The 72,089-nt window shown below is 41.8% G+C and overlaps 1 protein-coding gene across 5 annotated transcripts; it reads right to left on the reverse strand.

Annotated features, from left to right (window-relative positions):
* Positions 1-13,507: 13,507 nt before the first annotated feature.
* On the reverse strand, positions 13,508-44,436 carry Cd274 (CD274 molecule). 5 transcript variants are annotated; one of them, XM_070033254.1, is made up of 7 exons: positions 44,224-44,436; positions 35,816-36,019; positions 33,371-33,436; positions 30,697-31,038; positions 21,734-22,018; positions 19,196-19,306; positions 13,508-16,293 (listed from the first exon to the last, which is right to left on the reverse strand). In XM_070033254.1, the coding sequence occupies exons 3-7, from the start codon at positions 33,420-33,422 to the stop codon at positions 16,271-16,273; spliced, it is 813 nt and encodes a 270-aa protein (XP_069889355.1). In that variant the 5' UTR covers positions 33,423-33,436; positions 35,816-36,019; positions 44,224-44,436; the 3' UTR covers positions 13,508-16,270. The 5 variants fall into 5 exon arrangements, with proteins under 5 accessions (XP_069889355.1, XP_069889357.1, XP_069889356.1 ...); XM_070033256.1 differs by lacking the exon at positions 35,816-36,019 and adding an exon at positions 37,159-37,283; XM_070033255.1 differs by lacking the exons at positions 35,816-36,019; positions 44,224-44,436 and adding exons at positions 37,159-37,304; positions 39,971-40,184.
* Positions 44,437-72,089: the final 27,653 nt, after the last annotated feature.

Here is a 72,089-nt window from a genome sequence, read left to right on the forward strand (position 1 = left end):
CTACTCAGGAAGCTGAGATATGAGGATCTCAGTTCAAAGCCAACCCAGGCAGGAAAGTCCATGAGACTCTTATCTCTAATTAACCACCAAAAAACTGAAAGTGGAGCTATGGTTCAAGAGGTAGAATGCTAGCCTTGAGCAAAAAGCTGAGTGATAGAACCCAGGCCCTGAGTTCAAGCCCCAGGACTGCTGGATGTGCATGCACAAACACACACACACACACACACACATAATGCTATTATATTAGAAATGCTGTTATCACTCACCAAACATATAGTGAGCAACTCTCCATATTGGTAATATATTTCTATAATTATTTATTAAAATGAATAGGTAATCCTTGTATAGACATGTTATTTAAGCCATTCCCTAATGATGACTAGGTAGGGTTTTTCCAATTGTTTTATGATTTGGGTATTGCAAAACAATGGAACCATGAAATATCCTGCAACACTAGCTCTGGAACCTTGTCTGACAAGTGACACTAGCTCTGGAACCTTGTCTGACAAGTGACAGCCTGCTACAAGTGGATCAAAGGATACATCCCTGAGGACACATGTCCCAGTACAGTAACTAGTGTTTGGGGAAGTGAATTGATAGGAGAGCTGGTATGACAGGAGAGAAAGGGATGTAACTTTTGTAGCAGCTCAGGGCCCACTGTGAAAGGGCAACAAGGCTGATGGCCAGTTGGTGGGAGACAAAATGTTTGGAAGCCGACCCTGCCTATAGGTTCCAAATATGTGCCTATGCTATTAGCTGATTTTTTTTTTTCAGACAAAGGGAAGTCTAGGAGAATTTACCTGACCTCTTTGTTAGGCCTTGAGTGCCCTCTAACTTCTCTGAATGTCTGCCTTTTCTAGGAAAGCAGAAGAGGGGAATTTAATTGGCTGAAAAAGTCACTGAACCTTTGAGGGAGCTGTGTGTGGAGGGTATAATGACAGTGGATATTTTACTCCAACCAAGCTTGGGACAGGTATTTCCAGGCCACAAGCCCAAACTTTTATCTTGCAACAATCTTCAGCAAATGAATCTGGGATGGAAAGTATCAAACAAAAGTGGTGGCTTGGAGCTCCACCAGCTTTACTAGCTAGAGAGTAAGAAAGGATGAAGAAGAAAGGCTTGGACAGCTGGGCTGGCTCTTTTACATGGCGAAGGAGAGGAAATACCTGGACCCTTAACCTGAATCAAAGGATAGCCCGTCTCAATATTTCCCTGTCCCTTCCTGATTACACACTGAGGCCATTCTAGGGTGGAGCATCCCCTTTCCAGAGCTTCAGGAAGGATCAGTGGAATTTGGAGTCATTCCTAACTAAACAAACCCAGAACACTTCTACAGTGGTCTAAACATAGCCACAGCTGTTCAAAGTGCTTGGAGAATATTAACTACTTAACTCACAGCCACCTTAGGAGGTTGGTGCCCTCATATTCCAGTTTTATCATTCCATGTCAGAAAACTTGCTCAAGGTCACACATCAAGTATTACAGAACTGAGTCTTAATGTTCATAATCTGCTTTCAGATTTTCTTTTCCTTCTGCCTTCCTTCCTCCCTCCCTCTTCTTCTTCCTTTCCCTCCATTCTTCCTTCCTTCTTTCCTCTTTGTTTTCTTTTTGTGTGTGCTGATACTGGGGCTTGACAAACTCAAAGTGTTACATTATCCCTCAGTTTTCCTTTTTTTCCCCCAACTTTCTCCAAAAAATTTCCCAAATTCTTTACACTATTTGTCACAAAATTATACATAAATAAAATCAATATATTAAAAAGAAAATTCTATAACAACTTTATAATATTGCATTTTGAATCTTAGAAGGGAGCTGGGTGCTGGTGGCTCACACCTGTAATCATCCTAGCTATTCAGGAGTCTGAAATCTGAGGATGGCAGTTCAAAGCCAGCCCTGGCAGGAAAACCTGTGAGACTCTTATCTCCAATTAACACCAAGAAAGCTGAAAGTGTAGCTCAGAGCCCGAGCCTTGAGCAGAAAAGGTCAGGGACCTCATCTAGGCACATATACATATAAACTTAGAAGGGAGTATTTCTTAGAAAAGCCAATTATCCCTTAGCTTTCTTGCACACTGCTGATACTCTACCACTTGAGCATCCAGAGAGGCATTTTGCTATTTAATTGGAAATGGTCTTGAAGACTTTTCTGCCTAGGCTGGCTTTAAACCATGATCCTTAGGTCCCTAACTCCTGAGTATCTAGGATTACAGACACGAACTTCTGGTGCCTAGCTCCAGATTTCTCTTATTTACAATTACTCTTCTTTATTATTATAATAGTTTTTAAAATAATGGGCATCTCGTTTTATCTTCAACCAGACACTCCTAAGACAACAGAGTAGACTAGCTGACTTTAGAGAAGCTAAGGGGATCGATCTTGAGCAAGTCAGTCAAATGAGAGGACTGAGCAGAATCCCACTTAGCCTTGGACTAGGAAAGAGAACAGCTTCTCTGTGAACAATGGGAATTCAGCTCTGGGGTGTGGTGGAGAGAATTTGTGATACTATTTGATACCGAGGCATTTTGTTTTAAAAGATTCAAGAGTATCTCATCTCTGCTTTTACTCTCTGACAACTCTACTGCTTTACCCTTCTCTTTTCTGTTTCTTCTGTCCCTGAATAGCTACAACTACTTTGTATCTATGAAGATACTTTGAATCTATTTGTGTAGACACACAAACAGATTAAGATTAATTTTTCTTTGTATGCGTACCTTTTCTCTTAATCTCTCCTTTTCTATCACACATACAAAATTTGTCTCAACATTTTTTAAATTTCTAGAAGTGTTGTCAGTCCTCTGTTTTAACAAATATTTTACTTTATACAAATGTATGTCTAAGCTTACAAAATCATAACCTCGTTACTCCAGATAACACATTGGATTAAACAGGTACCTAAGACTACCAGGGACTCCTCAGACTGGCTGAGTCATGATTCAATGTGCTAAGAACGAAGAGGAACAAGGCAGAGTGAATAGTGTCAGTAAGCTATCGTGGTTATGAAGAGAAAGGAGGCTGGGGTGGCTGGGAGGCTGGTTGTGGAGAGGCCACAGTGCTTGCCCGTGAATACAGTGATCAGAGTATTCAAACCTTGTCCAAGCCTTTTCCCTTCTAGCAAAAGATTTTAAGAATAGTTTCAGTACTTTAACTTGATCCGAGTCTCACCTAACAAATACTTTTTTTTTTATAGATACATGTATGGACATGCATCTCCAGTAACTTCTTGAAGTTCAAACCAAAGTATTCTCATAATTGTCCTAACCATTGAGGAAGTAATACTTGGCTTTCTCCACACTCACCTCTCAGTTCCCCAATTGTAGCCCCTCCCTTTGCAGTCACCAAATTATGGCTTTCTTTACTCTTTGCACAGAATTTCCCAGTTTGTCTCTTTCACATAATCCAGGAAAAATATCAGACAGAAAGTTTCTTCTGAGTGCCATGACACACATTCACCAGTTGTTTACTGTTGAGGTTTGAGTTTTATGGTCTAACCTTATCTAAACTTCAGGTATTTTTGCAATTTAATTCATTTAATCAAACCACTCCAAAACACCAACACCTTTGAGAAACAATAGCGATATTTCTTCTTTCTAGGAGATATAATGAAATTATTTTTGGTACAAAGAATCTATGTTTTAGGGTTTAGAAAGGATTTAGAGCTATTTACAGAGCTCTACATTACACCAAAAAGAATGTAGATAAGAAATGAGGTAGCTGGGTACTGGTGGCTGACGCCTGTAATCCTAGCTACTCAGGAGGCTGAGATCTGAGGATCACAGTTTAAAACCAGCCTGGACAGAAAAGTCCCCTCTTATCTCCAATTAACCACTCAAAAACTGGAAGAGGTGCTGTGGCTCAAGTGGTAAAGCAATAGCTTTGAGCACAAAGAGTCTCAGCGACAGTGGCCAGGCCCTGAGTTCAAGCCCCATGACAGGCAAAAAAGAAAGAAAGAAAAGAAAGAAAGAAAGAAAGAAAGAAAGAAAGAAAGAAAGAAAGAAAGAAAGAAAGAAAGAAAGAAAGAAAGAAAGAAAGAAAGAAAGAAAGAAAAGAAAGAAAGAAAGAAAGAAAGAAAGAAAGAAAGAAAGAAAGAAAGGAAGGAAGGAAGGAAGGAAGGAAGAAAGAAAGGAAGGAAGAAAGGAAGGAAGAAAAAAGGAAGGAAAAGAGAGAAAGGGAGAGAGAGAGAGCGAGAGTGAGAGAGCGAGGGGGGAATGGGGTGAGAAAAGGGAGGGAAATAAGAATAGTCAGAAATACAATCTGTCCTCTCCCTGGACCAAACCAGGAGGAAGGCGAGCTCACTGTCAGGTGTATATATTTGCCACAGGTGCACTATTCTCAACTTTTCCCAGCTGTGACTCCCAAACCAGCTGTTCTCCCTACACTACAGAAGAGGTGATCTCATAGCACAGCCTTAACAACCACTTCTTCCTGCATTTAAAAACAAGTCTTAACAATAGGTTTTTTCTTCATTGCTGTTTTTGTTTTCTTTTCTTTTTGTCTTGTTTGTTCATTTATCTGTCTTTGGGCACAGAAATGGAGAGACAAAAGGTGAACAAACGCAGCAGTGATATTCGCTAGACACTATATTAAAAATGAATTATACAACTTGTGAGGGTGGATGGGAAGGAAAAACTGGGAAAGAGTGAGGGAAGGGGTGACATTGTCCAAAAAGAAATACACTCATTACCTGACTTATGTAACAGTAACCCCTCTGTATATCACCTTTATAATAATGTTCTTTAAAAAATAAAAACAAGGTCTCTTTATGGGGACTCTTGTTACCTGCTTTAAAGTCTCATTTTGTTGCTCCGCCTTTTTTTAACCACTCTCTTATTCCCCTGGCTTCCATTCCATTCCTTGAACTTGCTAAACTGAACCCCATCTCAATGCTTTGGTACATATTATACACCTTTTTTTATGTCTAGCTCTATTTAAATGTCTCATCTGAGAAGCACCTGTCCTACCCATATTATTTAAAGTTAGTTTCCAACTCTGTTATCCCTTAGCTTGGGCCCTTATTGATAGATATTTTGCACTTACATGGCTACTCCATTTTTCATTATTTATCTTCACACCCATGTCTTGTGAGTTCCATGAAGGCAAGAGACATATCTTTCATTGTTCCCTCTTGCATCCTTACTGTCTTGCTCAAAGCTTGACATGTAGTAAATGCTCTACATATGACTTAAATGAAACAACTTGTTTCTACTCTTTGTAAGAAATTAAGATTTCCAAGATTCAAGGGGAAAGCCAAACACTAACATTTTAGCTTTAAGATCAAGGGGAAAACTTTTCCTAATATTCCCTAGAAAATCATACTATGTAATAAAATGAAGGGGTCCTCTTCAATAGCCAGTCTCAAAAAATTGATGGATGCATGTTTTTCCCTTGTATGTAGAAGTTAGATTTAGCTTGTAAACTTAAAAGTAAATATGTTAAGTGGTATGCAAGTGTATGCAAATATATTAACTGATACAAATGTATTAACTGAAAACTGATTCAAGGGAGAACTCAGATAGCGTAATTCTTTAGAAAGCCAAAAATCAAAGTTCAGCAAAATAAAACAGAAGGAAGCAGATTCTTGAGAAGGGTTGGGTGCAGGTCAAGAAGAAAGGGGTAGACAAATGAAGAAGAGAAGGGAGGAGAATGCAGTCAAGAATCCAAAGTATGGGGCTGGGAAGGTGGCTCAGTGGTAAAGCACTTGCCTTGCATGCATGAGGCCCTGGGTTCGATTCTTCAGCACCACATAAGCAAAAAGAAAAAAGCCAGAAGTGGCACTGTGGATCAAGTGGTAGAGCACTAGCCTTGAGCTGAAGAGCTGAGGGACAGCACCCAGGCCAAGAGTTCAGGCACCAAAAAAAAAAAAAAAAAAGAATCCAAAGTATATTCTATAAAATTAAGAAGAGTGGGGGGGGGGGGGCTGGGAAGGTGGCTCAGAGGTAGAGCTCTTGCCTTGCATGCATGAGCCCCTGGGTTCAATTCCTCAGCACCACATAAGCAGAAAAAGCCAGAAGTGGCGCTATGGCTCAAGTGGTAGAGGGCTGGCCTTGATCTGAATGCTGAGGGACATTGCCCAGGCCCAGAGTTCAGGCCCCACAACTGACAAAAAAAAAAAAAAAAAAAAAAAAAGAGTGAGGGAAAGAGTGAGTAGGGAAGGGATTGGTGAGAATGTTGAAACGGGAGACATTGATCAAGATGCATAGTATTCACAAACTCTTTGTTAAATGTCAACTCCTTTGTACAACTACCTAAAGATTCTTAAAATAAAACAAATAAATTTCTTTAAAGTTGTTTAAAATACTTCAATAAAACCTCAAGGTGGCCTAATAATATTATAGCTATTACAACTTAATGTACTCTTCTTGCTAGGATGCAAGTCCTGAGGTGGTTTTGCCTAGATAATCTGCTAGAGCTAACTCAGATACCTCTTCTGCTCACTATGTACATATTCCTTCTGCCTCTTTGGCAGCTAGACTACATTTCCCAGCATCTCTTGCAAGTAAGTATGGGTGTGTGACTAAATGCAACTAATAGAATGTGAAAAAATTACATGTATCATTCCAAATCTGCTTGTAAAAATCTCCCACTGAAACTCTTGGTTCTTCCTGGTTCAACTAGGTAAAGGAACTCTCCAAGGAAAACTTGAAAACCATGTATTGAAGAGATTAGAGCCATTGCTGGTCTGAGTCCTTGTTTGACTCTGGAGCAGAGTGTCTGCCAAAGTGAATATTGACCCTGTCATATGTGTCTAAGGCAGATCATTGTGTGTGTGTGTGTGTGTGTGTGTGTGTGTGTGTGTGTGTGTGTGTGTGTGTGTGTGTGTGTGTGTGTGTGTGTACTGGGGATTGAACTCGGGCCTTGTGGTCTCAGTTGCCCGCCCCTCCACCCCAAGACTAGGATGCTACCACTTGAGCAATACCTTCACTACTGTTTTTGCTGGTTAACTGGAGCTAAGAGTCAGACTTTTCTGCCTAGGCTGTTTTCTTTTTTTTTTCTTTTTTTTCTTTTTGGTCGGTTGTGGGGCTTGAACTCTGGGCCTGGGTGCTGTTCTTCAGCGCTTCAGCTCTACCACTTGAGCCACAGTACCACTGTAAAGCCGAATTCGGAAATCCTTTCCCAAAAGACCACCAGAGGCCGTCACCAATGTAAAAGCAAAGGAGTCTTTATTGCAAGCTCGAGCTTGGTCCCCCCACGTACATGGTAGCAGCCCATGACGCTGAGAGGCCCCAAGCCCAGGGTTACAGCACTTTTTATACATTTCTTAGGGAAGCCAGGGGCTTTGCATACATCATAACTTCTTGTAACAAATGACTACAAACCGCAGAAAATCATAAAACAACTCTATAGTATGATTGGCGCACTACAAAGCGGGAAAGGACTAGAAACAAGTTGTTGGTTAGATCAAGGGGGCTGATGTACTTTAAACTGGTTGGCTTGCACCACAGGTGAGTCTCAAGAGGATAGGTGCTAAACTGCAGGGTGTCTGGTTTAAATAATGGCCACCAGACCCTAGGAGGGGCAGTTCTGGAATTTCAGATATCGTAATTCCAGGCATTGGGGCTGAAGTGGGTCAAGGGTTAAGTAGCAGAACTCAGATGAGGGTCTTAAGTGAAATGGAGTTGCTTAGGTTCCTCAGCCACTTCTGGTTTTCTGAGTGGTTTATAGGAGATTAGAGTCTCACAGACTTGCCTGCCAGGGCTGGCTTTGGACCACAATCCTCAAATCTCAGCCTGCTGAGTAGCAAGGGTTACAAGCATCAGCCGCTGGCGTGCCTGGACTGTTTTCAAACCACAATCCTCAGATTTCAGTCACCTGAGTAGCTGGGATTACAGGTCTGACCCACCAGCATGTGGTTCATAAGTACTCTTTTTTTTTTGGGGGGGGGGTCCGGTCATGTGGCCTGAACTCTGGGCCTGAGCGCTGTCCCTCAGATCTTCAGCTCAAGGCTAGCGCTCTACCACTTAAGCCACAGCGCCACTTCTGGCTTTTTGCTTGTGTGGTGCCGAGGAATCGAACCCAGGGCCTCATGCATGCAAGGCAAGCCCTCTACCACTGAGCCACCTTCCCAGCCCCCATATGTATTCTTTTACCAACTCATAAACACTCTTCCTAATGTAACATGCCCTGTTTTAAGATGTTTTAAAAAAAAAAAAAAAGATATTAACTCATGTACTATACACTGGCTCCATTACATTGATGAAGAAATACAAACTGAGAAGTAACTTTCCTACAATCAGATAATTAAGAAGCAACAAAGCCAGACTTCAAGCCAGACCAGAGTAGAGAAACTCCATTCTACCATTCTATTTCTCTAACCGTTTGCTGAATTCCTTATTAATAAAGGTACAAAATAACTAAGCAAAAAAGTTAATCTTTCAAATATGCTTGTTTTCTAGGACCATGTGAAGTACTTTGACATTTAACGTGAATTATTGCTCAAGACTGTTTCTCAAGCAGCATTTGATGTTTGGCTTTATTGTAATCCCAGGTGCATTACTACCTCTGAACTTATTGTTTCATCAGTCTTTTATTAGGAAGGTCAAAACAAAGATAAGATTGTGGGAATACGGTGAGTATCTGGGACTCTAATGACTTGCCAAGATATTATCTATATGGTGGAAAAATAAGGCTTATTTGTCTTACACTGCCTAAAGAAGGTTAAGAGAAGGTTAAGAAACAGCTCTAGAGGATCCCTTGATCTATCAATCAGTCTAATTCATAAAAAAAAAAAAAAAAAACACAAAAAAAAAACTCTGTCAATACCAGAGCAACTTTTTTTTTCTCGTTTGTGAGGCTTGAACTCAGGGCTTAGGTACTGTCCCTGAGCCTCTGTGCTCAAGGCTAGCACTCTACCCCTTTGGAACACAGCACTACTTCCAGTCTTCTGATAGTTAATTGAAAAATAAGAGTCTCATGGACTTTTCTGCCCAGGTGGCTTCAAACCACAATCCTCAGATCTTGGGCTCCTGAGTAGCTAGGATTACAGATGTGAGCCACCTGCACTCAGTTTACCATAGCAACTTTTTATGATGTGTCAGATATTAAAAACCCAGAAACTGATGGGCATCTTGTAGATGTAGAATTGTCTTATACTAGTACCTGGTCATCTTTGCAGCTCTGATAGGATATTTCTTATACCATCTTAGAACCCAGTAGAGCGAGGAGAGAGATGTGGTGATGGAAACTTCAGGAGGTGGGGGCCTAGTTAGAAGAAACGGATCAAAGAGAAGTAGCGGAAGGGCATGATTTTTGGATGGGGTTATTTTCTGCCTCCCTCTGTTCTTGATGATTGTTTGTGTCAGCTCTACCTCACTCTTTCTGCCAGGAAGGTTAGCCTCACCACAGGCCCAGAAACAATGGAGCCAATGGACAGAACCCTCTGAAACTGTGAGCCAAAATAAACCATTGCTCTTTAAACTTGATTTCTCTCAGGTTCTTTGTCCCAGTGACCCAAAAACCCAATAGACTTGGATTGCTTTTATACTATGAAACACACAGCTGAGTAATTGTGGCAGAAACTTTACAGCCTCAAAGCCTAAACTCCCTTTACATAAAACATCTGCTCGCTCCTGCTATAAGAAACTATAAGAACTCAACTATAAGAAACTGTAAGAAAGGGGGCTGGGAAGGTGGCTCAGTGGTAGAGCGCTTGCCTTGCATGCCTGAGGCCCTGGGTTCGATTCCCCAGCACCACATAAGCAAAAAGAAAAAAGCTGGAAGTGGCGCTATGGCTCAAGTGGCAGAGTACTAGCCTTGAGCTGAAGAGCTGAGGGACAGCACCCAGGCCCAGAGTTCAGGCCTCACGACCGGACCCAAAAAAAAAGAAAAAGAAAAAAGAAACTGTAAGAAACTCAAAGCATAAACTATTCCCTTTACATAAAACATCTGCTCGCTCCTGCTATAAGAAACTAGAGCAAAAGGAAGTTAAGGAAAAGGTTGTGAGGATCTTTAATGGGAATGATAAAAGTGTTCAGGCTTTACCCTTCAGTTAGAGTGAGGCCACCTAGGTGCCTTGACCAATATAATTAAGTGTAATTTAATTTCTTTTCTTACAAATCTGGTAAATTCTAGCTGGGCACTGCTGGCTCATGCATGTAATCCTAGCTACTTAGGAGGCTGAGAACTGAGGATTGTGGGGAGGGGGTTGTCAGTTGTGGGGCTTGAACTCTGGGCTTGGGCACTGTCCCTCAGCTCTTCAGCTCAAGGTGAACGCTCTACCTCTTGAGCCACAGCGCCACTTCCAAGGATTGTGTTTTGAAAAGCCAGCTGGGACGGGAAAGTCTGTGAGACTCTTATCTCCAATTAATCACCAAACAAACAAACAAAAGAGCCAGAAGTAGACAGAAGCAGAATTGTAACTCTAGTGGTAGAATGCTCGCCTTGAGCAGAAAAGGCTCAGGGTCAGAACAGGCTTAAGACCGAGGAGGGGGAGGGGGGGGAGGAGGACGGGAGAGGGGAAGAGGAGGAAGGGGGGAGGGGAGGGGGGGGGAAGAAGAGGAGCAGCTGTGGCTTTGGTAGAGTGCAAGAAAGCACAGAGAGGCTCAGGGACAATGCACAGGCACTGAGTTCAAAGCAGAAAAAAAAAAAAAAAGAGCTGTTTCATTCTCAAGCTATCTTTTTTATATACAAACCCCTTCAATGTCACACAGTTTTGGCTGGACCATGACAAAAGCCAGCCAAGAATAGTGGTTCTCTAAGTTCTTCCTTGATCAAAAAGATACCTGAATGACCAGAACCCATTTCTATTGCTTTGCTTGTCTAGAAGCTGGTCAGTAATGAGGCTTGAACTCTGGGCTTGGGCACTGTCTTCAGCTCAATGCTGGCACTCTAACCACTTGAGCCACAACAGCACTTCTGACTTTCTGAGTGGTTTATTGGAGATCAGAGTCTCATGGACTTTCCTGCCCGGGCTGGCTTTGAACTGTGATCCTCAGATCTCAGCCTCCTGAGTAGCTAGGATTACAGGTGTGAACCACCTGCACCTAGCTGACATAGTTTCTTTTTGTTCCTATATAAAAAAAAATACTGATCCTATACACAATGGAATTTTCAGAGTCATTAGAAAGAATAATGTGTAATTTGCAGGGAAATGGATGGACCTAGAAAAAAATCATGTTAAGTGAGGTAAGCCAAGCTTAGAGAGACAAATAGCACATGTTTCTCTCATATACAAAAGCTAGATCTAAAATATACAATAAATTACACAGGACTCTAGACCTTCACACACAGAGACCAAAGGAGGATACTCAGGAGAAGAACACAAAGGAGTAATGCCTCTGATCATATAAAATAATATTTATCAAAATCAACTCCAGGAAATGGAAACAAGAAGTTTTTTTGGTTTTTTGTTTTGTTTTGCTCTGTTTTGTTTTTTGCCAGTCGGAGGACTTAAACTTAGGGCCTGAGCACTGTCCCTAAACTTCTTTTGCTCAAGGCTAGTACTCTAGCACTTGAACCACAGCACCACTTCTGACTTTTTCTGTTTATGTGGTACTGAGGAATCGAACCCAGGGTTTCATGCATGCTAGGCAAGCACTTACCACTAAACCATATTCCCAGCTGATGGTCATTATTATTATTGTTGTTGTTGTTTATAGAAATGATGAACAGAGGGGTTACAGTTAAATAAGTCAGGTAATGTGTACATTTCTTTTTGGAAAATGTCACCCCGTCTCTGCCAGGTTTTCCCTTCCATTCCCACCCACAAATTCAATAGTTCATTTTCAAAATAGTGTCTAGGGAGTACCACCACTGCATTTCTTCACTCTTTGTCCCTCAAGCATCTTTTGAAAGTGTCTGATTCAGAAAAATGATTTTTAAAATTGTCTCTTTAAATTGAATTTAATAGGTCAAGTGTGGTGGTGCATGTCTGTAATCCTAGAACTTGGGGGGGCTTGACATACATTCTTTTAAAACTACGGATCATCTTAGGGTTCAACTCAAATTTTAGGATTCAGTTCTCATCATGGCTTAGTTCTAGCTTTCTCATTTCCTTTACAGAATCCAATAACTTGAAATACAACTGGTGTCAACCATAAACCCATGTGTATAGGTCCGAAGGATGCTCTTAAGAGAGGAGAGCCCCTGTGTTTCCCTAGTTCTCTTGGATTCCATTCTTGCTCTCCCACCCTCTGTTCTTCAGATTTTCATCTTGGATGACAGAATTTTGTCTCAGTATTGTTCTAAAAAGAAGCTATGAAGTTAAAGAGAATAAAAATATTTGATAAATTATTTTTAAATTGACAGGCATGGTAGTTCACAACTGTAAACCCATCTACTCAAAGATCAGAAGGATCATGGTTCAATGTCAGCCCTGGCAAGAAGTGAGACTCCATATCAACAAAAAAGTATAGAGGCACATGCCTGTTAATTCCAGTTATGCGGGAGGTGTAAGTAAGAGGACTCACCCAGGAGGACTGGGGAGAAAATGTGAAAGCCTACTTTGGGACCTCCCAAGAGGGCATGAATCTTAAAGCCTTTCAAAAACAGTATCTTAGGGAGCCTGTGTCATGATAGGAGCCAGTGACATTCACACTTTGAAGAAGAGCTACTGAGTCTGTCCTGGCACAGATGAGGGTCTAGGGCAGCCAGCAGCCAAGTCATATTCCACTCCTGGAATTTTCAGTGGAAAAAATACGTAAGAAAAAAAATCACTAAGAAAAAGGTCTGGGGAGCTGGGCATCAGTGGCTCAAGCCTGTAATCCTAGCTACTCAGGAGGCTAAGATCTGAGGATCACAGTTCAAAGCCGACCCAGGCAGCAAAGTCTGTGAGACTCTTATCTCCAATAAACCACTAGAAAACCAGAAGTGGTGCTGTGGCTCAAGCGGTAGAGCTCTCGCCTTGAGCTGAAGAGCACAGGAACAGCGCCCAAGCCCAGAGTTCAAGCCCCAGGATGGACCAAAAAAAAAAAACAACAAAAAGAAAAAGAAAAGAAAAAGGTCTGGGGGCTGGGAATGTGGTAGAGTGCTTGTCTAACATGCATGAAGCCCTGGGTTTGATTCCTCAGCTGTGACTCAAATGGTAGAGTGCTACCCTTGAGCAAAAAGCTCTGGGACAGTGCCCAGGGCCTGAGTTCAATCCCCAGCACTGGCAAAGAGAAGAGAGAGAGAGAGAGAGAAAGAGAGAGAGGGGGAGGGAGGGAGGAAAAAGAAGGGAGGAAGGAAGGGAGGAAGGAAAGAAGGAAGGAGAAGGAAAGAGAGGGAAAGAGAAAGAGAGAGAGAGAGAGAAAAGACAAAGGACTAGAGGAAGAGGTAGAGTACCTGCCTTGCAAGCATAAAGCCCTGAGTTCAAACCCAATACTACCAGAAACAAGTAAATATAAATAAGTATAAATAATTATTTTGGTTGTTTTCAACACATAGGATCCAAGAGCATACTATGTTAACATAGCAACTATGAAAAGAATTGAGAGGAGGGATCCAGATCTTCAAAGTGACTTTCTAAGGTTAAAGTGAGAATGGCTTTACAAAACACACAGAAAATAATAAAAACAGACAGGCTGATCCATCAAGGATAAAATAAATAAGAATATTTTATTAAATTGTTGAAGGTACTAATAGTCAGCTGTAGAGTTAAATATCATCTCCCCTATGTCATTTACAATGAAATACAACAGAGAAGAATAAAGTGCATTACAAATCCAACACCACAAGGTGTTAAGATTTTGGAATATGAGTGAACATATGTCTTGCGCAGTTACAACTTTTACTTGTACGTCACACAAACAAACCATTGCCCCACAAATCATTCTACAAATACACACATGTAAAAATAGAACAGAAGGAGTCTTGTTGGGGATTCTGTTTCTTTAGGCTTGATAATTGGCAAAACAAAGAAAATGTTAGTAAATCACCACATAGGGAAAGAAAACTTTGGGACCTCCCAAGAGGGCATGAATCTTTTTTTTTTTCTTTTTTTAAAGAAGTTTATTTATTTTTTTGACAGTTGTGGGGTCAGCTCTTCAGCTCAAGGCAAGCTCTCTAACCTCTTGAGCCACAGCGCCACTTCCGGCTTGTTTTTGTTTGTTTGTTTTGCTTATGTGGTGCTGAGGAATCGAACCTAGGGACTCATGCATGAGAGGCAAGCACTCTACCACTGAGCCAACTTCCCAGCCCAAGGGCATGAATCTTAAAGCCTTTCAAAAACAGTATCTTAGGGGGCCTGTGTCATTCAAACCAGTGACATTCAAACTTTGAGCTACTGGGCCTGTCCTGGCACAGATGAGGGTTTAGGGCAGCCAGCAGCCAAGTCATATTCCACTCCTGGAGTTTTCAGGGGGGAAAATATGTAAATATGCAAGTGTAGCATTAAAGGCTAAACTTACAAGAAAAGAGGTAGAGAAGAGATTCCAGATATACTTCTGTCTGGAAGCAGATAATAAGGCTGTCTATCCTTACTGAATTGAATCAGTATACCCTGGGGAGCCGTGACTCTCCCTTTAAGCAAACACAAAATTAGACAGATTCAAACTCAGAAAGCAAGTACTTAAAAATGCTGGTTGTCTAAAGGTTTATATGATAGACAGCCAGCACTGAGACACAATTCTTGACTGTTTGGAATTTCAAATCTGTTCTGGCTTCTATAGAAGAACTAATATTAAATAACAGTTAGCAAAGTGCATAGTCAATGCATAAAGTGCTGCCAGTTATGAAAAAACGTTAATGTACTTTTAAGATACCTATCTTCAGAATAATACATGTTTTTAAAGACTGTTTTTGGAGAGGAAAAGTGGATGCTAAGAGGGTGGAATGAAAACTTTTTATGATCTGTTATTGGAGCATTTGAATATTGAACCACAGAAGAGTATGGATTCAAATTTTAACAGCAGTTAAATAAAAAAGAGCTACTAAGGAATACTAGACACTATATACAAAATATAGATTGTGCAACAAAAACAAATAAATCAGGGGTAAATATAATGCTAGCAAAGGAGCCCAAGCATTGTTTTCCACAGACTTTTAAGTATTGACTTCTCATAAACTAAAATTCTTTTGATAATTAACAGGTTTGAATACATCTAACAGATACTTGGTCTACCTCACATCTATATACTCAATGCCTGGCACATGGCAAGGCATAATTTAATATGCCAAAATTCTTAATAAATAGGTTTTGGATGAATATATTTCTCAAAGCCCAGCTGTAAATTGTATTCAGAAAAGACAGTATGTACATTATGGAAATCTGAGGGCTGCTATTTACTTCTGTGGGCAAGTGTCTTAATCATTCTGCATCCTTAGTTACAAGATAAACATAGTGGAACCGGGCAGCAGAGGCTCACGCCTGTAATCCTGGCTACTCAGGAGGCTGAGATCTAAGGATCTCGGTTCAAAGCCAGCCCAGGCAGGAAACTCTGTGAGACTCTTATCCCCTATAAACCACTAGAAAACTGGAAGTGGTGCTGTGGTTCAAGCGGTAGAACACTTGCCTTGAGCTGAAGAGCTGAGGGACAGCGCCCAGGCCCAGAGTTCAAGCCCCATGACTGACAAAAAAAAAAAAGAGAGATAAATATAGTGATAGCTGTTGCCATAGTGGGAGTATTAATCAGGATGAAATGAGATTGTACAGCTATGGTCCCACGTAGTTGTGAAGCTGATATTTAAATAGGGCAGACACTGTGATAGAGACTTGAGGTGTGAGAATAAGATGATTCATGTTAACCTAAACATCAGGGGTTAAATAACGTAAGATCGCACATACCTAGGGGTTGCTCTTTATCCTTCCTCTTTGTAATAACAGTTCCTCATGGTACCAAGCACCTGACAAATTTGATGGCAACATTTTCACATTTACTACAAAGTAGCCTCAAAATAAATCATTAACAACCACATTCCCATGATGAGAAGACCCCCCCACACACACCAAAAAAATCGAAACAACTCAAATAGTCTTCTAATCCTTGAACTTCCAGTCCCTACAAGATGGATTAGGGCACTGAGTAGAGGCAAAGGGCATTTCTGCAAGAACTGACCATTAAATCAGGGATTCTCAGCCCACTCTCCTAAACAAGTGATGGGCCACATGCATGGAGGCTCCTCACTCAGGAGTGTTGGCTTTCCCTTTGCAAGGCACCAATGAGGCTCTCCGTTGCTTTGAAGTCTCAGGGTTTCCTCCCAGGTTCCATCTTTCTTCATTCTCTCTGTTTTCCCCTGGTTCCACATTCAGAGCTTTGGCCTTTAAGTCCAACATCATCTGGATCCCACAAGGCCCTCTCATTTGTGAACTTCCAAACTCTAAGCTAAGAATCCCTCCTTGAAGATCAGAAGTTCAATGATGATTATGTCTCCTCAAACTGTGTGTCTGGAGAATGATGACAGTATATTAATTTTATTAGGAAATATGGGGGGAAAAGGTAAAACAAACTCAGTCTGTCATACCATACAACAGTAAGAGAATGAGGTAAAACATATTTATGCCCTGTTACCCTTACATGATAAAAGATAACTAACCATGCTGGTTTATCCAAGATTTTAAAGCTGAAAGTCTGATATCTTGATAAACTCCTCAGTCCTGAGCTGACTGGGAAGGTTGGTTTTGTAGGAAGATCCAAATACTTACTAACTAGATTTATAACATAATTGGCACACATAATTAAACCTGACTGAGCTTGTTCAAATTCATTACACTAATTTAAATCAGAGCTCATTGTTTAGTTTAATATAACTTGGGAGAGGTTTTTCCACCCTTTAATAAGTGTAGACATTTGTAGCCAAATGAAATGATGCAAATTGAGTTAGAGTGAAGATCTCCTGTTAGGCTAATGGACCAGAGAATTTGATTTTTGTCATTAGCTGTGTGTTCTTGGTACTTTACATTATCGTCTTTGTCCTTTGTTTTTCTCTATATAACGGGAATGATTCTAGTATTTATCTCATTTTGGGGGCAGGGGATGAACTGAGATACTTCATCCAACCCTTGAGACAGTTAACAGTGGTTGACATACACCATTGTAGGATTAATGAATTAGTAGTTAATGGTTCATCTGTAAATTGACTGAGTCCCCAATAGCAGGAAAACATTGGGATACAGACGTAACAGGTTAGCAAAGAGAAACTGCCCATCTTTCTCCTTTCTCTCTCCACAAAGCTGATCACTTTTCACTGGAGGACCATTCCTAAATCTCTTCAAATGTGGGGGAGTACTCAGGTTAGATTGGCAAAGCAGAGTAGGGCCGGCAGTCTGTATAACAGACATTTCTTAAAGGAAATGAGATCATGGTGGATAGATTTCCCCCTGCTATTGCTTTAGTTTTTTTTTTTTTTCTTTCCTTTTCCTTCAACTTCTCATATTTTCTGATATTCTCGACACTTTCTTGCTTTGAATTTGTATCTCAGATGCCACATTTTTCCACATCTGCCATTCTAAGAGGAAAAGAAATCAGTTCTATTTTTATAGAGCACACATCTACATCCCACTTGACAAACCTCCTATGAAACACTCTTAATTCTAACTCACCGCACTAATTGTGACTCCTTATTTCAGGGCCCCAACCCTTTAGGTTAATTAACACATAAGTTTAAGGCACATACTTTTACTTGTAGATTTTTCTTTATGAGCATATACTTTTCCATCTTTCCCGGGGATGGACCAAATTATGAGGAACCCTATTATCTCTTGGTTTTCTGGCCATTCATAAAGCCAGTGAATCTTTTCTTTTTCCCAAAGAAACAAGAACAAAAAAAGAAAAACTAATGTTTCCAGGAGCCTGTGTTGTTGGGTTTACCCCGTTTCCTAACTCAGGAAGCAAATAACTGTGCACACTGGGAAAACCTGTCCTACTTCAACATGGAAAAAAAACAGGAATTTTCAACTGCGCAAAGGATTACAAACAAGAAGACATGGATTGCAATCCTAGCTCTACCATCAACCAGGTAACTTGAAACAAGCCATGGAACCCTTCTGTGGTTTTCAGTTTCTACAGTTCCCAAGTAGAGAAAATAATATCTTATATCTTATCCTGCAAATTAAATGGGATATTTATTGTGAAAACATACTTGCTGCCACCATTCTTACAGATGGCAAAATAAACTCCTAATGAAGGCCAGAAAAAAGTAGCAATAATCACATCTTCATGCAAATCTTAATACTCATATAATTGTCAACTACCTTAGGTCTGACAAGAGCCCTTATCTTTGGAAACTGGTTAGTTTTAAACCCCTCTCCTACCCAGGTAAAACCAGATCCACCCATCCTTTCTAAGAGCTTATGGGGAATTTCTCAACAACTACTGGAATTCCCTTCCATATTCTACTTCCCTATTTCATATCAAACTATTCACATCACTATTCAAAGATGATTGGATTTCTTGTTATGTGTCTCAATCTGGGGGAAATGTTCACTTTGAATCTTCTTAAAATGGAAGGAAATTATTTAAATATATTCATTTCTTTGGAAATTAGTCACTCCCAAGAGTAAGTAGAGAAATAAACACATGCAAATTACTTTTAATGATGTAACACTTCCTTCAGATATCTTGCAAAATAGTCCTATGGTAAAAATACCACAGCACTATAGAAGGAATTATTTTTATTATATATGATACCCAGAAATCAGCTCAATGTAATGTTGCAACTAATGTAATACTCAAATCCAACTGACACCATAAGGTGTTTTTAGTGCTTTCTCTTCTAAGGCTCTGCTTCTTTGCATGGTAGGAATAAACAGTAGTTTCTTCCACTGAGTTTTCTTCCACTTCCACAGATATCCATCTTCCCACCCAACACTGCTGTATACCAGATCTCCACACAGCAATCCCATTCTGCTCCATTGTGATTTCTATTGAACAGTGAAATGTCACTGTATCACCTTGCAAAAATAAGTCAGTTTCCTTAAAGCCATTATCCCATCTCGTCCCTCAAAAATGCTACCGGAGGATTCAGTACCACCCTCCAACATAGACAATGCTCCAGAATATCAAAATGAGCAGGCCTGATAAAAGATGTGGCACACAGGTGCACCCCAGCAATAGCTAAAACCTACTTTGCATAATTGAAAGGGAAAGCTAAGAGGAAGGTAGCATATTACTACATCAGTGTTGCCAAATTGCATTTTGAGTAGGACAGGACATTATGTGGGACTGGCCTGCACATGATAAGATATTTAGCCTCTCTAACTCTGCCTACTAAGTGCCACTGTGGCAACAATAACATCTTCAAACACCACCCTAGATCCCCAGTGAAAACCATTGCAATGAAGGACATACCATCTTTTCTTAAGCAGATGAAGACTGCTAGTGTGACAAAAAGGAATAGCAAGAAGGATCCCAGCATCACCAAGTGAGTCCTCTTGTCTTCAGAAAGGCCCACAGGTGGTTCTGAAAAATAAAAAGAATTGACTTTGTGTATATATAAAAATGCACCTGTAATATCTACATATATGTGTGTATGTGTGTATATATATATATATATATGTAGAGAGAGAGAGAGAGAGAGAGATTTGCAGTCCTTTATATTTGCAGGGCCTCTTCCTTGCTAGGTAGGTTCTCTAGCACTTAAGCCACTCTGATAGGCCTTTTTGCGTGGTATTTTTGAGATAGGATCTCGTTTTTATTCCTCTGGGACTATGATCCTTTCATCCCTTCCCTCATTGCTGGGATGATAGGCATGAACCACCACACCCAAACATCCATTGAGAATCCATTGAGATGGAGTCTCTCAAACCTTTTGGGGGTGCCTTGGGTATGGACTTGAACTATGATCTCCGAGTCTCCACCACTCAAGTAGCTAGAATTCTAAGTTTGAGCCACCACACCCAACTAATGTTTTGTTGGGAACTGGTCAAGAGAATAATTATGCTAGAAGCTTAATTTGGCCTTAGATTAATTTTCTTAAATACATAAAGTTAATGACCAGTGAAGGGATAATTTTGATAAGAAAGTGAGAGCCCTGGAGAAGTGGAGAAATCCTAGGCTTTGGACAGGTGAAAGTGGGACTGAATTCTGCTGTTCTTACCCAGTTTTGAGACTTCTATGATTTTTCTCTGTGTGTGTGTGTGTGTGTGTGTGTGTGTGTGTGTGTGTGTGTGTGTGTGTGTTTGTGTGTGTCAGTCATGGGGCTTGAACTCAGGGCCTGAGCACTGTCCCTGAGCTCTTCAGCTCAAGGTGAGTGCTCTACCACTTAAGCCACAGCACCATTTCTGGTTTTCTGGTGGTTTATTGGAGATAAGAGTCTCACGGAGTTTCCTTCTCAAGCTGGCTTTGAACCTTGATCGTCAGATCTCAGCCTCCTGAGTAGCTAGGAGTATAGGTGTGAGCCACCAGTGCCCAGCTTATCTCTAAGATTTCTAAGCAGGCTACAAAATGGAAATACTAAGAAATTTCTGTGAGGCTCTAGGGTGCTTAGCATAGTACTAAAGTACTTGACTGTTCAATACTAAATGGCAGTCTTGATGATGTCACTTCCTCTTGCATTCTTAAAGATAGGACTAAGCCCACGTAGCAAGGGTAGCCCACAGAGGAACAGGGAAAATCAACCTGTTAAGGAACTTCTATTCCTCACATTTTGGTCCTCATAGGAACCAAGGCTGCTTATTTTTCTCCCAGACTCTGTCTGTGGTTCTACACAGGAGGAAAAGGGGTACCATGACACAAAGATGCCATCTCTTGACATAAGAGCCTCTTCTTTATTTTGTAAACATTGTTTCCTATTTGGTCACAATACAATATATAAAGAAAATTGGTCAATTTTTTAACCCAAATTTTCATTCGTTTTCTCTGTCAGTTTGATTCTGGAGTTTGACTGTCAACATCTATTAGGGGAAGGGAGTGAGAAGTGACCTTAGAACCTTTTGTTGTTGGTGGTGTTGGTGTTGGTGGTGGTGGTGGTAGTGGGGCTTGAACTCGGGGCCTGGGTACTATCCCTGAGTTTCTTTTGCTCAAAGCTAGTGCTCCATCATTTGAGCCACAGTACCACTTTGAGTTTTCTCAAGATAAAAGTCTCACAGACTTTCCTACCTGGGCTGGCTTTGAACCATTATCCTCAGATCTCAGCCACCTGAGTAGGTAGACATGAGCCACTGGCTCCCGGCTTTCAGAACACCTTTGGGTTTACATTAAACAATCCCCCTGCCTGATACCAGCAGCTCACTCTTGTAGTTCTAGCTACTCAGAAGGCTGAAGTCTGAGGATCATGGTTCACCATCAACCCAAGCAGACAAATCCAGCCTACTCTTATGTCCAAATAACCAGAAATAAAGGTGTGGCTCAAACGGTAGAGTGCCAACTGTCAGCTAAAAAACCCAAGGACACCCAGGTTTGTAGTTCAAAGCAGACTGCTTTGAACTGAAATATTATAGAAGGCATATGGGGGAAAAGTATCTCTTCTGTTTGGAATAATATAGAAAACTATATTCTGCTAAGAAACTCTAGAAAGAAAGAAGCAACTCATGTGCTAGGTGTTTGGGTTCTTGAAACATGGCAGGAGTCTTAAATCTCTCCAGCTTCTTCAATTATAGGAGCATTTCCCACATGCAAACGTTCACTTACCTGTTTCTGGAGTGGGAACTGTCCTATTTGTTCATGAATTGCCAATGCCTAATATGCTGCTTGGCAAGTAGAGAATATTCAAAAACTATCTGCTGAATATTTATTATGCAGCACTATGACTTGGGGGTGTGAGAAGAAATAGCAGGTATTTAATAAATAAGAGTGTTATCCAGTCATTCACTTATCCAACCCTCATCTAATGACTAGGATGAGCAGCCATCATGAGTTCGAGACATTTTGACATATTCAGACTGTTACCTGGGATGATCAATTCAGCTGTATTGTTTTTCCAGGAACCTAATCTCCGAAAAGTACAGTAGAAAATCTCATTGGCTGTAGTGTTGATTCTCAGCGTGCTGGTCACATTAAAAAACTTCTCCTCCCTCTGGGAATGGGTGATATTGGTCTCACCAATCAGGATTCGGTGGTCACTGCTTGTCCAGATGACTTCAGCCTCGGGGTATCCCTCAGCCTGACATGTTAGTTCATGTTTAGAGGTGACTGGATCCATGGAAATTCTCTGGTTGATTTTGTTGTATGGGGCTAGGTCATAAGCAAAGAGAAGTCAGAGATTTCTCCCATGATTACTCTTCCTAACTTGGCTTAGTGTTGCTCTGCGTTAGAAAGCTTCTCACTGCAGGCTGGTTCTCAGAGAAATAACCTTAATGTTCAGCTGCCTCAGTAGTGGACTAGTGCCTGTTAGTCTGTCACAACAATTTCTTTCCAACTTGGGCCAAGTTTGGGCACAGAGGAACAATTGTCTTGCTATAAACATTACAGTGGCATGTTTACTGGTTTAAACAAAATGTATAGATTTAAAGTAAACTGTCATCTTTTGTTCCAAACCAGTGGGTTTTCAATACAAATATAAAATATGTCTATTTACTCAAGTCTTCCTATACTTTGCTATAAAGTGATAGAGATTTTACAGTCTCTTTTTTTTTTTTTTTTTTTGTGGGTCTTGGGGCTTGAACTCTGGGCTTGGGCGCTGTCCCTCAGCTCTTCAGCTCAAGGCAAGCGCTCTACCACTTGAGCTACAGCGCCACTTCTGGTTTTCTAGTGGTTTATTGGAGATAGGAGTCTCACGGTCTTTCCTGCCCGGGCTGTCTTTGAACCGCAATTCTCAGATCTCAGCCTCCTGAGTAGCGCCCAGCTTTACAGTCTCATTTTAAAAATTCATTCCTGATTATTTTCCTCTCATTGTTGGAAAGCTGTCTTTATAAACCCTTCCAGCTGTCAAGTACCATTTTGACTTTATTGAATAAGTTGAATTTGATGTGTCATTTGCTTTTGCAACTTTAGGTCAATCATAAGTTAGATATGAAAATCTATTCTTTTTCATTTGTAAAAAACCAGTGCATGTTCTGAATGATGTTTTCTGAAGTTTAAATACATCTTCAAATTTGACCGCGATTTTGGAGTTACAAAAAGTTACAAAACTTGTATGGCAGCTGTATGCCCCTTACTCATTTTATGTCATTATTTACCTCTTGTATTACCACAAGATAGTTCTCATCAGCACAAACACCAGGATGCTACTAACAGCTAAATCCCATAATTTCTGCCATCTCGCCATTCTTTCCCTCATATGCTATTTCTGATCCATTATAATATTTATTTTATAAATGCTTGTGCTCTCTATATTAATGTCATTTAACTATTATAAGTAATACAGAAAGTGTGATTCCATTTTAGATAATTATTTCAAGAAGTTTTAGTATTAAAATACCAAGTTCACTGACTATTCTAGTAAACTGTATAGTATATAGCTATAGCATAGGATGTTAATTCTTGTTTGCTCATTGCAATGACATTATTGTGTTTTTATTCTATTGGCACAACAGTTCTTTTACTTGTAATACTGAGCCTCTCTGTGCTCAAGGCTAGCACTCTACCACTTGAGCCACATCGCCACTTCTGGCTTTTTCTGTGTATGTGGTACTAAGGAATTTAAACCAGGGCTTCATGCATGCTAGGCAAGCACTTTACCACTAAGCCACATTCCCAGCCCTATGATCATTTCTTAAGGGAAGAAGAATGAAAGATGATGTTGTTTCATACAGAGGAACACATATAAATGGAGTACAACTGCAATCCATTCTACAAGAATTATTATATACTACATCAGTCTCTAAAGCAGGGCACATAATGAAGATATATGATGAAAATGTTAGAACTTCTACTTACATGTAGTTTTATCACCAATTGAATAATTTAAGTTTCCTAAGCTTTGCTGATTGACACTAGGTCTCACCTTGTCTGCCACATAGGGATCTTCTGGGAAGAAGGGAATTTTATGTTATTTAAGGGAGGAGTTGACTCACATTGAGTTATTATAGATTTTCAGATTCTCTTGTAGCTAAACTAATCTTATAAAATGAGCTAATTAAAAAGCTTCCCAGGGGCTGGGAAGGTGGCTCAGTGATAGAGCGCTTGCCTTGCATGCATGATGCCCTGGGTTTGATTCCTCAGCACCACATAAGCAAAAAAAGAAAAAAAAGCCAGAAGTGGTGCTGTGGCTCCAGTGGTAGAGCGTTAGCCTTGAGCTGAAGAGCTGAGGGACAGCACCCAGGCCCAGAGTTCAGGCCCCACGACCAGAACCAAAAAAAAAAGAAAGAAAGAAAGAAAGAAATGTACTCATTATCTTGCCCATGTAATTGTAACCCCTCTATACAGTATTTTCACAATTAAAAAAAAAAAAAAAAGCTTCCCACAAGCCAGGCACCAGTGGCTCAGGCCTATAATCCTAGCTACTCAGAAAGCAGAGATTTGAGGATCACAGTTCAAAGCTAGACCAAGCAGGAAAGTCCATGAGACTCTTACTTCCAATTAACCGCAAAACACACAAAAAAATGGAGCTGTGACTCAAGTGGTAAAGCACTAGCCTTAAGTAAAAAAGCTCAGGGACAGCACTCAAGCCCTGAACTGAAGTACCTGGATCAGAAAAAAAAAAAAAAAAAAAGTTGGGAGGAGGAGAGAAGGGTCAGGAGGGGAAAAAAAAAAAAAACTGGAAGAAAACAAGGGAGGGGGGTAACACTCTTTAAAAAGAAATGCACTCATTACCTAACTTATGTAACTAACCCCTCTACACATCATCCTTACAATTAAAAAAATATATTTTGGTTGGTCATGGGGGCTGAACTCTGGGCCTGGGCATTGTCCCTCAGCTCTTCAGCTAAAGGCTAGTTTCCTACCACTTGAGCCACAGTACCACTTCTGGCTTTTTTCTGCTTATGTGGTGCTGAGGAATCGAACCCAGGGCCTCATGCATGCGAGGCAAGTATTCTATCACTGAGACAACTTCCCAGCCCATAAAAATTTTTTTAAAGCTTCCCACAAAGAAACAGAATTTGAAGACAATACTAATATATAAAACAGAAACCAAAAGAAAATATCAGAAGTAGCATTTTGTCACCCATATTACGAAGTTAAAACAGTAAGTAACTAATTGAGCCTGAAAAAGTGTTGCCTAAAATTTCAGTACTACAGAGACCACATACATGTGTTAATAGTTAATTTTACTCTAAGAAACATTTTTTAATGATAAGAAACATTATTTAATGATAATTAAGCATTACAATTAGCAAGACATTAAAGTATTGCTTGATAGTCCAGTGCCAATGGCTCATATTTGTAATCCTAAATACTCAGGAGACTGAGATCTGAGGATCACAGTTAGAAGCCAGCCCAGACAGGAAAGCCCATGAAATTCTTATCTACAACTAACTACTAAAAAGCCAGAAGTGGAACTGAGGCTAAAGGAGTAGAGTTCTGGCCTTGAGCAAAAAAGCTCAGGGACAATACAAAGGTCATCAGGACTGGAACAAAAAAAAATTTTTTTAATGTATAGTTAAATTTTCCCCCTCCAAAATGTCTGTTTTTTATACATTTAAAATGCATTTGTGATGCCAGGCACTTGTGGTTCACACCTGTAATCCTAGCTTACTCAGGAGGCTGAGATTTGAGGCTATTTCCAATTAACCACCAGAAAACCAGAAATGGTGCTGTGGCTTAAAGTCATAGAGTGTGGCTGGTAATGTGGCTTAGTGGATTTGATTCCTCAGTACCACATACACAGAAAAAGCCAGAAGTAGTGCTGTGGCTTAAGTGGTAGAGTGCTAACCTTGAGCAAAAGAAGCTCGGGAACAGTGCCTAAGCCCTGAGTTCAAACCCCAGGACTGTCCAAAAAAATATATATATATAGTAAAGTGCTAGCTTTGAGCAAAAAAAAAAAAAACAGTTCAAGGACAGTGCTCAGGCCCTGAGTTGAAGCCCCATGATAGGAAAAAAAAAAAAACACTTATGATTTATGTATTAAATTTCATACAATCCATATGAAACTGGTGATAATTATATTCTTTTGTCTTACAGAATGGCAATTTCTCTTAACACAATTTGTATATTATATGAAGTATATTTATATCCTATAGTTATATAGTTACAGTTATATACACACTACCTTAAAATGGTTTTAGATGGGGTAGGTAACCAAAACTTTTTGCAAATCCCTGGTTTAGCAGATGGGCAATGTTTGTTGACCACCTACATTGGTTCAACACCAATAAATGCTTACTACTTTTTTTGGGGGGGGGGTCCAGACGTGGGGCCTGAACTCTGGGCCTGGGCGCTGTCCCTCAGCTCTTCAGCTCAAGGCTAGTGCTCTACTTCTTGAGCCACAGCGCCACTTCCGGCTTTTTTCTTTTTGCTTATGTGGTGCTGAGGAATTGAACCTAGGACCTCATGCATGCAAGGCAAGCGCTTTACCACTGAGCCACCTTCCCAGCCCCACTTACTACTTTTTAAACCATTGTACAACTTGCTACAGACTCCAGAAGTGCAAAGATAAGCAGAAAAATACAGTTCTTGATGGCAAACACTTCAAAGCCAGACTGCCTGAGTTTCGAAACTCACTTTGCCACTTACAAACTGGGTGGACTTTAGGTAAACTGCTTAACATCATTTCCTCATTATTAAAATTGGAAGGATAATGCAATGTTACATTGACTTTAAGATGCCTTATATTGAAAGACACATTAATATTTTAAGTGTAGTAAAATGCAAAAAAAATACTCATCTTAGATGTAATGAAGGACCTAGTCAAGTTGAAGAGTAAACAAACATAATATGAGCAAAAAGCTTAATACAGGCCTAACACATACCAAGTGCTACATTAGCGTCAATATCTTCTTGCTAGCAGTAGTAGGAGCAGCAGTAATAATAGAATTGCTCCTCCTCTTCCTAAGGAAGTACTGACAGTTCCTGAACAGCCTTAGAAATAAATTTTCAACTTTTTATGTTCATGTTTCAAGAATGTTAGGCCAGTTTTACTTGAGGAAATCATTCACTCATTCAACAAATACTTTTTATGTGTTCATGTCACACTATTACTCTACTATATATGTCAAGTCCTAGGGATACAATGATACTAAAACAGACAAAAATCCCTGCCTTTGTAGAGTTTATGTTCTAGGAGGAACAAAGGGACAGTAATCAAAATACGTCACATGACATATTACATAAAGATAGATGCTATAGAGAATACTTAAATAGAGCTGGAGTTTCTTAGGGGAGGAATGTAATTGGTGGAGAATAACAGTTAGTCTCTGATCCATAATATTAAAATAGCTTTTTTTTTTTTTTTGTCAATCATGGGGCTTGAACTCTGGGCTTGGGTGCTGTCCCTCAGCTCTTCAGCTCACGGCAAGCACACTGCCGCTTGAGCTACAGCACCACTTCTGGTTTTCTAGTGGTTTATTGGAGAAAAGAGTCTCACGGAATTTCCTGCCCGGGCTGGCTTTGAACTGTGATCCTCAGATCTCAGGCTTCTGAGTAGCTAGGATTACAGGCAACCTACCAGCACCCGGCTAAAATAGCTTTATAAGGATAACTACGCAATACTTTGTTCTTTCAGTTGTTCGATCTCATTAAAGCTTCTGAAAGTATTAAATGGCCATCTCATTTTCCCTGAATGAAAATTCCCAAAACTATATTAAGTTCAGTGATTAAAGAAAAACATTTTCAATTGAAAGTTCAATACCTAGCTGGGTGTTGGTGGCTCACACCTATAATCCTAGATACTCAGGAAAGATGTAATAACACCCAAAGTAATAGTGACAATTGAGTTAACCCCAAAGTACACCTTTTCAAATTTCAGTTTTAAAATTCCTCACCTTTAAAACCCCATGATGAGTAAACTCCCCAGGGGGAAGCTGAGTTACCACACATTTGCAGTGATGGGAAGAGAAGTCCAGCAGTTACTATGAAATCATTTGCATAAGGAGGTGACTCAGGAGTTCACTTCCTTGGATGTAAAACTTCTACATTCCAGCCACTACACTTCCATAAGTAGCACTGTCTCTGTGTATACAAGCTTCATGGCTACATTTGTTCAGGAGATCAAAGTTTCAGACTCTTGGTCTAACTCAACTTATGTCCCCCAAACCACATGTAAATGACAAGAATACGATTTAGTCATTTCTTACATAAAATGGAATGGTCAAACAAATCAAATCCTCCATTTTGTTTGTTTATTTGCTTTGTTCCATCAAGAATCCTTCACTGGCTGGATGTTGGATGCTCACACCTGTAATCCTAGCTATTCAGGAGGCTGAGATCTGAGGACCCCAATTCAAAGCCAGCCCAGGCAGGAACAACTTCCATGAGACTCTTATCTCCAATTAACTACCAGAAAGCTGGAAGTGGCATTATGGCTCAAATTGGTAGAGTGCTAGCCTTGAGCACAAAAGCTCAGGGACAGCGCCCAAGCCCTGAATTCAAACCCCATGACAGAACAAAAAAACAACAACAAAAAAAGTATCCTTCACTGGAAAAACTAACAATATCAGAAAATCTCCTACTGTGTCAAAGAGACATGGAACATATATAACTTGGAATATCTTCCTTACTGTAAAGACTACTCCCTGGCCACTCCCTACATATTCCTAATAGACTTAGAAGAGATGCTTGTGTTAGAAATTTAAACTCTATTCTTCCTTGTTTCCAACTGCCAAAATAATATTTTAGTGTGTGTGTGTGTGTGTGTGTGTGTGTGTGTTGTTTTCTGCTAGGTCAGTCTAAAAATGCTGACTATTCATGGGCTTAAAGTGTGATGCTTTCTTCAAAAAATTTAGAATATAATAGATACCTGATACCTATTGATTGACTGAAAAAAAAAAGTTGGAAGTGTCAATAAGTGACATCTTTTCCTTTTTTTCTTTTTTTTCAATTGGTCATGGGGCTTGAACTCTGGGCCTGGGCACTGTCCCTGAATTCTTCAGCTCAAGGCAAGCACTCTACCACTTGAGCCACAGTGCCACTTCCGGCTTTCTGATGGTTAATTGGAGATAAGAGTCTCACAAACTTGCTGCCCCAGCTGGCTTTGAACTGTGATCCTCAGATCTCAGCCTCTTGAGAAGCTAGGATTATTACAGGCATGAGCAGCCAGCATGCAGCAAGTGCTATCTTCTTAATAATAGCATTATTTGATCCAGCATCAATGACTTAGTAATATATCATAAAATAGGTAAGTAATCTTTATGTAGTTTTATGCTTTCTTTTTATTTTTGTGCTGCCAGTCCTGAGGTGGGGTTTGAACTCAGGACCTCAAGGTTTATGCTCAAGACTAGCATTCTACCACTTGAGCCACAGCTTCTTTTCTGGACTTTTTGGTGCTTAACTGGAGATGAGTCTCACAGACATTATTGCCTGGGCTGGCTTGGAACCTGCATCCTCAGATCTCAACATTCTGAGTAGCTAGAATTATAGGCATGAGCTACCAGTGCCTAATTTTTTATGTTTAAGTTCTTAGTAATTGGTGACCTTTATGATAAATGTAAATTTTTCATGCTTATATTATTGATGACAGTTCAGGAATGAAAAGACTAAGGGAAAATTATTTAATTCTATTTAACTGTTTAATTATTTAACTGTTTAATCCCAGTCAAAATACTAGTAACAAAAGAAGTAGGCACAATGAGTGCTTGCCTTGCATGCATGAGGCCCTAGGTTCAATTCCTCAGCACCACATAAGCAGAAAAAGCTGGAAGTGGCACTGTGGCTCAAGTGGTAGAGCGCTAGCCTTGAGCTGAAGAGCTGAGGGACAGTGCCTAGGCCCATAGTTCAGACCTCACGACCAACAACAACAAAAAAAAGAAGTAGGCACATAATTTCAAAGCTATGTCTAAAGAAGACAGATTCAGCTCAATATAGAGAAATTTCAACTATCCAACAAAGTTCCAAATGATAAAGGTATCACTGCGGGAAGTATATGACCCTTGGTGGGGATTTCTGTTCTTTGTGGGAGTTAGGATTACTACACATGCCTGGAATCCTTGCAGATCTCAATTCTATGAAATTCAACAGTGAAAGCAGTGGTGGTGGGTATTTTTCTCCCCTTACCTAATCCCAACCCAAAGTTTGAACTCAAATGATCTGATGACATATTTGTGGGTCAGTACCCCAGGAATTAACACTCACAGTTCCTCTTTTACACTTCAACATAACATCAGTATAGATTCTTGAGATGAATGTATGCCTGGTAAGCATAATTTGTTCTATTTCTGTGCAATATTAGTTTTCTCCATATGACTATTTTATGCTGTCTTAGATAGACGTCAAGTCCTTATTTTAATTTAAACTTAACAATTGCATTAGTTTTATTAGTTTTATGTATTTATTTGGGTCTGATATAAGGGGTTCAAAGGCAGGAAAATGTGGTAGGACTAATGATACAATAATAGTAAATGGATAAAAAAGTTCCTGGAGGAACATACAAACAGTGGTTATAGAATCTGCATGCCAATATGGTGGTGAAGGGAAGAAGGTTATTGGTAGCGAAGGGAGGAGGGGCACTTTTGCAATTCATTTTCATCTCTGCCATAGTATATGTATTATTTGAAAATATAAGTATTATGTTTACCATAATAAAAGAGTAAAATCAGGAATTTTTTTTTGGAAAGCTGAACTTACTATAGTACATGACTCTGTGTTGTTTGGTTACTGGATCTCCAGTAGTTGACAAGGATAAGATGTCCAAGAAAGGTTCCTTCTTTGCTCAAGTGTATTCATTCATATGAGTGTATAAATGAATGAAATGGATGAATGAATGAACAGCTTGCTGTCATTCTGTTGGAAAGTCTAGACTTCTAAGAACAAAGAGCTCTCTCAACACTTTGGGATATTTTTAATAAAAAAAAGAATTGTTTATCTATAATAATTCTTACCATTGACTTTCAAAGTAATTCGCTTGTAGTCTACACCACCATAGCTGATCATGCAGCAATAAACACCTGCATCCTGCAACTTCACATCTGTGATGTGGAGGGCAACATTTCCTTTGAAGAGCTGGTCCTTCAATAGCCAGGCCCTCTGCCTGTAGCTACTGTGTTGATCCTTCCGATCCTCTTCCCCATTTACAAACTGAATAATCTGCTTCTCTTCCTTTTCCCAGTAAACAACCAATGACATCAGGTCTAATTGATTTTCTACTGGGAATCTGCATTCCATCGTCACATTACTGCCATATTCTACAACATATAGGTCCTTGGACACTGTGATAGTAAATGCTGCAAAGGAAGATGAACAACCATCAGAACACGTAAATTTCTCAGAACATTTCCAAACTGTGTAGAGCTTAAAATCATATCACTTGGTGAGTTACATGATCATTTTATTGAAGGACTTGCTTCCTTAAAATACATATTTTAGTCGGGCACCGGTGGTTCATGCCTGTAATTTTAGCTACTCAGGAGGTTGAGATCTGAGGATCATGGTTCAAAGCCAGCCTGGGCAGGAAAGTCCCTGAGACTCTCATCTCCAACTAACCACCAGAAAACCAGAAGTGGTATTGTGGCTCAAGTGGTAGAGTCCTTACCTTGAGCTGAAGAGTACAGGGACAGTGCCCAGGCCCAGAGTTCAAGCCCCACAACCAACAACAACAACAAAAAAAACATATTTTATTCAATGGGCTTGAAACCTATTCAAACACCATATCTTATTCCTATGTTATAATAATAAAATAACATTAACTAAGCAAGTTGTCATAACTCATAAATATATTACTATAAAAATATATAATAATGGAGTAATTATAACTAGAAAGACTTAGTATCCTCCAGAATGTCCCTTGATTGGACACCTACATGCTTTTAATAGACTGAATAGTAGCATCTAATGGCCTTCCTTCTTATTGTCTTAAATTTTCATTGGTTCTCTGGCCAGAAGAAATACATTTAGAAATTTAGGCAGAGTCTCAGGATGTTGACAATGCTGGGTCACCTTGACGATTTCCATGTATGTTAGAATTGTTCTTTAGAATAGCTTCATTGAGGTCAGACACTGGAGGTTCATTCCTGTAACTCCACCTACTGAGGAGGCTGAGATCTGAGGATTGCAGTTCAAGGTCAGCCTGGGCAGAAAAGTCTGAGACTTTTTTTTTTTTTTTTTTTTTTTTTTTGCTCATCATGAGGCTTGAACTCAGGTCCTGGCCATTGAACCTTTTTGTTCTCAAGGCTAGCACTCTACCACTTGAGCCACAGTGCCATTTCTAGCTTTTTCTGAGCAGTTCATGGAGATGAGTCCCATGGACTTTTCTGTCCAGGCTGGCTTCAAACCATGATCCTCAGGTCTCTGCCTCCTGAGTAGCTAAGATTATAGGCATGAGACTCTTATCTCCAATTAAGAACCAAAAAGCCTGAAGTACAGCCATAGTTCAAATGCTAGAACATTAACCTTTGAGCAAAAAATCTCAGGGCCAGCACACAAGTCTCAAGTTCAAGCCCTATGACTGGCACAAAAAAATAAACTTTATAGGAAAGATATTTCATTAGAAAGTCATAAGCAGGACAAAAAAAAAAAGTCATAAACAAGAATGTTCCCAGACTTGTTTATAATAAACTGAAGTATTACTTTTTTTTTTTTTTTTTTTTTTTTGTCGGTCGTGGGGCTTGAACTCTGGGCCTGGGCCCTGTCCTTCAGCTCTTCAGCTCAAGGCTAGCGCTCTACCACTTGAGCTACAGCACCACTTCCGGTTTTCTGGTGGTTTATTGGAGATAGGAGTCTCACGGTCACTCCTGCCAGGGCTGGCTTTGAACCGCGATCCTCAGATCTCAGCCTCCTGAGTAGCTAGGATTACAGGCGTGAGCCACCAGCGCCCAGCCTCAAACTGAAGTATTACTATAGGCTATTTCCACAGAAATTTCCAGTAATTATAACTGGGAAATGGGTAATCTGCTAATTTTGGATTGCCTATATTTTCTTTATCTTTATATAGACACAGCTGACTTGTTTATAAAATAAAGGGAAAAAAAAGAATTTATTGCCAGATGCCAATGGCACCTGTAATCCTAGCTACTCAGGATGCTGAGATCTGAGGATCACGGTTTGAAGCCATCTGGGGCAGGAAAGTTTGTAAAACTCTCATCTCCAATAAACTTCTGGCTGGAAGAGGTTCTCTGGGTCAAGTGATAGAGTGCAAAGCCCTGAGCTCAACCCCTACACTGGAAAAGAAAAAAAAAAAAAGTATTTTCCTATAAGAAAATGACATCCACTTAAAATTACTATTTTAGTTTTTAACTTAAGGTTAAAAATATTTAAAATACAGAGCTGGGCGCTGGTGGCTCACGCCTGTAATCCTAGCTACTCAGGAGGCTGAGATCTGAGGATCCCGGTTCAAAGCCAGCCCGGGCAGGAGAGACCGTGAGACTCCTATCTCCAATAAACCACCAGAAAACCGGAAGTGGCGCTGTAGCTCAAGTGGTAGAGCGCTCGCCTTGAGCTGAAGAGCTGAGGGACAGCGCCCAGGCCCAGAGTTCAAGCCCCACGACCGACAAAAAAAAAAAAAAAAAAAAAAAAAAAAATTTAAAATACAGAAAATAATGACAGGATTTGATTACTTACCATTAAGTAAATTATAGTAGGCTGTGAATATAAAGATACTAAGTATCCTCATGTTTCTGGAATTACCTAATAATAGAAGAGATAAAAAAAAGAAGAGTGATTTATTCAAGTGAACACACCATGTGACAGTATTAGAAGATTAAAGTTTTAATATATAAGTAGCTCCTAAAAATAAGTTAGAAAAATTATGCATAAACTACTTCTAAACTAAAGTACTACTGAAAACCAGACTAGGACTGATTTGTGTGGAAACAAACAAATGATTTGGAAGTTCAATAACTTCACTTAATAGCCCAGACCCATTAAAGCCATATGATGAGAGTCATATTAAAATTAGTTATAGGCCCTGAAAAAAAAATGTAATGGGCACTCAAAGTAAAGCCAAGAAGAAGGCATTATACCCAAATCCTCACAGCTATTTTATGGCTTTTCATTGCAACATATCTGGAAACCCAAACATGTAAAAATATCAAGGCAAAAAAGGAGTTAACTTCCACTCCTCCCACCTTCCAATGCCTTTTCTCTCCTACAATCAAATATGTTCATGTTATCCTTTAACTACTCAAGATTTCCACTTTATGGGCTGGGAAGGTGGCTCAGTAGTCGAGTGCTTGCCTTGCATGCCTGAGGCCCTGGGTTCGATTCCTCAGCACCACATAAGCAGAAAAAAGCTCGAAATGGCACTGTGGCTCAAGGGGTAGGGCACTGGCCTTGAGCTGAAGATCTGAGGGACAGCGCCCAGGCCCAGAATTTGGTCTCCATGACCAACAACAATAACAACAAAAAAAAAACATTTCCACTTTACTATCCCAACTAGGCCAGGTTCACTCTTCAAAATTTTACCTTCTGTATCTCACTTCAAATTGTATAACCTATTTTCTCAGTGATCATTGACTAGTGTCAGAGGGTGGGAAGGAGAAAGGATTAGATTGAGCCAATTTATACTAAGGTATAACTGTCTCATGTTACTTTTCCAGAAGTATCTTCCTGGATTGCTGTCTCCATTTTTAAAGTTTTACTAATTCTTTCATTCAGCAAACACTGAACTGTACAAGACACTACACTATTTCAGGCACTGAAAAAAAGAGCAATGAGCAAGAAAGAGATATCATTCTTATCTTTGGGCTTATATCCAAATAGAGGAGTAAAAGATTTGCATTCTATTTTAGCCAATCTGTCCACTATAAATGTATTTCCTCCTTTGTGTTGTACATATATTTACACACTTCGATAAGTCAGTTTTCCCACTTAGTGTCTCTCCAACTTCACAATCAATGTTATACATGTATAAAGCAGATGAACAGTTTTAATACAATTTTATATGTATGTAGCTCCTGAAAAATCAATAAGAAATACAAAAAAAAGGGGGGACTGGGAAGGTGGCTCAGTGGTAGAGCACTTGCCCTGCATGCATGAGGCCCTGGGTTCGATTCCTCAGCACCACCACGTAAGCAAAAAGAAAAAAGCCGGAAGTGGTGCTGTGGCTCGTGGTAGAGGGCTCACCTTGAGCTGAATAGCTGAGGGACAGTGCCCAGACCCAGAGTTCAGGCCCCATGACCGGACCAAAAAAAAAAAAAAAACAGGAAAATGAGGGAAAGGTTTATATATTTAGCACGAGAATAACAAATAAGAGGTAAACATTGGGGAGAGAAGGGATAATGGGACAACAACAAGGAAGGGAAGGGGTAACAATGATCAACAAGTAATGTTCTCAGTGCCTTACTCATGTAACTGTGACCCCTCCAGACAGCATCTTTACAATAAAATTTTAAAAAGAAGTAAACATAGCAAAGAATGTTCATTTAACAATAAAAAAAAAAACATACTTAATTGATTAGGGGATACATTGTATACATCTATGAAAACACCACCATGAAATCCCCTTTGCACTACTAATTTATGCTAATAAAATCTTTTTAAAAGTATATTTAAAATATGATATCGGGCTGGGAAGTTGGCTCAGTGGTAGAAGCGCTTGCCTTGCAAGCCTGAGGCCCTGGGTTCGATTCCTCAGCACCACTAAGCAAAAGGAAAAAAGCCGGAAGTGGTGCTGTGGCTCAAGTGGTAGAGCGCTAGCCTTGAGCTGAAGAGCTGAGGGACAGCGCCCAGGCCCAGAGTTCAGGCCCCACGACTGGACCCAAAAAAAAAAAATATGATACCATCTTTCATTTATTAGCTTGACCAAAGTCATAAATATTCCTCATATTTAGTGTTTGTAAGGATATGGTTAAATAGGCTTTCTTTCCCACTAGTGGTAGGAACTTGAAGTAGAACATGAAGTAGTGGTAGGAACATGAAGAACTTTTTTTTAGGGCAACTTGGTAATCTGTTAATATTTTAAATGTTGCTAGGAACAGGTAGCTCACTTATCCTGGCTAATCAGGAGTCTGAGATTGGTAGGACTGTGGTTTAAGGTGACACTGGATAGAGAAGTTGATAAGATACCTTTTTGAAGCCGGGCGCTGGTGGCTCATGCCTGTAATCCTAGCTACTCAGGAGGCTGAGATCTGAGGATCGCGGTTCAAAGCCAGCCCGGGCAGGAGAGACTGTGAGACTCCTATCTCCAATAAACCACCAGAAAACCGGAAGTGGCGCTGTAGCTCAAGTGGTAGAGCGCTCGCCTTGAGCTGAAGAGCTGAGGGACAGCACCTAGGCCCAGAGTTCAAGCCCCACGACCGACAAAAAAAAAGAAAAAAAAAAGATACCTTTTTGAACCAAGAGTTTAGCTCAATGGCTTGCACCTGCTACCCAGGCTACTACAGAAAAGCCTAAAATAGGTGCATTGTGGCCCAGGTGCCAGCTTAGGCAGGAAGCAATATCATAATCTTCCAAATAAACATATACACACAAGAATATGTGTAAAAAGATAATATTACTATCAATAGTCACAGACTGAGAATATCCTGATAGCCTAAATCCTTAGATGCATTTGTGTATGTGTGTGCACATGCAGACATGCGCATGCTGGTTCTGGGCCTTGAACTCAGAGTCTGGGTGCTATCCCTGAGCTTTTACTCCTCCACTCAAAACTAGCATGCTACCACTTGAGCCACACCTCCACTTCTGGCTTTTTGGTGGCTAATTGGAGTCAAATGTCTCAACGGACTTTCCTGCATAGGCTGGCTTCAAACCATGACCCACGAATAATTTTGGTTGTCAAAAGAGGTTGGTAATGGAGGAGAGTTGCTATTGGAAATAAGAATTAGAGACCAAACATGCAGCTAAGCCTCCTACAAGGCACAGGACAGCACCCTTACAGCAAAAACACATCTGGTCTAAAATGTCCATAGAGTCAAGATTGAGAAACTGTGCAAATACCATGAGCATTTCAGAAAATAAGCATTCATTCAGTCTTTTTCCCTATTAATCCTTAAAAGTGACTAATGTCTTATTATACATTAAATACTGATTTTATTTAAGATTATGATGTCTTTTGCTGCATAATATTCACAAACATCTTATTTAATTGTCCTATGATATTTATTTCCCTTATTATGTATAATATTGTTTCCACACCTATTTGTATATTCACCAAGCATTTGTTTAGTAGTTATTGTATACTAAGCCCAGGCTAGGCCTTGAGGATACATTTTCCTAAAGGGAATTGTAAATCAAGGAGAAAGAATAGTTCTTGACACATGCTGAAAACTGTTAATATAACATTGTAATTTTTACCCAATGCTAATATGGGTTACGTATTTACCTATTTCTTTTCACTGTGCTTGTACTAAAGCTTGAACTCAGAGCCAGCACACTCTTCCTTAGCTTTTCACTCAAGGCTGGCATACCTTCACTTCAGGTTTTTATTTGATGAATTGGAGATGAAAGTCACATGGGCTTTTCTGTCCAAGCTGGCTTCAAATCTTGGTCCCCCAATCTCAGCCTCTTGAGTAGCTGGGATTATAGGCATAAACTGAAGGAGAAAATGTAAAACCTAGGAAGGAAGTAACCCAAAGAAAGTAACCTAAAAGACCACACGGGGGCTGGGAAGGTGGCTCAGTGGTAGAGCGCTTGCCTTGCATGCCTCAGGCCCTGGGTTCGATTCCTCAGCATCACATAAGCAGAAAAAGCTGGAAGTGGCACTATGGCTCAAGTGGTAGAGTGCTAGCCTTGAGCTGAAGAGCTGAGGGACAGTACCCAGATCCAGAGTTCAGGCCCCACGACCGGACCAAAAAAAAAAAAGACCACACGGACTGAAATTAAGTAGAAGGAAAGATTTATTGCCAGCAGAACAGAGAAGGCCAAGTTCTCATGAGGAAAGGGAGAAAATGGCGCCATCTGGCTCTTTGGATGCCCCTTTTATATTGGAGGACAGAGATTAGGCCTGCAAGGTGGTGTTTCCTTACAAAAGCCACCAGAGTCAGACACTAATACTGTTTTCTAGTTGGATTGCCAAGAAATAAAACAGGAATTTTTTTTCATCGATTTGTTTAGTGTTCAGTTCTTTGGGCATTACCACTTTCTCTGTCTGTTTATAGTACTGGTTTTCTTATCAAAGAGTTATAGTATGAACCCTTAGTGTCAAAAAAAAAAAAAGATATGTGTACTAGCATCAGCACTTGAAAGGCTGAGCCAAGAGGATTACTACCAGTTCAAGGCCAGCCAGGGCTACATAGCCCTTCCCCCCCTCCCCAAAAAGATGCTCTATATCAAAAGGATAAAACAAAATGTGTCATTTTCCTCTTGCTAGTACCAGAAAGAATTTTTATTTCTCTCTCTCCTCCCTATAGATGGAGAGGAGGTATAGCATCTAGACCTGAGAGCACATTGAAAGACCCCCTCCCTAACCAACCAGGCCCTGAGCCTCTTTGTAGGGGAACAGAGTTTTATATCTAACCAAGCTATTTCTGGCTTCTGTAACATGCTTTGCTAAGAAAATTATATTACCCCCACACTCCCCCTTTGATAACTAACCTCACCAGTTAATCAATAAGCCCACACCCTACTAACTAATCCCACCCCGCAGTCAGCCCCCTGGTGTGAGCGAACGACAGGCACTGACTCGGACAAAGGTCACTTCCTCATACCAAGGGCCTGAGACACACAACTCAGCACGTACACCGAGGGACCCCCTCGAACATATGATTTGTTTTAAAAGGATTGGCTGCCTGCGTGCAGACCAGGTTGTAGCACTTTAAATTTACTGGCTGAAAAAGCGCGGGCTCTACTGTAACGGACTGAGGGGTCCCATAAAAGAACCATCCCTGGGACTGCTCGGGGTTCCCAGCCACTGACCCGAACCTTGCGGATCTCAAGGTCACGTGCACCTGGGAACCTGGGCATGCCCAAATAAAACCCTCTTGCTTTTGTATCTGGTGTCGTCTGACTGGTGCTTGGGGCAGGGAGGTCCTGATTTGGGGGACACCCGAAGTCGGGGGGTCTTTCAACATGAGGCTTCAGAAAAACACTTAAGAAGGGCTGGGGTTGTGACTTAGTAGTAGAGTGCCCTGGGTTCAATACCTCAGTACCACATAAGCAGAAAAAGCCAGAAGTGGCACTGTGGCTCAAGTGGTAGAGTGCTAGCCTTGAGCAAAAGAAGTTCAGGAATAGTGCCCAGGCCCTGAGTTCAAGCCCCAGACCTGGCTAAAAAAAGAAAAACACATAAGATACTACTGAAAGACCTGACCAATAATTTACCTAGGACCTAATTTTATTCTGAAATTTAGCCTCTGACCTACTGCAGTCCTGAAGCCAGAAAATACTGCAGAAAGCTAAGTGCAAACAGTTCTTGGAAAACTGCAGATGGTGCTTGCCTAAGATAAGCCGAAGGTGAATTGTCTGAGATTCCAGATAACCCCCACCTAGGAGTGGTGACCAATATCTAACCAGAAAGTCCAGCAGTTCTGCACGTATTCCCTTTACCACACCCCTTGATCTGACCAATAACCCTTTCTAGATTCCTTTCCGCCATTGCTCACGCAAATCATGTTTTAGAGACGTTTTAAGATTTTCCTGTGGTGTGTGTTGATTTGTCAAGGAGTGATATGATGAGTGCAAAGCCCCAGCCTTCCCCAAAGACTGTATAAAACTGCTGCAAACCCTAGGCTGGGGGCCTCTCTGTGTCACCAGTTGTTTGTTGTGTGCGCAGAGGACTGAGCTAGCTCGCAATTAATACCTCGCTGTTGATTATGTAAGGTCCGCTCCTGGATGGCCAGCAGACTCCACCCTCCTCGCAGCAAAGTCTCCACCCAGTACCTGCGTTACCTAGGCAACTGGGACACCTGGAAGAGGTCACATCTGAATTTGATGTGGCCACACCTTTCCCCACCCATACCCTACATAAGGGCTAGCCCAGGCCCAGACTCTCCCTTTTTTCTCTCTCTGTTCGTTTCTAGCTCTTGCTGCTCTTTTCTTGCTCTCTTGCTCTCTCTCTTTCCCAGCCACGTGGAGTGCCAACCTTGCCTGGTCCCAGCAGGTCTACCCCTTACCTGAATACCACGTGAGTGCTACTGTTCTTACCCCTCTCTCTGCTCTTTTCTGGCTCTTCTCTCTCTCTTTCCTCTCTTCCCAGCTCTCTCTCATTCCCAGGCCTTTCCCAGCCACGTGGAGTGCCAACCTTGCCTGGTCCCAGCAGGTCTACTGAATAAACCTACCCCTTACCTGAATACCACGTGCGTGCTGGTGCTGTTCTTACTCGGCTTACCTCTTTTTAAAAACCTAACACTCTCTGGCACTCCACGTGGCTGGGAAAGAGAGGAGAGAGAGGAAAGAGCTAGAGCTAGAGCAGAGAGAGAGAGCAGAGAGAGCTAGAAAAGAAGAGCAAGAGCAAGAGAGAGGTAAGAACAGAGAGAGAGCAGAGAGCTAGAAACGAACAGAGAGAAAAAAGGGAGCGTCTGGGCCTGGGCTAGGCCTTATGTAGGGTATGGGCGGGGAAAGGTGTGGCCACATCAAATTCAGATGTGACCTCTTCCAGGTGTCCCAGTTGCCTAGGTAACGCAGGTACTGGGTGGAGACTTTGCTGCGAGGAGGGTGGAGTCTGCTGGCCATCCAGGAGCGGACCTTACAGATTACATCTTGGTCTCTGGTGGTCTTTTTGGGGTCCCGAACTGAAGCATTTTACCACTAACTCTACACAAAGCATTACTGAATAAAACCAAGGGACATGAAATCCTCTGAAGGATCATGCCTAATGATGTCAATGATTATAGGAGAGTCTTGTGCAGTTCTTATCATTTAATGCATCTGGTAGAAAATTTTAGGTGTGGTAATAGATCTGATTCTACAATTACCTATTTTGTCATCATCTTTTGTCCAGCAAGACTCCATTCTCTTGGAGTACAGCAGTCACTAATGAGGGGAGTGGGGGGGGGGCGGACAAGAATGGAAACTATTGTGTAAATAAACACTCTTTTACTTCTAGACCCCACACCAGGGTAATTAGCCTAAGAAAAGAATGTAGACAACAACAATGCTCCTATTTCCAGTAAGACACTGTAACCCAGTGTGGATTTCTCATAAGAACAAAAGACATTCACAGAGCTGTAAAGGTGAACTGGGGAAGTAATGATGTATCATTCAGAGATAGGGAAGTGGGTTTGTCCCTTGGGGAAGTCCAGTACTACGCTATGGAAGCCATAGCATTCCTCTCTTCCCAGGGTTGGCTGGCCAGGAGGAAAACAAAGTAAGACTAAGTTATAAGAGAATTGATCTAAGCTGGCCCCAGCAGCTCACCCTGTAGTCCTAGCTACTCAGGAGCCTAATATCTGAGAATCTAGGTTCAAAGCCAGCCCCCCAGGAAAGTCTGTGAGATTCTTATCCCTGTTCAACTACAAAAATAAATAAAAAAATAAAAATAAAGCCAGAAGTGGAACTGTGGCTTAAGTGGTAGAGCACCAGCCTTGAGCAAAAGAAGTTCATGGACAGCATTTAGGCTCTAAATTCAATCCCTAGGACAGGCACCACCACCAGCCCTCCCCCAGCAAAAAGGAGTTGACCTATTGAATATTTACAAAATTTCAAGCTCTATCAAGCTTTACTAAGTCCTGTGCCCAAACACTTTTCCCCTTAGTCACGCTGAGACACATTTTTTTACATATGCTTCAGTTCCCCACAGAATGTTGGTGGCTTTCTTAAAGACCACTCTTAACTGCTGTCTTGCCTTCTTCCATTGAAAAAAGCTGATTTCTTCTGCATGATACCATAGTTCTCCTTAAATACTTTTGGTCATATTCATGATCAACTGACATCCCTTCTGGAGAGCAATTTTCAGATTTCACTAAAGGCCTTTTAGACACTAACTCAGTAGTTAGGTTTCTAAGAGTTTATATGAGTAAATAGCTAGCAATGTCCCAAAGTGTTACATGTAACAAAAGTCATGAACTACTATACATAACCTCTAAATCTAGCAATACGAGATTTATCTCATTTGGTTAGCCAATATGATGAAATGTATAAATTAAAACTTATTAGAGGTACTCACTATGAACTATATACTTGTGGGTGGGAATGAGAGGGAAAATGGGGAGAAAGCAAGGGAAGCGGTAACATTATCCAAAAAGAAATGTACTCATTACCTGATATATGTAACTGTAACCCCTCTTTATAATAACAACAAAAAAAAATTAGGGCTGGGAATGTGGCTTAGTGATAGCGTGCTTGCCTAGCATGCATGAAGCCCTGTATCCTCAGTATCACATACCAGAAAAAAACAGAAGTGGCACTGTGGCTCAAGTGGTAGAGTGCTAGCCTTGAGCAAAAGAAACTTAGGGACAGAACCCTTGCCCTGATTTCAAGCCTCCAGACTGGGGAAAAAAAATTAAAAGCCGGGCACCAGTGGCTCACACCTGTAATCCTAGCTACTCAGGAAGCTGAGATCTGAGGATAGTGGTTCAAAGCCAGCCTGGGCAGAAAAGTTCCTGACTCTTATCTCCAATTAATCACTAAAAAAACAGAAGTGGAGCTGTGGCTCAAAGAGATAGAGTGCTGCCTTGAGCAAAAGAGCTCAGGAAGAGTAGCCAGTCCCCTGAGTTCAAGCCCCATGACCAATCAAAAAAAAAATATTAAAAATATTAGAAAGCATCTGGGTGCTAGCAGCTCATGCCAGTAATTCAAGCTAGCTTAGGAAGCTGAGATATAAAGATTTCAGTTCAAATCCAGCCCAGGAAGGAAACTCTGTGATACTTTCATCTCTAATTAGCCCACAAAAAGCCAGAAGTGGAGCTATAGCTCCAGTGGTAAAGTGCTAACCTTGAATGAAAACACTAAAGGAGAGCATTCTGACCCAGAGTTCAAGTCCTAGTGCTGTCACACACACACACACACACACACACACACACACACACACACACACACACACACAAATTTTATAAGGATAGTTAATTAATAGAGAAAGCATCTACAGGCTGGGAATGTGGCTTAGTGGCAGAGTGCTTGCCTAGCATGCATGAAGCCCTGGGTTTGATTCCTCAATATCACATAAACAGAAAAAGCCCAAAGTGGTGGTAGAGTGTTAGCCTGAGCAAAAAGAAGCTCAGGGACAGTGTCCAGGCCATGAGTTCAAGCTCAGGACTGGCAAAAAAAAAAGAAAAGAAAAGAAAAGAAAATGCATCTACAGTAAGTTATTCAGATTAAAAATAGTAGAATATGTGTTCTCTTATTCCTTTTTGTTTTCTTTTATTTTTGCCTGTCCTGGTGTCTGGCTGCTGTCCCTGAGGTCCTTTTGCTCACAGCTAGCACTCATCACTTGAGCCACAATGTCAATTCTGACTTTTTCTGTGATTAATTGGAGATACAAGTCTCAGACTTCTCTGCTTAGGCTGCCTTCGAATCTCAGCCTCCTGAGTAGCTAGGATTACAGGCATGAGCCCCATTTCTTATTCCTTTTTATAAGACAACTGAGCTGGGAATGTGGCTTAGTGGTAGAGTGCTTGCCTAGCATGCATGAAGCCCTGGGTTCAATTCCTCAGTACCACATAAACAGAAAAAGGTGGAAATGGTACTCTGGCTCAAGTGGTTGAGCAAAAGAAGCCAAAAGAAGCTCAGTGCCCAGACCCTGAGTTCAAGCCCCAGTACTGGAAACAAAAAGGGGGGGGAGGAGTATTGAATGTGACTTAGTGGTATAGTGCTTGCCTACCATGCATGAAACTCTGGGTTCAATTCCTCAGTACCACATACGCAGAAAAAGCCAGAAATGGCACTGTGGCTCACATGGTAGAGTGCTAGCCTTGAGCGAAAGAAGCTCAGGGGCAGTGTCCAGGCCCTGAGTTCAAGCCCCAGGATTGACAAAAAAAAAAGAGGGAAAGAGAAAAAGAAAGAGGGGGGAGAGAGAGAGAGAGAGAGGGAGGGAGGGAGGGAGGGAGGGAGGGAGAGAGAAAGAAAGAGAGAGAGAGAGAGAGAGAGAGAGAGAGAGAGAGAGGGGCATCTGAACTTTTATTTAGGACAATGTCAAGATGTCTAGGAACTATTTTTAACATTTTCACTCAGGCTTCTCCAATGCCTTTAAGGTCCTCTGAACAGATAGAGCAATGAATTTAGGCTCCAGAGTCCTGTATCTGAGGGCAGGGAGAAGACCATAGGAGATGCTGTAGATAGCATGAATTACCCCAAAAGCCAGACCTAGACATCCTGAATCAATCCAGACTAGGAATTTCTCTATCACTCCAGCTAATCCACCTCCAGATCACATTTCACATCAGTATATAAGGCTGACAGTAAAGCAATACATCCACGTCGCCATGCCTTTTCCAAAGGCCCGCTATATTGTTGCCAGACATATTGTTGCAACGGCAATAACTAGTAGCATCGCGTTCCACTCTTAGCCCCCTTTTCTCTCCATCGCCAGAGGGTCTAGCCTCAGCCTTTAAAACGCCTAGGAGCTGGGCTAGAGACTCAGGGCAGTGGGGACCTCTCCTTACCTGCAGGCGGCGACGCGGCAGAGACGCAGAGACTGGAGGGTACGCGAGACACAGGCAGGCAGGGCGCTAGTGGCGCCTTGGTGACAGGTGCTAATTACTTTGGGCTCCAGAGATTTCCGCCCACTGGGGCTGACGCCCCTCCTGGGGAAAACCAGAAAACTAGCTGAGCGCGAAGAATTGGAGAATTGGGAGTCAGTTTCCCCTCCCAGGGCAGAGGGGGGGTGGGGGAGGAAGTGGAGAGGAACGAGATCGTCAGATGTAAACGAAACCAAAAGTGGAGCTTACGGTCTGGGTTTTCTCAAAAAATGAATGAAAGGATCGGTGTACGCCACACCCCTAAGCCCAGCCTTTGAGAAAGAAGAGACCCCCAAGAGACCTAGTTCAAAAACCAAAATACAAACAAAATGCTTGGGGGGCAAAGTTCAAGTGCTAAGCATAGCCAGGACCAAACAAAAACAGTTCAAAAGATTTACAGACCATTTCCAACACGTGGTCATGTGAGTATCACGGTTGCGCTCGTTCCCCAACTTTGTCCTTTGTCTCACCATTTTTTTCCCCTTCCCTTCCCTAATTCAGCCAAATGTATGTACCATACCCAGGGTACCAAATCAAATACAGTGACAACAGGGGATAAACCATAGTGTGAACCAAAAACACAAAAGAAAAAAGGAATCACATAGTACCTAAAAACAACAACGGGGGTAGGGAGCGTTGGGGAGGGAGGGAAAGTGGGAGAAAAATGAGAGGGGGGGGGTAACAAGTTCGACAAGGAATGTGCTGACTACCTTACTTATGAAACTGTAACCCCTATGTACATCACCTTGACAATAAAATTTAAATTTAAAAAGTTCAACAGATTACAGCAAACTTATCCCTGATATATTTTAAGCAAGCCAACCTCTGCAACCATAAAGATTACAGATTTTGATTTTTACCTTTAGTATTCAGATATTTGGGGATGGAGGCATGGCTCGGGTGGTAGAGCTCCAACCTGTAAACAGCAAACCAGTCAAGCAAGTATAAGGCCCTGAGTTTAGACCTCAGTACTATGGGGGGGGGGGGGAATCTTAAACTGTAGAATCCAGACACCTTAATAAATTCTGCCACTAGATTTCCTGACCGAAGCCTTTTCAAGACAACACATAGATGGTAAACAGCATACCCACATGGCTTTGGTTTTTATTCTAGAAAGTAGGTGTGCATTGATAATAGGAAAGATATTTTTAAAACGTGGACTTTTGTGACTTCCTCAAATTCCTCGACATAATGAAACTTCACTTGCTTAGTCATTAAAAGAACTTCCCATCATGACCTATACCTTTTAAGAATGCTCTGGATCTCTGCTGTACTGTCATTCTTGGAGTCCAGGTTAGGGAAGAGAACATTTTAGTCCAGGAGGGGAAAAGCCTTTCTGGAAACTGGAAGAGTGATGGGCTCAAAATAAAACCAAGTGCTATGTGACTGTGTGACTATCACAAAACTTGGTGTCTAATTTACTTAACCATTTTCACTGTTGGGCTTTTTGGTCCTTTCCTCCATCTATAAATTCAATTCCTTATCCTTTGCCTTTTCCACTTCCACATTTCAGTTCAAAAGACTACATCACAAATGAATATGTCATCCACATTGTCTTGCTTGTGACATTTCCTTTAAAGTAAGACTTTTCACAGACTCAGGTTTTTATTTTCTGTTTCAAAAAAACACTGGAGATAATATTGCTTTAAAAATCTGGTAGAGAATGTGGAATTCTCTCTGGCCCCAATAAGGTTAAAATAGATTTTTGAAAGTCCAGCTCAGATGTTCTGAATCACTTTTGAAGTCTCAGAGTGGAATACAGCAGTTTCCCCAAACTTTAAAATTTTAATAAACCAATAGACTTTTTGTGACAATCCATTTTATGCATATATGGCCACACATTCATGCAAACAGGTCTCAGGAATAACAATGGTTTATGCTGACTATGCGTAATACAGCTGACAGTTCTTATTTAATGTTTTATTTGCCTAAAAGTGATAGTTAAGATGCAGGATCTTAACCCTGTAGAGGTCATTACTCCCCAGGTCTAAAAATATTGGCCTACAGAACTGTCTGCCACTAACCAGCTGAGTTATCTTGGTCAAATAATTCACTGAGTTATCAGGATTAAGTGAGAACCTCATAGTTTCTGTAGTCTATAAATCATTTTTAAAACCAGAAGGGGAGAGCACTTCTTTTAATGAAAAAAGCAGTATTTAAGATCCACATTAATAAACAGTAAGGGAAGGCTAGCTGTGAATGAAATTTGAAGATAATGATAGGAGCAGAAGGTATTTTACTCAGCTGACTACTCAGTGATTTGCCTATTAGTAATCTGGTGATATGTGTTCTTGCTCATCTCTTGCACCTGCTTGCACACTTCAGCCATTCTCCCTGGAGTTAACCTGACCACAATACTGTAGTAGATTCTTCTCACAGACAGCAAGAGAACATTCATCTGACAGCTGGACAGCTAGAGTGATTGGTATTCACTTTATACAAAGTTGTATTTGTGCAAATGAGGATTTTTAAGTCCCAAAGGTGATATGACCACTCCTGATCCACACAGCTAATTGAAGTAGGGCTCTTAGTAGAACTCAGATCTCCAGATGGATGCTGTTTTTGTGTCCATAGCTACTTCTATTTTATAGAATATTCACAGAGTGTAATACACATCTAAGCCAAAAAAAAATTCATTTAACATCCTCTAGAGATAGAAAAAATAGGATGTATTTAAAGAAAGAGAATTTTTATTTTTTTATTTTTTATTTTTTGTTGGTCATAAGGCTTGAACTCTGCACCTGGACCCCGGCCCCCACTCCTCAAGGCTAATGCTCTATCACTTGAGCCATAGCACCTCTTCCAGTTTTCTGAGTAGTTTATCGGAGATAAGGGTCTCATGGACTTTCCTGCTTGGGCTGGCTTTGAACTGCCATCCTCAGATGTCAGCCTCCTGAGTAGCTAGGATTACAGGTGCGAGCCACTGGTGCCCAGCAAGAATTTTTATTTTATTACCTAAAAAGTATATCTAAGTTAGGGCTGGGAAAGTGGCTCAGTGGTAGAGTTGCTTACCTTGCATGCTTGAGGCCCTGGGTTCGATTTCTCAGCACCACATAAGCAGAAAAAAAAAGCCGGAAGTGGCATTGTGGCTCAAGTGGTAGAGTGCTAGCCTTGAGCTGAAGAGCTGAAGGACAGCGCCCAGGCCCAGAGTTCAGGCCCTACGACCTGGCCGGGCACTGGTGACTCATGGCTGTAATCCTAGCTACCCATGAGGCTGAGATTTGAGAATCAGAGTTCAAAGCCAGCCCGTGCAGGAAAGTCCATGAGACTCTTATTTCCAATTAACCACAAAACACCAAAAATGGAGCTGTGACTCAAGTGGTAAAGCACTAGCCTTGAGCTGAAAAGCTCAGGGACAGTGCCCAAGCTCAGAGTTCAAGCCCCATGACCAACCAAAAAGAAAAAAGAAAGAAAGAAAGAAAAACAAAAATATATCTAAGTCAAAATAGCCCAGACAATAAGCTGGGTGCTGGTGGCTCATGCCTGTAATCCTAGCTACTTAGGAGGCTAGAATCTGAGGATCGAGGTTCAAAGCCAGCCCAGGCAGGAAAGTCCGTGAGACTCTTATCTCCAGTAAACCACTAGAAAACCAGTAGTGGTGCTGTGGTTCTAGCAGTAGAGTGCTCGCCTTGAGCTGAAGAGTGCAAGGATAGTGCCCAAGCCCAGAGTTCAAGCCCTACTACCGACCGACCAAAAAAAAAAAAAAAAAAAAATAGCCCAGACAAGAGGGAGGCATTAATCCTGAAAATTTTAAGTTTTGTGATTTTAGTGAAATGAATGGATAAATACTGAGTTAAGAGGACAGCAGTAGCAAGCCAGGGCTGAGGATCTAGGCTCTCTGATCATTGTTGACCACTTCCCATTCATATCCTACATATTCCATTCATTTGAGGGAGGTAAAAACTCATTGCTGCTAATGTGCTGTTTCTTTTTTTTTTTTTTGGTCCAGTTGTGGGACCTGAACTCTGGGCCTGGGCGCTGTCTCTCAGCTCTTCAGCTCAAGGCTAGCGCTCTACCACTTGAGCCACAGTACCACTTCCGGCTTTTTCCTTTTTACTTATGTGGTGCTGAGGAGTCGAACCCAGGACCTCATGCATGCAAGGCAAGCGCTCTACCACTGAGCCACCTTCCCAGCCCTAATGTGCTGTTTCTTAAAGTGTCTCAATTACATCACAATTGTTGCTTGAGAGAGGTGTTTAGAGCATACTTTCCAGTGCTCTACTACAGAGATGCTGGAGCCAAAACTCTTTGGGGGAATCACCACTTTGATGTTGTCTCCAAGTGAGTCATGTTCATATTGAAAATTTGAAAACTAGAGCTTCAGTATGCAAGGAATAGAATGAACCAAAAATTCCTTGCAAAAATACCTGGAACACCCCTTTCTCAAATTCAGCTCATCTTTGATTTTTTTTTTGCCAATTTTAAATATATTTATTTAAGACATTGCATTTTCCACTTACAATACAGTGCTTTATAATGTGCAATGTTCATATGTTTCCCTGTGTACATGTTCCATATTCAAGTATTGAGAATGCCCATTAATTTACTACAGCAGCTTAACTTTTAAAAACTGCTATACAAGTTGCTAAATTTGGGCCTTTAAATGCTTTATTGTGTGGAACAATGCTACATGTATGTTTAGGGTGCCTTAGTCAACCTCTTCAATGGTGGGCCCAGAGGAAGCACTGCTGGAAGGAGGAGCTCTCCACCAGGGAAGCCTCCAGGCATACCTCCTGGCATGCCACAGCACTCTGGTACAGCTTGGTGATGATGGGGTTTCAGCTCGTTTTTATCAGTTCAACTCTTCATCCTGCCTCAACCTGTTCCATTTGCCAGGCTCAGAAATGACATTCCCAGATCACTTTCTATCAGAAGCTGAAGAAATTCTCATGGACCATTACCAGAGGAAAAAGCAAAGAGTTCTGAGAACTGGTTTATAGCAATGCTTTAAGAACGTACATGGAGGCTGAGAAGTGCCACCAATTTAGGCACTAGCATTAAGGTTTATTATGCATGTGAACTGCTTGGAGATGAGTTGTTTTCATTACTTGCAGAATATAGTAGGGCATAGAGTAACTGGGAAGCGTAAGTTTCATTCATGCCAGGATTACAGGCATGAGCCACTGGTGTCCAGCCTTCCCATCTTTTTTTAAAATTGTATTCTTATGGATCTGTCCTTCTTAACCTAAGTACTCAGGGGCAGTATTAGCCCTTTGAGTCCCTGGAGTTAACCTGACCACAATACTGCAGTAGAGATTCTTCTCAGAGGCAGGGAAGAGAACATTCATACTGCCAATCAGCTGGGTGTTTAGTGCCTTTTTCTTTTTCTTTCTTTCTTTCTTTTTTTTTTTTTTTTTTTTTTTTTGCCAGTCTTGGGGCTTGAACTCAGGGCCTGGGCACTGTCCCTGAGCTTCTTTTGCTCAAGGCTACCACTTGAGCCATGGTGCCACTTCTGGCTTTTTCTGTTTATGTTGTGCTGAGGAATGGAACCCAGGATTTCATGCATGCTAGGCAAGCACTCTTCCACTAAACCACATTCAGAGACCTTGGTGCTTGCTTTATACAAAGTTTTAATTGTTCAAATGAGGATATTAATTCCTGAAAAGGTGGTATGATCAATCCTGGTCCACACAGCTAATTGAAGTATTGCTCCTAGTAGAACTCAGATCTCCAGATGGATGCTGGTTTTGTGTCCATAAATACTTCTATTTTGTGGAATATTCACAGAGCATAATAGACCTTCAAACCAAAGAAACTGAAAACTTCATGTAATTTTAATATGCTCTTTAATAACTGCCCATGGTATCTTTATTAAAGGAAGTAGATTTGTACTTTTAAACATGCTTTTTGTGATAGTGGTCATGGGGCTTGAACGCAGCACCATGGCACTGTCCCTGAGCTCTTTCACTCAAGGCTAGCACTCTACCACTTTGAACCACAGCTCCACTTCTGATTATTTGGTACATAATTGGAAATAAGAATCTCATGGACTTTCCAGCCCAGGCTGGCTTTGAACCATGATCCTCAGGTCTCGGCTCCCAAGTAGCTAAGATTACAGCGTGAGCCACCAGCTCTTGGCTTAGCTATTCTTGTTTTTGCAAGCTTCACCAATTCTATCTCCGCACCAATGACTTACTTATTGAAAGCTCAAAAAGAGAATTTTGAGACAGCAATTTTAAATGCCCACTTGAAAAACTTAGATGAAAGCTTTATTATTCACGTCAGGCTCTCCTGTCTCCCAAGATCTCTACTTCCACTGAATAAAAGCGAGTGTAGAAGTGCTTTCCAAACTGTCTAGATGTGAACTTTCTCTCTTTTTTTTTTCTTTCTTTTTGGCAATTCAAACAAAGAGAGCCGGGCACTGGTGGTTCACATATGTAATACTAGCTACTCAGGAGGCTGAGATCTGAGGACCACAGTTCAGAAGCCAGCCCTGACAGAAAAGTCCATGAAACTCTTATCTCCAATAAACTACTCAGAAAAAGCGAGAAGTTAAGCCCAGCCATTCATGGTTAATTTTTTATTAATAAAAATAATAGAATTTAAAAAAGAAAAAGAAAAAGCGAGAAGGGGCACTGTGGCTCAAGTGGTAGAATGCTTGAGTAAATAGAGGCTCAGGAACAGCACCCAGACCCTGAGTGCAAGCCCCACGACTAGCCAAAAAAAAAGAAAGAAAAGAAGAACTTGGAACCCAATTGAAGTTTAAAAAAATAAAAATAAAGGAAAAAAAAAACTCCAAAACACTAGAACTCTCTCTTCTTAGGCTGGAAGCTGTAAGTGTGGCAGGTTTCTGAAGTAGCAATGGGAGGATGCTAGGATTAATTCTTGTTTTTCCTTTCCTTTTTTTTTTCTTTTTTGCCAGTCCTGGGGCTTGAACTCAGGACCTGAGCACCATCCCTGAGCTTCTTTATGCTCAAGGCTAGCACTCTACCACTTGAGCCACAGCACTATTTCCGGCTTTTTCTGTTTATGTAGTGCTGAGGAATCAAACCCAGGACTTTGTGCATGCTAGGCAGGCAATCTACCACTAAGCCACATTCCCAGCCCCTAGGATTAATTCTTTCTTTTTTTGGGGGGGGGGGGAGGGGGTCCGGTCGTGGGGACTGAACTTTGGGCCTGGGCGCTGTCCCTCAGCTCTTCAGCTCAAGGCTAGCACTCTACCACGTGAGCCACAGCGCCACTTCTGGCTTTTTTCTTTTTGCTTATGTGGTGCTGAGGAATCAAACCCAGGGCCTCAGGCATGCAAGGCAAGTGCTCTACCACTGAGCCACCTTCTCAGTCCTAGTATTAATTCTTTAACCAGGCTTGACCCAACTATGTGCACCTTCCTCTCCTGAGAGCCATAGTCTATATTTTTCTCTGCTTGTTGTCAACACCAATTATCAGCCCTTCCAAAGAGATGTGTTATAGTTTCCAGGAAGGAAACAGATGGTGTCTGGTTATCTTCTTACAAAGGTCTAGCACAGCTTATCTCTACCAAGATTCCCATCTGAACCACAGAGCATGAGAAATGATGTGGCTGACTTATTTTGCAACCTCAGGAAACAACTTTCTTTTCCAGAAATTGCTGACACTTACGTAACAAATGTCAGAAGTGCACAGCCATTAATGCATCTTTCTGAAATTAATGCATCTTTCTGATCTAGCACAGTAACTGTGATGTTTGAAAATAGGTTTTTAAAAAAATGATCATTACTGTCAGATGCCAGTGGCTCATACCTATAATCCTAGCTACTGAGGAGGCTGAGATCTGAGGAACATGATTCTGAGCCAGCTGGGGCATGAAAGTCTATTAGACTCTTATCTCCAATTAACCACCAAAAACAAACACTGGAAGTGGCGGTGTAGCTCAAGAAGTAGAGCTCTGACCTTGATCCAAAAAGCTCAGGGAGAATACCCAGGACCAGCACCAAAACAAAACAAAACAAGAAAATTATAACTGGTCCTGACCAGGGTCTTTCGTGTGTCACCCACGCCCCCTGCTGGTGGCATTCATCCTGGCCCTGCTCCCTCCCTGCAGGACAAGGAGTATTCCAAAGGCCAAGCCAAAGCTGGAGCCCTTTAAGGGCTAGGTAACTTTGGTCCCATCAATCACCTCTCTGGGCATCAACCTCCTATCTCCAGCTGGCAGCATCACAATTTCAACCCATGAGGGCTGCCATGGCTTGGCAGCCTTCATTTCCACTCAGTTTCCATTCCAAGGCTCTGCCAAGGGCTCTCAGCTGCAGGTAGTACCTACTTGTGGGTATCCTGAGGCAAAGGGGTTGATCTGAAGAAGAGGCCAGGCAGGTCAGCCTTACCAGCAAGCCCGTAAGGGGTGAAGGGAGTGTTCACTGCTGTGCCCACACAGCATCATTCCACCCCTGATGTCATGAGGCTTGTGCCTGGACCAGGGATTTGGGGAAGCAGATACACCAAAAACAGCCCCTGCTGTTCTGCAGATGTTAACAGGAGGGGCCACCTTAAGCCAGTGTTTCCTAACTGCATTTAGAGAGGGGCCACCCAGGCTGCTGATAGCAGCTGAAACTCAATGGTCTGGATATTCTGCAGGTGTCAAGAAGGACCACACAATTCTACACACCAGGGTAGGTGCGAGGAAGTGGGAAACAACCACTGCACAGACCCCGCACCAGCAAACTGTGACTCACCTCTCCTGGAAATGGATCTCTGGCTCATCCTCTTTGCTCCTCATGGCCTGCTCAGCCTGCAGTGGTGCCCTCTTGGAGAGAAGGTGACACAGCTTCACTGGTCACTTCCTGCAGCAAAACTAGCCAGGCCCCACTTGCCCTCCACCTTCCAGTGGGACTTGGAGACAAAGTCAAACGTCCACATTTCTTTTCTTTTGTTGGCCATGGGGCTTGAACTCTGGGCCTGGGCACTGTCCCTGAGCTCTTTACCTCAAGGCTAGCGCTCTACCACTTGAGCCACAGCTCCACTTCTAGTTTTCTGGTGGTTAATTGGAGATAAGAGCCTCATGGACTTTCCTGCTCCAGCTGGCTTTGAATCCCAATCCTCAAATCTCAGCCTCCTGAGAAGCTACGATTACAGGTGTGAGCCATCAGCTCCTGGCCATGAAATTCTTATCTCCACTAATCTCAAAAAGGCTGGAAGTAAAGCTGTGGCTCAAGTGATAGAGCACTAGCCTTAACCAAAAGAAATTAAGGGACAGCACCCAGGCCCTATGTTCAAGCCCCAAGACCAACAGAAGAAAAAAAATCAGTTTATGTGACTGGTGTCACTTGAAGTCTCTACTGTGTCCTTTCCATAGTAACAGCTATCCTAGGTATAGAGAACTACCTCTGAGAAAATGGAGATAGACTTTATAAAACTCTCATTAATCCCAATCCTTTTTTTTCTATGAGATACTCTCTTAAGTTGAAGCACTTGATTATTTTGTATGACCTTCCCTTGGAATGGAAAATAAGTTACCCTTATCAAATCCTGAGAGACTTTCCTGGGCAGATTCTGCCACCTCAATTTCTGAAATATTACACTGATTATTTCTTTAAAATATTATTTGACCCTAGATCATAGAACATATGAGTTCATTTTGCACCTGGAGCTCCCCAGAGTACAATGGTACACAATGTCACTTTTTATGAAAAGTCATAAAAGCACATTTTTATGAAAACTCATAAAAGCACACTTTTATGAAAAGTAATATTACCTCCCTCACTTGTCTTCTGACAAATTCATGGAGATCAGCACAATCATGAATCTGTAAATGGGGATCTATTTATAGAACACATTCCCTCTTTGTGTGTGTGTGTGTGTGTGTGTGTGTGTGTGTGTGTGTGTGTGTGTGTGTGTGTGTATGCATGTGGGGGGGGGGGCTGATCCTGGAGCTTGAACTCAGGACCTGGGCACAGTCCCTGAGCTTTTGTGCTCAAAGCTAAGGCTCTACCACCTGAGCTATAGCTCTACTTCTGACTTTTTGATGTTTAATTGGAGCTAAGAGTCTCTTGGACTGTCTTGCCCAACCTGACTTTGAACTGTGATTCTCAAATCTCTGCCTCTTGAGTAACTAAGATTATAGGCATTAGTCACCAGTGCCCAACCTCCCTCTAGTTTTGAAGTAAGAGGATATTTCTATAAAATTTCTCAGATATATCATACTGTTACTACTCATTACCACAAAATGTTTTCATTATTGTTAGAAAGATATTTGTTTTCAATGGCTGGGAATGCGGCTTAGTGGTAGAGTGCTCACCTAGCATGCACGAAGCCCTGGGTTTTGTGCCTTAGTACCACATACATAGAAAAAGTCAGAAGTAGCACTGTGGCTCAAGTGGTAGAGCACTAAGCCTTGAATAAAAGAAGCTTATGCCCCAGGACTGGCAAAAAGAAGAAGGAGGAGGAGAAAGAGGAGGAGAAGGAGGAGGAGGAGGAGGAGGAGGAGGAGGAGGAGGAGGAGGAGGAGGAGGAGGAGGAGGAGGAGGAGGAGGAGGAGGAGGAGGAGGAGGAGGAGGAGGAGGAGGAGGAGGAGAAGGAGGAGGAGGAGGAAGAAGAAGAAGAAGAAGAAGAAGAAGAAGAAGAAGAAGAAGAAGAAGAAGAAGAAGAAGAAGAAGGAGAAGAGGAAATTTGTTTTCAAGTTGAACTTTAGATTTGCTTTCATGTTTTAAGCTACAAGATTGCAACAAGGAATCTTGAAAATCCTTTCTGAATATATTAGTTCATTATAATTCTGTTCTGCATCTAGAGGCATTCATTATTGCCTCTATATGAACCATGACAATAAATTTAAAATTAAAGAAGCATGCTAATGAAACTTTAGAATATTGTTGCTAAACTCATTTATGATATTTTATATCAGAATACTTGAATTGTTTTCCTAATTTTTAATCAAAATAATTGATAGACTGTAGAAAATGACCTATGTAACTTGTGGGCAAGAATAAGCAGGGATGGAGAGAGGAAACTGGAGGAAGACAAAGAAAGGGGTGACATTCCTCCTTGTTAAGAACTTTGTGAAACTCAGGGTATTGAGTCAGTTTTAAGTAAGGGCCTACAGAAAGATGGGGGGGAAGGGCTGGGAATGTGGCTTAGTGGTAGAGTGCTTGCCTAGCATGCATGAAGCCCTGGGTTTGGTTCCTCCATACCACATACACAGAAAAAGCCAGAAGTGGCACTGTGGCTCAAGTGGTAGATTGCTAGCCTTGAGCAAAAGAAACTCAGGGACAGTGCCCAGGCTTAGAGTTCAAGCCCCAGGACTGGCAAAAAAGAAAGAAAGAAAGAAAGAAAGAAAGAAAGAAAGAAAGAAAGAAAGAAAGAAAGAAAGAAAGAAAGAAAGAAAGAAAGAAAGAAAGAAAGAAAGAAAGAAAGAAAGAAAGAAAGAAAGAAAGAAAGAAAGAAAGGAAAAGAAAAGAAAAGAAAAGAAAAGGAAAAAGAAAAGAAAAGAAAAGGATTGGGCCAAACCTGGTAATTTCTGTTATGATCAGTAGGGGGAGCTCGAGGCAAGTAATTGCCTTTGAACAGACGAGATATTCTTTTTGACAAGATGGTGCTGAGAACCTATTGAATGAAACACTTAACCAAGAAAAAATTAAGGTAAATTGGAGAGGTATGCAAGTAAAAATTAGACAATGTGGTTTAGTGGTAGAGTACTTGCCTAGCATGCATGAAGCCCTGGGTTGGTGCCTTAGTACCACATAAACGGAAAACCATGGGGGGGGGGTGCCGCGGAGGTGGGGGGGTGAGGCGGGTGGATGGGGGGGCGGGAGATGGGAAGGGATGGGAAGGAAAACAAAGGAGGAGGCAACAATGCTTGATAAGAAATGTACTCATTACCTTGCTCATGTAACTGTAACCCCTCTGTACGGTATTTTCACACTTAAAAATAAATAACAGAGAAAACCAGTTGTGGCACTATGGCTCAAGTGGTAGAGTGCTAGCTTGAGCAAAAAGCAGCTCAGGGACAATGCCTAGGGCCTGAGTTTAATCCCCAGGACTTGCACCCAAAAAAAATAATAGGCATAGTGTTGCTTTTTGAAAAATATTTAAATCACAAAAATACACTTAATTAAAATACTGTCTTCTCATTCTATTTGTTATTGTGATTGTGATTGTGTGTGTGTGTGTGTGTGTGTGTGTGTGTGTACACCAGTACAAAGGTTTGAACTCAGGGCCTAGGCACTGCCCCTTAGCTCTTTAGCTCAAAGCTGGTACTCTACCTCTTGAGCCATGCCTCCACTTCTGGCTTTTTGGTGGTTAACTGGAGATAAGAGTCTCCCAGACTTCCTATCTAAGCTGGTTTTAAACTACAATCCTCAGATATCAATCCCCTGAGTAGCTATTATTACAGGCATGTATCAATGTCACCCAGCTCATGTAATTGTTTTTTTTATTTTTATTTTTATTTTTTTTATATTTTATTTTTTAGCTCCGGTCGTGAGGCCTGAACTCTGGGCCTGGGCGCTGTCCCTCAGCTCTTCAGCTCAAGGCTAGCGCTCTACAACTTGAGCCATAGTGCCACTTCCGGCTTTTTTCTTTTTGTTTATGTGGTGCTAAGGAATCGAACCCAGGGCCTCAGGCATGTAAGGCAAGCACTCTACCACTGAGCCACCTTCCCAGCCCTGTAATTGTTTTTTTAACATTTTGTTGCAACTTAGCTTTCTAGTCTCCATTCTTCATAAATAATCTCTCCTATTTTATCTCTGTAGCATCTTTCAGATAATTTCTTCCAAATCTTTTAATAAATTAGTTCTTTCCTCTAATGTGTATGATCAACTGATTATATTATTTCAAAGTTTTGTTTTTTTTGTTTTTGTTTTTGTTTTGGGTCCGGTCGTGGGGCCTGAACTCTGGGCCTGGGCACTGTCCCTCAGCTCTTCAGCTCAAGGCTAGCACTCTACCACTTGAGCCACAGAGCCACTTCCAGCTTTTTTTCTTTTTGCTTATGGGGTGCTGAGGAATGGAACCGAGGGCAAGCGTTCTACCACTGAGCCACCTTCCCAGCCCCCTATTTCAAAGTTTTTAATGACTATATGTATATGTATGTATTTGCATCAATAATAGCTTTAATGAGATATAATGCATATCATATATTAATCTTTTTTGTTGTTGCTGTTGTTCATGGGTCTTGAATCTGGTCCTGGGCACTGTTCCTGAGCTTTTGCACTCAAGGCTAGCACTCTGACACTTTGAGTCAGAGCACCACTTCCAGTTTTCTGGTGGTTAATTGGAGATAAGAGTCTCATGGAGGGGCTGGGAAGGTGGCTCAGTGGTAGAGCTCTTGCCTTGCATGCCTGAGGCCCTGGGTTCAATTCCTCAGCACCATATAAGCAAACAGGAAAAGGCCGGAAGTGGCGCTGTGGCTCAAGTGGTAGAGCGCTAGCCTTGAGCTGAAGAGCTGAAGGACAGCGCCCAGGCCCAAAGTTCAAAGCCCCATGACCGGACCCAAAAAAAAAAAAAAAGAGTCTCACGGACTTTCCTGCCTGGGCTGGCTTTGAACAGCTATCCTCAGATCTCAGCCTCCTAAGTAGCTAGGGTTATATATGTGAGCCATTGGCAGCTACTCTCTTTCTTTTTGTGTTAGTACTGGGGCTTGTACTCAAGGTGTAGGCACTGTCCCTTAGCTTTTTTTTTTTTTTAATTGTAAAGATACTATACAGAGGGTTACAGTTACATGAGTGAGGTAATGAGTACACTTCCTCTTGAACATTGTTACCCCCTCTATTGTTTTCCCCCTACCATCCCCTCCTTACCTCCCTTCCCCAGGTTCTTTTTTTTTTTTTTTGATTATGATTAAGTGATTACATAATTTCTGGAAATTCACAGTATTGTGGAATAATGATGCTCATTTAAAGTCACAAGTTCATTCTAACTTTCCTGGAACAAATTGTCTATCACAGTCTGTAATATATAACGGTGCTCACATGTTATATACCATATATGTGATCAGCAGCATGGGGATATTTAGTAGTGGTTCAACCAGATGAGTGGGAGTTCTTTGTTTCTTAAGTCCTGTTAGTTTTGTCGTATCACCTAACATTTTGGATTTAGCATCCACTTATCAGGTAGACCATGTACCGTTTGTCTCTTCGTTCTTGGCTTACCTCGCTCAACATGATTCCTCCTTCTAGCTCCATCCATTTCCCTGCAAATGCCATTATTTTGTCATTTCTAATGGCTGTATAATATTCCATTGTGTATAGATACCACAATTTTTGGATCCATTCATCTGTGGTGGGGCATCTAGGTTGTTTCCATATCCTAGCTATTGCGAACAGTGCTGCAATAAACATGGAGGTGCACGTGTCCTTGTATATTGGTTCCTGTTGTTCAGGGTAGATGCCTAGAAGTTGTCCCTTAGCTTTTTCACATGGCACTCTACCGCTTGAGCCACACCTCAACTTCCACACCTCAGCTTTTTCAGTGATTAATTGGAGATAAGATCTCACGGACTTTCCTTTCCAGGCTGGCTTCAAACTGCAGTTCTCAGATCTCACCCCTCTGAGTAGCTAAGATTACAGGCTTGTGAGCCACTAGTTTCCAGCAATAGAGGCTTTGAAGGATATTTAAGATACAGCCTAGGGCTAGGAAGGTGGCTCAGTGGTAGAGCGCTTGCCTTGCATGCATGAGGCCCTGGGTTCAATTCCCCAGCACCACATAAGCAAAAAGGAAAAAAGCCGGAAGTGGCACTGTGGCTCAAGTGGTAGAGCACTATCCTTGAGCTGAAGAGCTGAGGGACAGCGCCCAGGCCCAGAGTTCAGGCCCCACAATGGACCTCCCCCCCAAAAAAAGATACAGCCTATAGCACAATTGTTATGTTACAAAGTTATACTTGTGATTGTATAGCATAATCTTATTCCAATTTTATGAAGTTTCTTCAATGATGAACATGTAAAATAATGTTGAGAAACTGAGAAGGTATCATTTCCCTAAGTACTGTCCTTATCTGCTCACTCTATATGCTCTATTGCTATCCTCCAAAATCCTATGTTTGGAGCCCCCCGGAAAGGACTTTTTTTTTTTTTTTTGGTCGGTTGTGAGGCTTGAGCTCTGAGCCTGGGCGCTGTCCCTCAGCTCTTCAGCTCAAGGCTAGTGCTCTACCACTTGAGCCACAGTGCCATTTCTGGACATTCTTAATTATAGCTAACCAGCCTTGAAAGTACAAGTGCCACAGAAGAAAAGAACAGAGTAGCTGTTACCAAAGGCTAGAGTTGTGGAAAAGGAGTACACTAGACAGAGGTTGAATATTGAGTACCAAAATATAGTAAGAATAAGTTCTAGTGTTCTATATAGTGTTCTATATAGTGTTCTATATAGTGTTCTATATAGTGACTATATAGTTTATTGCAATTCATTATATAGTTTGTAAAGATCTGAAACAGAGAGGTTCAAAGCTTCCCAGCACAAATAAAAGGTAAGCACTGAATAAAATGGAAATAGTATTTCCAGTTGAGCATTACACATTATATACTGTATCACCTTGAACCTGGTGGCTCATGCCTATAATCCTAGCTCCTCAAAAGGCTGAGATTTGAGGCTGGAAGTCCAAAGCCAGCCTGGGCAGAAAAGTCCATGAAACTCTTATCTCCAATTAACCACTAAAAAGCAAGTGGCTCCAGTAGTAGAGTTCCAGCCTTAAATGGGGAAAAAGTAAAGGTCCTGAGTTCAAGTCTCAATACTGACACACACACACACACAGACACACACACACACTTATCACTTTGAGCCCCATCAATATTTATAATGACTATCAAACATAATAAATGTGTCACACTGGCAAGCAGAAAGGTGATGGCAAGGCTGCAGGATACCATGCTCCAGCACATACCCATGGTGTCACACCCTAATGATACTGGCAGTGCAAAGAGTCCACTTAGCTCTCAGTAAGTGTTCTCATGCCACACCTGTGCAGATTACCCTCCTCCACCCACAGGGATACCAGGCCAGCCTGGCAGCATTCAGATTATATCACTTGGATACCTCCTGAGTTTCCATTTTCCAGTGCTCATAACCACATCTTCATTCCACAGCCTATGTTCTAAAAGAGTTGAGGGACCCAAGCTTGCAATACACTAAGGGAATAAGTACTATAATAGACCTGTCATGGCCCAGCCTGCCTAATTTTCCTCCATAGTGGGCTGAATTCAATTTTACATAATAAATCAGAAAGGGCCCTTATGCCAGGCACTGGTGGCTCGTGCCTGTAATCCTAGCTACTCAGGAGGCTGAGATCTGAGTATTGCAGTTCAAAGCCAGCCCAGGCAGTCCGTGAGACTCTTCTCTCCAATTAACCACCCAAAAACCAGAAGTGGCGCTGTGATTCAAGTAGTAGAGGGCTCGCCTTGAACTGCAGAGCTCAGGGACAGCGTGCAGGGCCCAGAGTTCAAGCCCCACGATCAACCAAAAAAATGAAAAAAGCTGCAAATGTGCTGCAAGCTCGAGCCCTGTGCTCCAAGAGGATACCTATAAGGCCAGAGACCATGGAGGCTGCCATGGGTCAGGATAACTAGAGATACCCATGACTCTGCTTTAGTTCCCTACTGCAGCAAAGAGCTACCAACCCAGACCACAACAGCATAGCAAATTATCGAAGTCCAAAATGCTCAGTATCTGCCTCTTCATGCACATGTATCACAGAATAATTTACATTAGACACAGACACAGTAAACTGTCACAGGTACGAGTTCTGAGCTTGTGAACTGATGAAAGAATTAGATAAAGCCTGGCACTCATGGCTCAAATTTATAACTAGAAGATATCAGAAGATATCAGATCAAGGCACAAGTCCAGTTCAGCTGAAAAGTCCATTAGACTCTATCTTCGACTCTCACCCCACCCCACCCCCACATCCATCCCTATCCCTGCCACACACAGTGCCAGGTGTGAGTGACTCAGGCCTGTGATCCTAGCTACTCAGGAGCCTGAGATCTGATGACCACTATTCAAAGCCAGCCCCAGCAGAAAAGTATATGAGATGCTAATCTCCAATTAACCAGCAAAAATCTGGAAGTGGAGTTGTAGACTGTCAGCCTTGAGCAAAAACGCACAGGGAGGGTATGAGGCTCTGAGCTCAAAACCCAGTGCTGAGGGAAAAGAAACACAAAAACCTGTTGAACAGGATAAGTTGTATGAATGATTTAGTATGCTGAGAACTGTTAAGTACTGAGCAGAGTGTATATTAATTAACTTAGTGGTATATGTCAAAATTATTCAATAGAACCCCACATGTATGAATGACAGTGACAACTTGTGATACATTGCATTTAGCATGGTGTTGTGAAAAAAATATTTTCTCTAGGCAGTTCTGAAGTTCTGTGTATATTCATGTACAAATAAATCCAGACAGTGATAACTGCAAAATTTTGTGTTTAGTACTGTTTGGGGGGTTATCTGAATTGCTGTTTATAATGACATATGATTATATTGTATTGCACAGGGCTAGAGATATACTTATGGATGAATGAATATAATGACTGCCAGGTGAAACATATTTGGGATGTGTGAAAGTGTAATAAAGAAGGCCTGGGGGTGTGGCTCAAGTAGTAGAGAACCTGTCTAGCAAGTAAAGCCCTAAGTTCAACCTCTAGTACAGCCAACAAAAAAGTGTAATAAAGAGACATAGATAAGAATCATTGTCAAGAAGCAACTATGTATAAACTGTGTTTAGTGGAGTAATACTTTTAACAATATCTGTTTGTTTGTTTGTTTGTTGCCAGTACTGGGTAGGACCTGAACTCGGGGCCTTGAGCTCTTTTTTGGGTGGGGAGGGGGTATGGTCGTGGGGCCTGAACTCTGGGCCTGGGCGCTGTCCCTCAGCTCTTCAGCTCAAGGCTAGCACTCTACCACTTGAGCCACAGCGCCATTTCTGGCTTTTTTCTTTTTGCTTATGTAGTGCTGAGGAATTGAACCCAGGGCCTCACGCATGCAAGGCAAGCACTCTACCACTAAGCCACCTTTCCAGCCCCGAGCCTTGAGCTCTTGTTTAGTTTTTTTGCTAAGGCTAGTATTCTACCACTTGGCCCCTTTCAGCTTTTTGTTGTTAAACTGGAGATAAGAGGATCTTGTATTTGTCTGTCCTAACAGGTTTTGTACTGCCATCCTCAAATCTCAGTCTCCTGAGTAGATTTAAATAATTTTTAATGATTATACATTAGTTGTACAAAGAGTGTTCCCATTGTGACATTTCTACACATGTACACAATTATGTACAAGTGTACATAACTGCTTTTTCTTAAAACTTAATCAGAGAGGGGGGACCAAGATGGGAAATACCACAGCTCTCCCCAACCAAAAAGAGAGTTTGAGTTCCAACACTTAATCTCCCCAAGAGACTGACAACAACACAAAGACAAACACCCAGAGAAAAACAGGAGACAGAAAGAAAAAAAGAGAGAGAGAAAGAAGAATTTCAGAACAGAGAATCACGAAGACCTCTCCCCCAACGGTGGCCAGCCGACCCGGCGGGGGGTTGCCAGAGTCCTGATCGCCACAAACAGAGAAAACTACCAGCTGGGAGTCTCCACGAAGATCGCACCCCACCCCCCACTCTCCATCCAAGCAGAGAGGCTCCATCCCGCCAAAGCCCCCCCCCCCCCCCCCCGCACCAGCAGCGAGCCAAGCTGCGACCAGTGGGGGCTGCCAGAGTCCCAGAGACACAGGGGGCCGCCTGCAGATCACCCGCGCAGAAGCCGCCTGAGGTACCATTTTGCAGACCCGCTGATCACCACAAACAGAGAAACCTACCAGCCAGGAGTGTCCATGAAGATCCCACCCCCACCCCTCACTCTCCATCAGAGCAGAGAGGCTCCATCACGCCAAAGCCTCTTGACGCCACCGGCGGGAACCCCAGAACGACACGGGACACTCACAGAACACCAGAGCAGAAGACCTGCAAGGAACTGGCATGGATCCGGAAAGTGCAAACCCCAGCGCTCCGAACCTGCACAGAGGCTGCCGGAGTCCCAGAGACACGGGGCTGTCTGCAGATCACCTGCGCAGAAGCCATCTGAGGTATCGGTGTCAGACCCGCCGGTCGAGAAACCTCCGAGCCCGGAACTCGGACCCACGACGGGAGCCCCAAAGCTACATGGGATGCCCACAGAACTGGTGCTGAGCCGAAGGGCGCAGAGACAAACCCCAGCGCTCTGAACCTGCACGGAGGCCCCACCCCGACCCCGCGGGCAGAGACCAAAGCCCAGACTCGACTGCGTCAACCGAGGCAGAGACAGAAGAGAATCACACAGAGCCACCACTGCCCAGCCCAGCCCGCAACCACCTCAACTGAACTCTGATTGCAACGGCAACTCACGACCTACATCACACAGAAACAACTAGTTCCAGGGTGAGTACCCCGCAGGGGACAGTGTATCCCTCAAGGGAGACCAGAGCTGGAGGGAATCCCCAGACCCTGACCCAAACCCCCTACCCCAACACCTGGACCACAGGACCCACTAAAACTGGGAACTGTTCGAGAGCCCCACCAGCCCGTGAACCACACCCAGCTGGCCTGGCTAGAGCAAGAGCGCCCCTGGAAGGGAGCTTAAACGCCCAAGCCAGGAACAGCGCCCCTAGGTCAAGACACCCTACAGTAGAAGAAATTTGAACTGTGTACCCCAGGCTGCATAACCTAGGTGGGATACACAGCAGCACAGGCCCAACTGGCGTGCCCCAGGTGGGGGGCTGGGACCAGGCCTGGGGATCCGGTGCCTGAGCAATACAGCCAACTCCTCCCAACTGAAGTCAGAAGCTGAGCATACGCCTCAGCAGAGGGGAGAAAAACAGGGAACTGCACCCCTTGGGAAGCACGCCTGTGACAGCAAAAGACCTGGAGGCTCAGGACAAGAGAAGCCCAAACCCCACCAGAACCCAAACCATATATTAGGCAGGGAATTGAACAACACAGGCTGCCAGCACCTGATAGTAGGCAGGAGCTCAGGCTGGTAAGGTGGCTCAGAAGTAGAGTGCTTGTCTTGAGTGCATGAGGCCCTGGATCTGATTCCTCAGCACCACATAAGCAAAAAGGGCCAGAAGTGGTGCTGTGGCTCAAATGGTGGGGTGCCAGCTTTGAGCTGAAGAGCTGAGGGACAGCGCCCAAGCCCAGAGGTCAAGCCCACAACCGCCCCTCCCCCCCAAAAAAATCAGGAGCCCATAGCAGACTCCAGCATCTGGGAGAGTGCATCCAGCACATCCAATCTTGCCAAGAGCATCTGTAGGAGCAGTCTAGGCTGCTCAACCCTTCCAAAGGCGGGAACTGCCAGTGATCTACAGCAGAGAGCCGAGAACCCTATGTGGATCAGACCAGCACTGGAGGTCGGCCCCCAACAGAACCGAGATCAGGTACAGACTCTCTCTACCAATACAGAAACAGCAACCAAGCAAAGACAAACACTTATTGACCAAAACAAAATTTCAGATTAGTCTCCAATAATCCCTGAACCCCCATGCGAAAATCACAGAGAAAAATTACAAGGTTATCAACACCCAGGATAGCAAGCTATCCCCAATAGCCAGCAGCCATGCAGGGGAGAGCCCCAGTGGGAGCAAAGCAGAAATGGAAGACAAAAGCTACATCCAAGGGATGCTGGAGGCAATGACTCAAGAAATAAAGCAAGAAATAGACCAGAAATGGAAAGAACACAGGGACGAACTATCGAAAGAGATGCAGAATCTCAAACACGAGGTACACGCAAAAATAGAGGCAGTACATACCTCACTAAGAAGTGAGATAAATGCCAAAATAGAGGCAGATACATACTTCATTAAGAGGTGAGATCAGTACCTTGAGAATCAACATCGAATCCATAAAGGAGTCCATTTCCTCCATGCAAACCACAATGGAAGCCACGGTTAACAGAGTGAACAAAATGGAATGTAGAGTGTCAGATACAGAAGACAGAATACACCAACTGGACCAAAAAATAACAGATATGGAAAAATCACTTAAATTATGCCAAAGGGAAATTTAAGAGCAAGCAGATAGTGCCAAGACATTTAACCTTCGTGGCTGGGAAGGTGGCTCAGTGGTAGAGCACTTGCCTTACAATGCATGAGGCCCTGGGTTCGATTCCTCAGCACCACATAAGCAAAAAGAAAAAAACTGGAAGTGGCGCTGTGGCTCAAGTGGTAGAGTGCTAGCCTTGAGCTGAAAGCTGAGGGACAGCGCCCAGGCCCAGAGTTCAGGCCCCACAACCAGACCGCCCCCAAAGAAATTGGAGTGGACGAAGGTGAGGAATATCAAAGCAAGGGAATTCAAAACCTATTCAACAAGATAAGTGGTGAAAAATTTCCCCATCTCAAAAAAGAACATTTCACCTACATAACAGAAGCATATAGGACACCTAACAAGGAAGATCCCAGGAGAAACACTTCTAGATACATTATATAAAAATGATAAATCTGAATAATAAGGAAACAATCTTGCATGCAGCAAAAATGAAGAAGGAGCTATACTACAATGGGAAAAAAATAGAATCACTGCAGATCTTTCCACACAAACACTGAATGCAAGAAAGGGCCATACCAGCCCTGAGAGTCAATAACTGCTAACCCAGACTGATAAACCCGGCAAAGCTAGCATTCACATTCGATGGAGAGCTGAAAATTTTTAATAGCAAAGAAAAACTAAATGAATACATAAACATTAAGCCAGCATTACAAAGAATACTAAGAGGGCGGACACAACCTGAAGAAAGCAACCAGGAACTGGGACCTGCACCCAGACAGGCATTAATCGAAGTCTAACTGAGCAAGCACAGGAGGAAAGGAAAGAAGAAAAACTGAGGAAAACAGGGAATGACAGGGACCACAATGCATCTCTCTATACTATCTCTTAATATTAATGGGCTTAATTCAACAATCAAAAGATAAAGAACTACAGATTGGATCAGAAAGCATGACCCATACATCTGTTGCCTTCAGGAGACCCATCTCTCAGCCAAAGATACAAACAAACTCAGAGTAAAGGGTTGGAAAAAGATGTACCAATCAAATGCCCCCAGTAAGAAAGCAGGAGTAGCTATCCTGATACCTGACAAAATAAACTTTTCATTAAAATCAATATAAAAAGACAAAGATGGACACTACATATTAATACAGCGAACAATCCAAGAGGAGGATATTACCCTTATCAATTTATATTCCCCAAACATTGGTGCACCCAGATATGTTAAGCAAATACTCTCAAACTTACAGAATAAAATAGATCCCACTACGATAATACTAGGAGACTTTAACACCCCACTCTCACCAAAGGACAGGTCTAACAACCAGAGGATTGGCAAAGAAGCTACCAAATTAAGTGAGGCCATACTTCAAGCAGAATTAACTGACATCTATGGAGTATTTCATCCTAAAACAACACAGTACACATTCTTCTCAGCAGCTCATGGAACTTTCTCCAAAATAGACCATATCATAAATAAATACAAGGGGATCGACATAATACCCTGTATCCTATCTGACCACAGTGGAATCAAGCTAGTTCTCAATAACAAAGCATACCACAGAAATTACTCTAATACATGGAAATTGAACAGCACACTTCTTAGCAAAGCCTGGGTAATGGAAGAGATCAAAGAAGAAATAAAAAATTTCTTACAACTCAATGAAAATGAAAACACCTCGCAAAGAAACTTGTGGGACACAGCAAAAGCAGTCCTCAGTGCCCACATCAAGAAAATAGAGACAGACCAAGTAAATAATCTCATGTTGCAATTAAAACAGCTAGAAAAACATGAAAAAATGGAACCTAAAGTTACTAGACGGAGCCAGATAACCAAACTAAGAGCATTAGAGAATTAGAGAATCAGAGAACCATAACCAAAATTAACCAAACAAAAAGCTGGCTCTTTGAAAAAAATAAATGAACTTGATGGACCATTAGCAAGATTAATTTAAAAAAGAAGAGAGGAAAACCATATTAACAGGATTAGGGATGCCACAGGAAAAATCACAGCACATACCCAAGATATCCAAACAATCCTAATGGACGACTTTCAAAAGTTATACTCTCTAAAGGAAGAAAACCTGGCAGAAATGGATGCATTTTAGAGAAATACAAGTTGCCCAAACTGAGCAAAGAAGAAGTAAATCAATTAAATAAGCCAATATCCTACAACGAGATACAGGAAGCAATCAGAAGTCTTCCAACAAAAAAAAGCCCAAGGCCAGATGGATTCACAGCAGAATTCTATAAGGCATTTAAAGAAGAACTAATACCCATACTCCTCAAGCTCTTCAGAGAAACAGAGAAGGAGGGAGCTATCCCAAACTCATTCTACAAAGCCAATATCACACTCATCCCCAAACCAGGCAAAGACCCAACCAAAAAAGAGAATTACAGGCCAATTTCCTTGATGAACACAGATGCAAAGATCCTTAACAAGATTCTAGCTAACAGAATCCAGAAACACATTAAAAAAAATCATACACTATAACCAGGTAGGCTTCATCCCAGAGATGCAGGGATGGTTTAACATATGTAAATCAATAAATGTAATCCAACACATCAACAGAACCAAGGTCAAGAATCACATGATTATCTCCACAGATGCAGAAAAGGCCTTTGATAAAATTCAACATTCATTCATGCTAAAACCTCTGGAGAAAATAGGAATAGAAGGAACATTTCTAAAAACAATAAAAGCCATTTATGACAGACTAATAGCCAATATTATACTTAATGGGGAAAAGCTACAACCAATTCTCTTAAAATCAGGAACAAGGCAAGGATGCCCACTGTCTCCACTCCTCTTCAATATAGTCCTGGAACCCTTAGCCAGGTCAATAAGGCAAGAAAAAGACATTAAAGGGATCCACATAGGGAAAGAAGAAGTTAAACTATCCTTTTTGCAGATGACATGATACTATACCTTCATGTTCCCAAAAACTCCATCCCCAAACTCTTAGAAATCATAAATCACTTCAGCAAAGTAGCAGGATACAAAATCAACCCACAAAAATCAGTTGCCTTCCTGTACACTGACAATGTACAAGCAGAAAGGGAAATAAAGGGAGCAACCCCATTCACAATAACCTCCCAAAAAATAAAATATTTAGGAATTAACCTAACCAAAGATGTAAAAGAACTATTTAATCAAAACCATAAAAAGTTAAAGAAAGAAATTGCAGAAGACACTAGGAAATGGAAAGACCTCCCATGCCCTTGGATAGGCAGACTTAACATAGCGAAAATGTCAATACTGCCAAAATTAATATACAAATTCAATGGAATTCCTATTAAAATCCCAATGATGTACATCTCTGAAATACAGAAAACAGTCCAAAAATTCATATGAAACAACAAAAGACCTAGAATAGCCAAAACAATTCTAGGGAATAAAGACAACATGGGAGGGATCTCAATGCCGAACTTCAAACTCTACTATAGAGCTATAATAACAAAGATAGCATGGTACTGGCACAAAAACAGACCCGAAGACCAATGGAATAAAAGAGAAGATCCAGAAATAAATCCACAGGCCTACAGCCAGCTGATATTCGACAAAGGAGCCAAAGACATACAATGGAAGAAACACAGCCTCTTCAACCACTGGTGCTGGGAAAACTGGGTGGCCACATGCAGAAGACTAAAAGTGGGCCCCAGCCTATCACCATGCACCAAAATCAGCTCAAAATGAATTAAAGACCTTAACATTAAACCTGAATCTCTGAAACTACTGCAAGACAGAGTAGGAGAGATACTTGAACTTATAGGCACAGGAAGGAACTTCCTGAACATAGTCCCAGGGTCACAACAAATTGGAGAGAAACTCGACAAATGGGAATAAAAATAAAAAGCTTCTGCACAGCTAAAGCTATTGCAACCAAGCTAGAAAGACAACCAACTATGCCGGGCGCTGGTGGCTCATGCCTATAATCCTAGCTACTCAGGAGGCTAAGATCTGAAGATCGCGGTTCAAAGCCATCCCGGGCAGGAGAGACCATGAGACTCCTATCTCCAATAAACCACCAGAAAACCGGAAGTGTCGCTGTAGCTCAAGTGGTAGAGCGCTCGCCTTGAGCTGAAGAGCTGAGGGACAGCGCCCAGGCCCAGAGTTCAAGCCCCACGACCAACCAAAAAAAAAAAAAAAAAAAAAAAGAAAGACAACCAACTAATTGGGAAAAAATATTTACCAGCAATATATCAACAAGGGGTTAATATCCAGTATATACAGGGAACTCAAGAAACTAATCCCTCCCAAACCTAACAAACCAATTACCAAATGGTCAAGGGAACTAAAGAGAGACTTCTCAGATGAAGAAATAAAAATGGCAAAGAAACACATGAGGAAATGTTCACCATCCCTGGTTGTGAAGGAAATGCAAATAAAGACAACCCTGAGATACCACCTTACCCCAGTCAGAATGTCCCACATCCACAAGTCAGCCAATGACAAATGCTGGAGGGGATGTGGAGAAAGAGGAACCCTGGTGGGAATGTACACTTATACAACCACTTTGGAAAGCAGTCTGGAGGGTCCTCAGAAAGCTAAATATTGACCTCCCTTATGACACAGTCATACCACTTCTAGGCATCTACCCTGAACAACAGGAACCAATATACAAGGACACATGCACCTCCATGTTTATTGCAGCTCTGTTCACAAAAGGTAGGATATGGAAACAACCCAGATGCCCCACCACAGATGAATGGATCCAAAAATTGTGGTATCTATACACAATGGAATATTATACAGCCATTAGAAATGACAAAATAATGGCATTTGCAGGGAAATGGATGGAGCTAGAAGAAATCACGTTGAGCGAGATAAGCCAAGAGCAAAGAGACAAATGGTACATGGTCTCCCTGATAAGTGGATGCTAAATCCAAAATGTTAGGTGATACGACAAAATTAACAGGACTTAAGAAACAAAGAACTTCCACTCATCTGGTCGAACCACTACTAAATAACCCCATGCTGCTGATCACATGTATGGTGTATATGTGTACACCATTATATGTTATAGACCGTGATAGACAATTTGCTCCAGGAAAGTTAGAATGAGTGTGACTTTTAATGAGCATCACCATCCCAGAATACTGTGAAATTTGGGAAATTATATAATCACTTAATCACAATAAAAAAAAAAAAAAACCACCAGAAAACTAGAAGTGGCGCTATGGCTCAAGTGGTAGAGCATGAGCCTTGAGCTGAATTGCTCAGGGACAGCTCCCAGGCCTAGAGCTCAAGCCCCACGACTGACAAAAAAAGAGAGAGAGAGAGATCTTTCATGCTATTGTTTCTAACATATTTATAAGATTATGTCTTTGTCGCTTTGTGTGTCCCTCCCCCATGGTATAACCCCTGCTTTCACTATATATGATGTTGGTATATGTGAAAGGGAAGGGGAAAAACAAATCGCTAAAACAGGGATACAAGTGGATCCATTGCAACAATGAGATGTACAAGTCGTTATGTGGAAAAACAAACTTTACAACTTTGGTGGTGCGGGGAGGAGGATTGGCTGGGGGCAGAGGGGAGGATGGGAAGGGATGGGAAGGGGAAACAAAGGAGGAGGCTACAATGCTTGATAAGAAATTTACTCATGGCTGGGAAGGTGGCTCAGTGGTAGAGTGCTTGCCTTGCATGCATGAGGCCCTGGGTTCGATTCCTCAGCACCACATAAGCAAAAAGAAAAAAGCCGGAAGTGGCGCTGTGGCTCAAGTGGTAGAGCGCTAGCCTTGAGCTGAAGAGCTGAGGGACAGCGCCCAGGCCCAGAGTTCAGGCCCCACAACCAGACAAATAAATAAATAAATAAATAAATAAATAAATAAATAAATAAATAAATAAATAAATAAATAAAATTAAAAAAATAAGAAATTTACTCATTATCTTGCCCATGTAATTGTAACCCCTCTGTACAGTATTTTCACAACAAAAAAATACATTTATAAAAAAAAATTTAATCAGAGCAAGGGAAGGGGTGACATTGTCCAAAAAGAAATGTACTCATTACCTGATTTACATAACAGTAACCCCTCTGTGTATCACCTTTATAATAAGAATAAAAAAGAAAGAAAGAAAGAAAACTTAATCAGGTTTCAGGAGCTGGCAAATCATGCCTATAATCCTAGCTGCTCAGGAGGCTGAGATATGAGGATCACAGAAACCAGCCCAGGATTGGAATGTGACTCAGTGGTAAAGTGCTTGCCTAGCCTCAGTACCATGTAAACAGAAGAAGCCAGAAGTGGCACTGTGGCTCAAGTAGTAACGTGCTAGCTTGAGCAACACAAAGTTCATTGACAGTGCCTAGGCCCTGAAATCAGGCAGCAAACTTAATAGCCCTAACAGAAACTGATTTTGAGACATGGCCCCATCATCTGTTAGATGGAAGGAAGTAGTGAAGATACTATTTTTATCCATTGCATACACACAACACACACACACACACACACACACACACACACACACACACACACACACACACACACACACACACACACATTTTGTGAATATTGGCAAGAAAGTATGCCATATTTGGATTTTCTCTGACTCATTTTATTTGGTTCAGCAAATAATCTTCTCTTTCAGAGGAACCCCAAGAAAATATGGGTTTCAGGTTATCCCAGGACCCAGTCCAACAAAATCAGCTCCTTCTTTGACCCAATAGATCCAAGAAGAGTTTTTGTTGGTTGATTGGTTGGTTTTACAATACTGGAGTTCAAATTGAGGGCCTTGCTGAGCTAGCTCTCCACCGCCTGAGCCATACCTCTAGCCCTGCTTTATATTAGTTATTTTGGAAATGGAATCTAACAAACTTTTCTTTTCTTTTTTTTTTTTTGGGTCCGGTCGTGGGGCCTGAACTCTGGGCCTGGGCACTGTCCCTCAGCTCTTCAGCTC

This window comes from Dipodomys merriami, unplaced genomic scaffold, assembly GCF_024711535.1.
Source record: "Dipodomys merriami isolate MVZ:Mamm:240054 unplaced genomic scaffold, mDipMer1.0.p SCAF_22, whole genome shotgun sequence".
Lineage (NCBI taxonomy): Eukaryota > Metazoa > Chordata > Mammalia > Rodentia > Heteromyidae > Dipodomys > Dipodomys merriami.

What these genes read in the sequence shown, in the direction of transcription:
- Cd274 (XM_070033253.1), bottom strand. Translation starts at nt 33,422, where the DNA reads ATGAGGATACTTAGTATCTTTATATTCACAGCCTACTATAATTTACTT. An exon ending in AGCTGAATTGATCATCCCAG is followed by an intron (nt 19,307 to 21,733) that starts GTAACAGTCTGA and finishes TTTATTTTTCAG; the next exon opens with AACCACCTGTGGGCCTTTCT. An exon ending in CATCTGCTTAAGAAAAGATG is followed by an intron (nt 16,294 to 19,195) that starts GTATGTCCTTCA and finishes ATCATTCTCCAG; the next exon opens with ACACACAGTTTGAGGAGACA.